Genomic DNA, 72,089 nt, shown 5'->3' on the forward strand with positions numbered 1-72,089 from the left:
GCAAAGTTTACGCATCGCTGGCCGTTATCATTCGATACGGCGTGCAGGCTGTTTCGCCTGATTACTGGTCTGTACACGGAACCACCAAACTACTCAAAATTGAGTTCTTTTGACGCAATCCCATAGTTCCGCCCAATAAGCCAAATTTTAGTAAATCGATTAAACTCACACTAGGTAAATTGCCTTTACCTCCAGCAAAAAAAATATACTTAAGAGTAGGTAAATTCAACCCAAGACCCCCCCCCCTCATTCAACCCAAATTTGAGTATACCTACATTTACTCAAAATTGGCATATTGGGCTCAAGGACCCCCATTGGGTAGACACATCTCTGTTTTTTTTTTGACAACATCGGTGGGGGAAAGAGGGAAAACAACCTAATTTTGGGTAACTAGTTTATTCGATATACTCAGCTTTGAGTAAAATCGACCCAAAAATTAGGTAATTTGATTTCTCCGTGTACATTTCCTCCCTTCCTACCTGCGCGTTCATGTCGCCGAAAACGATTTTCACGTCACGCGGCGAGCAACCATCGTATGTTTGCTCTAGCTGCGCGTAGAACGCTTCTTTCTCGTCATCAGGTCTCCCTTCGTGTGCGCAGTGGACGTTGACGATGATGTACTTGAAGAAACGGCCCTTAACTCTCAACATGCACATCCTTGCGTTGATCGGCTGCCACAGATCACACGTTGTCGCATCTTGCCGATCACTATAAATACGGTTCCCAGTTCATTGGTGGTGCCACAGCTTTTGTAGAAGGTAGCCGCTCGATGCCCGCTTTTCCACACTTTCTGTCCAGTCCAACAAAGTTCCTGCAACGCCACGATGTCGAAGTTGCGGGGATGTAGTTCGTCGTAGATTACAGCTGATTTAAAACGTCTTCTGATTAGGCCTATACGATCGACCAAGGATCCGCCTTAGTACCCAAACTTAAACCAAACAATTCAGAAAGAAAATTTCAATCAATAATGACATACCCTAATGTGTTCACCCATAGGGTATGCTCCATCACGAATTTCTCATCAGTTATCTCCGTGTCGACGTCTTCGTCCTAGTTGGTTCTCCCGTCTTCCTGCCACACTTCTTTCGATGTGGCATATGATGAGCAGTCACGAAAATACTATATTTATAGAGGGGGGTTTGGAAACGCGTGTCGCGTCATCCCGGAAAGGTAAGGCCGGAATAATCCCCCTTTTTGATCGTTTAGTTTGCGGAAGCTGCAGTTACTTATTCTTCCCCACTCGGAAGATGATGAATTATTATGCACATCATTCCGTATAGTCTTGAAGTGCGCCGGAAGCTGTGACGTCGCATGGTAGCGAGCTTACAGCCAGGCAGGATTCGTGCATAAATTGTACGGAATGAATTATTTAAATTAATTCGTTTCCGAGACACGGTGGGTGGTTGGACCTGCTCATACGAAATGGACCGTCAAAATGCGCGCTCTCGACACCAAACTGTCGACGTAATAACGCGTACCTTTAACAGAAAGAGTTGAAAAAAATGAGCAACATTGTTCCGGAACATCCAGTGGATTTCGCGCATTTACCTACCTCTTACTTCCCAGGAAAGCACAAACAACGATCAAGGAGGTCCTAATGGAGACTGGTATGGGGGAAAAGCAAAACACTGTTTGGACAAGATAAATTACCCGAACAGGATTTATAAATGGCTCCCAGGAGAAAGCATCGCACATCGCCCGCACGCCGCCCATCTTTAACCAGCATCCATTTCGTATGGAACACGGGGATGCTACGGTGATCTGGTTTTGTTGCCGCTTATCATGCGCAACCAGAGCACACTAATACCAACATTCACTCAATACAGCAGCGGGGGAAAATAAGGAAAAACGCACTTTGGCGAACAAAGTTTGCAAAAAGAGGTATTGTGTGATTTTTCACAAAGAATTATTACTTTCTGTAGGAACTTTACCTAAACATCGACACTCTCAAATTGAAAATTATCAAATAATGCAGCGTTTTCATGATCAACACTTTTATGAGATCTAATGTGATGTGAGCGTTTTGCACCGATATCCCTCGTAAAAAAGGTAAACATTTAAATTTCATGACTGTGTTGGTGAATATTTTGGCTGGAGCATAAATTTATGCTCCACGTAAGGAGGCACAATCCAACCTGTCAAACTCCATAGTGAAAAAATAGGATGCCGTCCCCTTGGTATGGAACGAAGATGGTTGCTGAAAAGAAGTTGAGCAATGATTTCGGAAACGAAGCGTTATTATTCACTGCTGCGAAAGATGATGGTGCATGTCGTTGCCGTCGTCACCAGACACGGCTTTGGAAGATAATGTGCCGAGGCAAAGTGGTGGTCGTTTGTTTCCACTTTCCTCCAGTTGGGCAAAATTTCAATGGAGCTCACCCACATCATTCGAAACTAAGTTTAGAACAACATTTTCACATTACATATTGACTACGACATACTCCTTGCGGCCCGTCGGCATACAGATACAGACTTGTTTGCCTTCTGGACATCACCGGAAAGCTGTTGGAACGGTTCCAAGTGTTAAACCTATGACCGGCCAGTAATAAGACCCATACCCGTATCCGTATTAATGCATGTTGCATCACTCCATTGCAAATTAAGATTTTGCTACAGTTTTCGTTTTGTTTTCTTGGAACCTTAGATTTCCGGGAATAGTCTCCGAGAGAATTCCAGATGGAGCCTGGAGGAATCCATGAAGAAACTTCTGGAATAATCCCTGCAAGAACTGCTGTTTGAAACCCTTAAGAAACTTCCGCTGGAATCACTTATATGTAGTTCAAGACTTTCTCTTAAAGATATCCATGAAAAACTTATGAAGAATTCCCGAAGAAATTCCTAGAGGATTCCCCAAGATAATTCCAGCAGGAATCCCCGGAGGAATTTCAGAAGGAATCCCCAATGGAATTTTAGGAGTTATCCCGGAAGGAGTTCCAGAAGGAATGCTCGTAGGAATTCCATGAGGGAGCCCTGAAAGATTTCCAAATGAAATTCCCGCAGAATTTGCACAAGGAAATCCCAAAAGAATTCCAACACGAGTTCCAAGCAAATTCCAGCAGTAATCCCCAAAGAAATCCCAACAGGAATTTCAGAAAGAATGCTCGAAAGTATTCCAGTGGGGATTTCAAAGTAGAAAGAATCTCTGGGAAAAAAATCAGGAGGAATCCTCCTTAAAGTCCAGGAGGAATCCCTGAAAAAAATCCAGGAGGAATCCACGAAGGAATTTTAGGAGGAATACTCGAAGAAAATTCAGGAGAAATCCCCGAAGGCTTTCCAGAAGGAATGCCAGAAAAAATCCCCGAACGAAGTCCAGGAGGTATACCTGACGGAATTTCAGAAGAAATCCCTGCAGGAATCCCAGGGGGAACCCCCGTAAGGAATTCCGGGAGGAATCTCCGAAGGAACTCCAAGCGGAATCCTCGAAGGGTTTTCAAGAGGAAACCCCGAAGGAAGCACAGGAGGAATCCCTGAAGAAATCCCCGAAAGAACTCTGTGAGGAATTCCCGCAGGAATTCCAAGAGAAAATTACGAAAGAATACCATCGCGTATCTCAAAGGAATTCAAGCAGTACACCAAAGAAATTTCAGCAAAAATCCATAAAATAATTTCAGTGGGAATCTTTGCATAAATTCCGGGGAAAAATCTAAGAGGGCCGAAGGAATTCCAGGAGAACTCAGGAAGGAGGAATCCCCGAATGAATTCTAGGAGAACTCACCGAAGGAATTCCAGAAGGAAACACCGAAGAAAATCTAGGAGGAATTCCATGAGGAATCTCCGGAGAAATTGGAAGGGAAAGCTCCAAAGGAATTTCAAGAGGAAACGCCGAAGAAATTACAGGAGGAATCTCAGAAACTCAGAAACAGGAGAAATCCCCGGAGGAATTCAAGAAGGAATCCCTGAAAAAAGTCCACGAGGAATTTTCGAAGGAACTCTAGGAGGAATTCTATGAGGAATCCCTGAAGAACTCTACAAGGAATCTCCAAAGGATTTCAAACCGAAATCCTCGATACTGGAATTCAAAGAAACAGTACTTAACACGATTTTCTTTTTACTTCCAACTTAATTCCAGGAGGAATCCTGAATGAATTTTAAGGGAAATTATCGAAATTATCCATGAGGAAATCCAGGAGGAATCTCCAAAAGAAAGGAGTTCTAAGAGGAATCATCAAAAAAATTCCAGGCGAAATCCACGTATCAAATGCAATCTCTGAAAGAATCTCTGGTGGAATCCATGAAGTAAGTCTAGGACTCGACGGAATTCTAGAAGAGTTCTCCAAAGGAGTTTCAGTAGGATTCCCTAAAGGAACTCTAGCAGAGACCTCCGAAGAAATTGGACGAGGAATCTCCGGAAGAATTTCAAGAAGGAAGTTTAAGTTGTATCTTTGAAGGAGAAGAAATTCCAGGAGTAATCCCCAAAGGAAGTCCAGGAGGAATCCACGATGGAATATCAGGAGGAATCCTTGAAAAAAAAATCAGGAGGAGCTCTTGAAGGTAGTCTAGGAGGAAACCCTGAAGGTAATCTAGGAATAATCCCCGTAGGAATTCCAAGAGGTATCCTCGAAATAATTCCAGGAGAAATTTCCGAATGATTTCTTTGAAGAATTTCAGGAGGAATGCTCGAAGGAAGTCCATGAGGAACCCCTGAAGGAAGTCCAAGAGCAATCACCGAAGAAATTACAGGAGAAATCGCTGCAGGAATGCCAGGGGGAATTCCCGAAAGAATTCCGGTAGCAATCTCCGAACGATTTCCCGGTGGAATTCTTGAAGGATTTTCAGCGGAATCTCCCGAGCAGTGTTGGTAAGAACTCAAATTCTCAAACCTCATGGTTGAGTTGTTTCACGCGCGATTCTTGACTCGCCAAACTCACCGCCGAAAAAATCATGCATGAGTTGACTCATGATTTCACTCATTGCTTCAGTTCTTGGTGTTCTTAATATTTACATCAAAGTTTTTACGATTGTATAATAGAACAAAAGCAAATCTAGCGTACAACAACATTGAATGCCGTTCAAAACGAATCGCGTGCGAGTTTGCTCTCGCAGGAGCGGTTTATGAGCGTGTTCTGAGTGTGAGTTTACCAACACTGCTCCCGAAGGAATCTTTCTGGGTAGAGGGATCCCTGCAGGATTTCCAGTAGGAATCCCCGAAAGATTGTCAGGAGGAGTCCCCAAAAGAATTCCTGGAGGAATTCCAGAAGGAAATGCTTGAGGAATTCTTGTAGAAACTCCATAAGAGATCCCACAATATTATCCTGGAGATATGCCTGATTATATTTCTAAGGAACTTTAACAACATTCCCTGAAAGAACTCCTGTAGGAAATCTCAAATTTTAGTCCTGGAGCATCCGTGAGTCCTCCTGGAAAAATCTCAGAAAGAATCCCAAGAGCGATACCTTGAAGAACTCATGGATGAATTGCTAAACGAACTTCTCGAGGAATCCCCTATGGATATCCTGAAGGATTCTTAAAAGGAACTTTTATACTAATTTTTGAATGGATTTTTGTAGGAATCCCTAAATAAACTTCTGGGGGAATCCTAGGATCCCCCTGTAAGATTCTCGGAAGAAACTCCTGGAGAGATTTCTGAACTTCTGAAGGAATCCCTGAAGAAATACAGGAGGAACCTCTGACGAAACATCTGCATGAGTCCCGGTAACTCCTAGAGGAATCTATGAAGGAACTCTTGGACTCATTTCTGTAAGAACTCCTGTACGAATTTCTAAAAGAACGTTATAAAATAGCTTTATTCGAATTTTGTCAAGACTAGAAAAGCCATTTCAAAGTTAAATTCTATCGCAGTCCAATCCAAAAACCGTTAACTGCTGCGAGAGAAAACTCAATCCAATCGACAACCATTGTTCGACAGAACAACACTGGACGAAAAATCGGCAATAATTGAGTCCCTGAGGAAGATACCAAATATAACCGAAACGTCAGACAAGATTAAATAGCTGTATTTGAATTTTGTCAAGACTGGAAAAGCCAAAGTCAAATGGAAAGAATCCCTGCAGGAACTCTTATACTAATTTCTAGAACCGTTTGTTAGAATTCCTGAAAGAACTTCTAACGGAACTCTTGATGGATCTCCAGGAGGCATCTATCCTGAAAGAATCTCTGAAGGGACTTCTGAATGAATACCCGAGCGAACTTTTGTTGAAATAGCTTAGAGAACCTCTGAAGGAATTCCTAATGAACTCCTGAAGGAACTCTTGAAGAGGTCACCGAAGGAACTTCTGGATCATTCCTTGTAAGAGCTACTTTACTGCATGAATCCTCGAAAATGCTCATGAATGGTGGAACTTCTGTAGGAATATCTGAAGGAACTCCTAGATAAATCCCTAAAGAACTCCTGAAAGAATTTCTGAAAATTTTGCATGAGGCCGAGAGGAACCCCTGAAGGAATTTCAGGAGGGATTGTTGAAAAAATTCCAGGAGGGATTTCCTGAAGGTACCCTTGATGGAACTCCTTGAGTGGTTTCTGAAGAACACAGAACGCCAGGAGGAACCCGTTGTTGGAATTCTAGAGGAATTCCTGAGAGATCTCCTAGAGGAATCTCTGAAGAATCTACTGGACTAATTCCTGAAGAAACTCCTGAATGAATTCCTGAAGGAATTTCAGGAAAAAAAACCCTGGAGAAACTCTCTGACAAATCTCTGAAGGACCTCCTATGGGAACCCCTAATGAATCTTCTGGATGAATCGCGGATGTATTTCTAGGAGGCATCCCTGAATTCTCCTGAAAAAATCTGAAGCTACTTCTGTCGAGATCTTCCTGAGAGATCTTCTGAAAAAAAAAAAATGCATGTTGAAATTCCTAGAGGCATCCCTGAACCTCTGAAGGAACTACTGGAGACATCTTTCCAAGAAGAATACCCGAAAGTTTTCCAGGGGGATTCTTCGTAGTTTTTCAAGTTTGAAACTCCAAAGGATTTTCAGGAGAAATTCCCGAAGAATTTTCAGGAGCAATACCCGAAAGAATTCCTGGAGCCCTGGAGGTGTTCCAGAAGGAATACCTGGACGATTCTCTGAAACAAATCCAAGTGGAATTATCTTAGGAACTCCAGGAGGAAATACTGGAGATATTCATGGTTACAGTCTTAAAGAAATTCTTAAAGGAACTCAAGGAAGGATCCTTGAGAGGACTCTTATATTAGTTCATGAAGAAGCTTATGGAGAAATCTCTGATGTTACTCCTAAAAGCATTCCCGAATCCAGGAAAAATCTCCGAAAGAATTCCAGAAGAGATCCTTGAAAGTACACCTAAAAGAACTTCTGGAGGAATCCCTGCTGAATCCCCTGGATGAATCTTGGAAGAAACTCCTGAACTAATCTCTGAACGAACTTCTGCAGGAGTTCCCGAAGAGACTTCTGGGGAAACCCTGACTTCTCCTGGATCCTCTGTGAGAATCTTTGAAGGAACTCCTGGACTGAAGGAAATTCAGCAGGACTTTCTAATGGATCATCTGGAGCCATCCCTGAATATTCCTGAAAGAAGCTCTGAAAGAACTTCTGGAGAAATACCTGAGGGTATCTATTGGATCTGAGGCGACCACCAACCGCTACCAACATATGGTCCATCTCATCGGTCACCGACGGCTGCCAAGGGATTGAGATTCCGTTGGTCTTGTACAATTTCCCTTCGTTCTTGTTGCGTGGCATAGTCGTTGGGGTACCATGGGCAGCCAATTTTTCCATTTCTTTTGGTTAAATAAATTAAATCACTAATAAGGAGGAGCAAAATTTGCGCAGTACCTCCATTATTCACTGTCAGAGGTGGCGATTCACCATTGTATCATCTCTCACTTTCTACCGTAACGACCAGCAGCAGATGCGACAAAAAGGCCAAGGACAAGGTCGAAAAGTTTTACCACACCTCGAACAGCAAGGAATGGTATACGGTGGAACACGGTAACACCATTCCACCGTCGTCGTAATGATTAAAGTTTGGCATTTACTTCTCGTTGGAGAATTTCCACCTGTCTGCTTTTTGGCGCTGTTTAGCAGCTTCGATGAAAAATGTCGAGATTAACTTGGCGCAGCGAACTTGACCGGATTTTTATCCGTGAAGCGTGAAAATGGGTAGCGAGTGAAAGTAAGTTAGTCAGTCTTTTACTTATACCGATAAATTAATAATTTTGAATAGGTTCTGTATCTGGATGGGGTTTCAGTTAGCCTAGTGGTTAAGGCTATGGATCGCCAATCCGGAGACGGCGGGTTCGATTCCCGTTCCGGTCGGGAAAATTTTCTCGATTCCCTGGGCATAGAGTATCATTGTACTTGCCTCACAATATACAAATTCATGCAATGGCAGGCAAAGAAAGCCCTTCAATTAATATCTGTGGAAGTGCTCAAAGAACACTAAGTTGAAGCGAGGCAGGCCAAGTCCCAGTGAGGACGTAGAGCCATAAAGAAGAAGAAGAAGGTTCTGTATCTCATTCTCATCTTTCATCAATTCAATCGAAATAAAACCTTAATTCAGGATACATAACAATCTCTCAAAGGGCTAAAAATTCGATGTCGAAGCAAGAACCTGCTGCTGACTAGTGCTCCTCTGGAGCTTCTTGAATCACTTCTGAGATACCCTAAAACCCTCTGAAACTGCTCTGAAGCCTCTGAGGTACCCTGTAACGTCTCTGGAAAACCTCTGAAAGCGTTTGAGGCTCTCCGAAACAACAACCCCCGAAAGTCCCTGAGATCTCCCTGAAACGCCATGAGGTTTTCTGAAACACCTATGAAAATCCCTTAAAACGTCCCTGGGGCAGCATAAGATCTCTTAATGCCCTCCGAAATGCCTCTGAGATCCTTTGAAGTCCCTTCATTCCCAGCGAAACGCCCCTTAAGGTCCCAGAAACGTCCCTGAATCTCACTGAATCACTTCTGGAGACCTTCTAAACGCACCCTGAGACCCTCTGGGACACGCCTTTGGAAACCCCTTATGACGACCCCCCTTCAGCCCTTTGAGACCCTTCAAACTGATAACCAACCTGGCCGTGTAAGTGGAATACCTGGAAGTAAAAGGACTGACTTAAAACACTATCATGGAATTCCGTTGAGTACTGCTGAATACCATGTGCTATAAAATATCTTTAGTACTATGGAGAATCGGGAACTTAAAAAAACAAAGAGGTTTCAGGGAGTTTCAGATGAGGTTTCAGATTGATTTTAGAGGAGCCTAATTTCAGAGGCATTTCAAAGGATTTAAAGGGCGCATCTGCAATCCCCCTGAGGGCACTCAAACGCCTCTAAAACCCTTCCAAAATCCTCTGAAACGTCTTTGAAACCTCCTCAAGCTCCTGGGGACCCCCAAATCCCTAAATGCCTGTGGAAAACCTCCTGAGGTCTCTGAAACTCCTGTGAAACCATATGAAACTCCTCGGAAACCTCTGAGATACTCTGAAACGCCTCTGGAAAACCTCTGAAACCGTTTGAGGCCCTCCGAAACAATACCCCATGATAGCTTCTGAGACTTCATGAAACGCCATGAGGTCTTCTAAAACACCTCTGAAAATCCATTAAAATGCTCCTGGGACTGCATGAGACCCCTTGATGCCCTCCGAAATGCCTCTGAAGTCTGTGGAAAATCCCAGAAACCTCCTGAGGTCTCTGAAACTCCTGTGGAACCCTATGAAACTCCTCGGTAACCTCTGAGACACTCGGAAACGCCTCTGGAAAACCTCTGAAACCGTTTGAGGCCCTCCGAAACAATACCCCATGATAGCTTCTGAGACTTCATGAAACGCCATGAGGTCTTCTAAAACACCTCTGAAAATCCATTAAAATGCTCCTGGGACTGCATGAGACTCCTTGATGCCGCCCTCCGAAATGCCTCTGAAGTCCCCAGCGTTACGTTCCTGGATCCCTCTGAATCGCTTCTGAGACCTCCTGAAACACCCTGAGACCCTGTGGAACCTCTGTAACAATCTATCTATCTATCTATCTATCTATCTATCTATCTATCTATCTATCTATCTATCTATCTATCTATCTATCTATCTATCATCTTTATTTTTTGAGAAACTTCTGGTACGTCTTGAATTTTTTTTTGAAATAGTCTGTAAATGATTTCTAGGCGTAATTTTTAATAAGGCGTAATTTTGATTTCTGAGGAATTTTTCTTGGACGAATCCCTGAAAGATTTCCGGAAGATTTTGGTAGGGCAATCACACCCAAAAAGTGGGAGTACATATACATAATGGGTACAACTATGTTGTACGAACAAAGCAACCATCAAGAGTGAGTCGAAAAGTGCAAATTCCGTGTAAGCAATTATCGAGAAGACAGTGTTACATTTGGATGAAAAGGTGAAAAGCTTACAGGATTCCCAGAATGTATCAAAATCACGTTCCAACGCTCGGATTTTCATTCATCAAAATCAGTTTAGGGATTCTCCACGAAAAACAGTCGGTACCAGGTGCTGGGTTGGGCTGCTTTGCGTGCGCTGTCAATCTTCATCGTAGATTCTAATAACCTAGTGGGTTGAGAGGGTGAAGGTAGAGTTGGGCGCCACGTTTGTAATGTGATAAATAGACTGACGCTGGATGCTGACAAACGATAGAATCTCGTCTGACACTCTCAGAAGTAATGCTGCGTTCGGTGATTGACGGCTGTCTGTCAGGGTTGTCGATGCGGTTGAATGGTGGATTGAATGCACAGTTCGATTAACAAGTTATGCCAAGTTTCGGCAATCTTTTCGAAGGAATATTTTTACAACTGCTTTGAAAAGTTGTAAACTTTGATTGAACACATTTTTGCTCCTCTGATTTCCTATACACTTTGAAGTGGTTATTCTCTGCGTAATCGCTATAAAAATTTTCAAAAGAAAGTTCTTCTGTGACTATGTATTTTTTTTAGAATCCCCAACGTGTTATTTTTGGCAACTCTGCCATACAGTGTTGCCAAACCTACATTTTGAAAATTTTCGAATGAACTTACCGGATTTTTTTCCCCAGAGAGACACCCCCAAATAGCTTTCTTTCACATATACAAATAACCCGCCACCACCGCCATCTTATCGTTTTTTTTTTACAATGACTGTATTTTGGTTTCACTACGGTTTTAGCTCATTGCTGTCAACGTTACAAATAATATCTTACAACAGATTTGCGCGCGTGTTTTTGTTGCGTATGTTTATGTGCAGCACCCCGTATCTTTGCTTTGGTTGGTTTCAGGAGAAGGGAAACAAATGCACCACCGGTTACCGTAAAACCTGATTCGTGTTTTCATCGATCTATAAAATAATATTCCTGAATGATTGATAGACTTATTTTGATTCTTGTTCCTCCTCCTATAAGACTTGCAAAGGGTGTTTTGCAATCGAGCTTTTGTTTCCCAGTGACGAGGTGACTGACTAATATCGTTTTATTTTTATTTTGATTTGGTTTTCGATTGCATTGCGGACCTTTCTCGCTAGAAACACACTTTGATATCCTCATATATATCACAAACATTGAAACTTAACAGTGTAGTTTTTTTTTAATTGGTTTTTTTTTTAGCGTTGGCATTTCCATTTGTTATTGTGACACATCGCTATCAGAGTAGAAGTAGTTGGTGCTGTAAATCTGATTTTTGATTCTTTGTTTTTATGTTTGTGGTGCAACAACAGTGATTTACAAACTAGTGGGTACAGATAGTTTTGTGACTCGAAAGGTTTACCGTACCGATTACCTAAAAAACGACAATCCGATCAACAGCGATTTGTGACAATTTACAGTTGGCCCTTTCCCAGTTGAAGCAGTTCCATTCGTTCAATCGCTCAGGAACCTGATTTTTATTTGCTTCTCAATAAATCTTTAGCAGTTTAGGTATTGAAAACACATATTAATGCAAATGTAGCGATTTCACGAATAAAACGTTTCACCGGAATAGTCTAGTTGTATTTACAGGTTTACATCTGGACTTATAACAAAGCATATACAAAATTAAGCTACTATTCATTCATGCGATAACTTGATCTACTTAACGTGTTTTTTTTAACGAAAACAACCTGTTTATAGCTGTCACATTCATTAGCCTGTGTGCTATAAAAAGTTTGATTTTTTACTGTGAGCTCTGTTTTTATGTTACCAGTGGAATTTAACAGGACAGCATCAAAACAAAAACAGGGCTCACATTTAAAGTTAACTAAACAAACGATTTATGGCAGCGCACACGGCCTTATTGTTTACATTTGGTGAAGGACAGTTGAGGTATACACCGAAAGAAAATATTGGCCTAAATTTTTGGTAATTTTGAATGCATTTAAAGATTTACGGCCGATATTTTCTTCAAGTGTCACTCATATTGCTGTTGCTAGCAAAGAATTGACCATAGACAAACAGATAATTTAGACAAGATTGGGATGTCAGAAAAAAAAACGGTTTCGAAAATATGCTGAATTTCCTCGACCAGCTGGTGTTTCCAGAAAATGTTTTGGAATTCCATGAGAAAGCTCAGAGAAATCTTTCAGATATTTGTCCAGGAGATTTGCTTAAAAATTATGATACGAAGAAGTCCAAAATTACTTCTAGTACATATATCTTTAGGAATCAGCTTAGAACTTCATTTAGAAATCTCTGGTTTTTTCTAAGAAAACCTGCGGGGACTCGTTCAGTATTTCCTCCACAAACTCCATCAGGATTTTCTCCAGGGAATCCTACAGAAATGGCTGCAAAATGGCAAGTCGACAAGAAGTATCCAATATAGCTGTGGTCCTCACAAGTTCCTACCTCATGCTTCCGCGGGTCAATCGATGAAAAAGCTATGAGTTGTGTACTTAGCTGGTAGTGCAGCCTGGGCACTATTGTCCTTCTGACTTCAGCAAGATTGAGGAGGTATGTCCCGAGCGTCTGTTCCCCAAGGAGGTGCGACTTAAACAGCGTATATACTGGCAGCCAGCGGCTGAATATGAGATGCTCCTCCACCGGAAGCTATACCTAAGGTGGCAGCCCCACCACGGTGGATAGAGGACCTTAGGCCAACAACCTACTGTTCTCGGAATCCTAAAATCGTTACAGAAACCGAAAATGAAAGATAGAGAGCTCTTTTAGAGATTTCTACAGATGTTTGCAGGGATTTTTCTATGAATTTCTTTAGAAAATTTCTTTGAAGACTTCATAGGAAAATTTAAAGGCATTCGTTTAGAAATTATTCCAAGGATTTCTCTAGGAATTTTTCTTGAAATTATTTTAGGATTTCGTCAAGAATCCACCGAGATTTCTTTTGAAATTTTCTCAGTGATTTTTTTTTACATTTACTCAGAATTTTTAATACATCAGAAATTACTTCAATGATTTTCCCAGGAATTTCTATATGGATTGCTGCAGCAATTCCTCGAAGGGTTTCACCTGACTTCCTCCATCTCCATGGATCTTTATAGGGCATCGTTGAGTTATTGCTTCCGATATTATTTCAGGGATTCTTAAATAATTTCTCTCAGCAATTATTCCAGGGATAGCTTCAAGTGCCTCCAGAGCTCCCCCAGGGATCTTCCAGGTGTTTTCCAGGAATTTCATTACGGACTACTCCAGGGATTTCTTCAGGAATCGTTACATGTATTCCGTTAGGAATTATTCAAGGGATTTCTTCGAGAATTTGTCAGGGAATTCCTTGAGGCATTCCTTCAAGAATTGCGTCAGGGATTCACCCAGAAACTCTCCCAGAGGTTATTCAGGAATTTCTCTAAAGATTTCGAGGGAGTGCTTCGAGAAATGCCATCAGGGTTTCCTTTCAAGTTCGCACTTGCCCCCGAAAAGAAAGAAAACGCTGCGCACGCTTGTGGTCACATAGCAAGAGATTACCTGCTTACTTTACGGAGCTGTCACCACCTCACATTCAACAGGAAGAGACGGAAGCAGCCCTTCGCAGTTGCGCATCATCGGAAAAAGCATAGGAGATCTTGTAGGGCCAAGCTGTCCCGAAACTGTTAAAGTTGGACTATGGAGAGTAGTGACAAAACCGTTCTACTCAACTTCCCTGCTTTGTTTTCAATGTTTTCTGTACGGTTATTCTCGAACAAAATGTCCGAACACCAAGCTGTGCCCCAGTTGTTCCAATGATCAAAAAGAACGGAGTTCATGCGAAGATCAACCATTCTACCGTAACTGCCAGTAAGCTCTATGGAGATTTTTCTGGAAGCTCGCCAGAGCTACTCCAGGAAATTCTCTGGAGCTTCTTCTGGATGTTCTCCAGAGCTTCTTCTGGAAGTTCTCCAGAGCTTCTTCTGGAAGTTCTCCAGAGCTTCTTCTGGAAGTTCTCCAGAGCTTCTTCTGGAAGTTCTCCAGAGCTTCTTCTAGAAGTTCTCCAGAGTTTCTTCTGGAAGTTCTCAAGAGCTTCTTCTGGACCCCCTCCAAAGCTTCTTCTGGATGCTCTCCAAAGCTTCTTCTGGAAATTCTTCAGAGCTTCTTGTGGATGCTCCCAGAGTTTCTTATGCAAACCCTCCAGAGCTTCTTCTGGCAGCCCTCCAGAGCTTCTTCTGGAAGCCCTCCAGAGATTTTTGTGGATGTCCTCCAGAGCTGCTTCTGGATGCTCTCCGGAGTTTCTTCTGGAAGTGCACTCCAGAGCTTCTTCTGCATACCCTCCAAAGCTTCTTCTGGATGCTCTCCAGAGCTTCTTCTGGAAGTTCTCCAGAGTTTCTTCTGGACGCCCACCAGAGCTCTGAAAGCCCTCCAGAGCAAAATTCTGGAAGCCCTTCAAACCTTCTTCTGGAAGCCCACCAGAGCTTCTTATGGAAGTTCTCCAAAGCTTCTTCTGGAAGCCCTCCAAATCTTCTTCTGGATGCCCTCCAGAGCTTCTTCTGGATGCTCTCCATAGCTTCTTTTGGCAGTCTTCCAGTGCTTCTTCTGGATGCTCTCCAAAGCATTATCTGGAAGCCCTCCAGAGCTTTTTCTGGAGGCCCTCCAGAGTTTCTTCAGGAAGCTGTCCAGAGCTTCTTCTGGAAGCCCTCCAGAGCTTTTTCTGGAAGCCCTCCAGAGCTTCTTCTGGATGCTCTCCAGAGCTTCTTCTGGATGCCCTCCAAAGCTTCTTCTAGATGCTTTTCAGAGCTTCTTCTGGAAATTCTCCAGAGTTTTTTTTTCTGGAAGCCCTCCAGAGCTTCTTCTGGAAGCCTTTCAGATCTTCTTCTGGAAGCCCTCTAGAGCTTCTTCTGAAAGCCCTCCAGAGCTTATTCTGGAAGCCCTCCAGAGCCTTTTCTGGATGTCCTACAGAGCTTCTTCCGGAGGCCCTCCAGAGTTTCTTCTGGAAGTTCTCCAGAGCATCTTCTGGAAGTTCTCCAGAGCTTATTCTGGAATTTCTCTGGAGCTTCTTTTGGAAGCCCTCCAGAGCTTTTTCTTGATACTCTCCAGAGCTTTTTCTGGATGCCCTCCAGAGTTTCTTGTGGAAGTTCTCCGGAGCTTCTTTTGGATAGCATCCAGAGCTTTTTCTGGAAGCCCTCCAAGGCTGCTTCTGGAAATTCTCCAGAGCTTCTTCTAGAAGTTCTCCAGAGCATCTTTGAGCTGGCCTCCAGAGCTTCTTCTGCATCCCCTCTAGGGCATCTTCTGGAAGCTCTCCAGAGCTTCTTTGGAAGTTCTCCAGAGCTTCTTCCGGAAGCCGTCCAGAGCTTCTTCTGAAAGCCCTCCAGAGCTTCTTCTGGAAGATCTCCAAAGCTTCTTCTGGATGCCCTCCAGAGCTGTTTCTGCAAGCCCTCCAGAGCTTTTTCTGGATGCTCGCCAGAGCTTCTTCTGGATGCCCTCCAGAGCTTCTTCTGGAAGCCCTCTAGAGCTTTTTCTGGAAGCTTTCCAGAGCTTCTTCTAGATGCAGTCCAGAGTCTTCTGGAGGTTCACCAAAGCTTCTTCTGGATGCCCTTCATAGTTTTTTTTCTGGCAGCCCTACAGAGCTTCTTCTGAATGCTCTCCGACGCATTTTCTGGAAGCTCTCCAAAGCTTTTTCTGGAAGCCCTCCAGAGCTTCTTCTGGATGCTCTCCAGAGCTTCTTCTGGATGTTCTCCTGAGTTTTTTTTCTTAAAGCCCTCCAGAGCTTCTTCTGGAAGCCCTTCAGAGCTTCTTCTGAAAACACTCCAGAGCTTCTACTGGATGCCCTCCAAAGCTTCTTCTGGAAGCCCTCCATACCTTCTTCTGCAAGCCCTCCTTAGTTTCCTCTGGCAGCCCTCTAAAGCTTTTTCTGGATGCTCTCCAGAGCTTCTTCTGAAAGCACTCCAGAGCTTTATCTGGAAGCCCTCCAGAGCTTCTTCTGGATGTTCTCCAGAGCTTCTTCTGAAAGCCCTTCAAAGCTTTTTCTGGATGCTCTCCAGAGCCTTTTCTGGAAGCCCTCTACAGCTTTTTCTGGAAGCTTTCTAGAGCTTCTTCTAGATGCTCTCCAGAGCTTCTTCTTCAAGCCCTTCATAGCTTCTTCTGGCAGCCCTCCAGAGCTTCTTCTAGATATCTAGATGCTCTTCGAAGCATTTCCTGGAAGCAATCCAGAGCTTTTTCTGGATGCCCTCCAGAGCTTCTTCTGAATGCCCTCCAGAGCTTTTTCTGGATGCCCTCCAGAGCTTCTTCGGGAAGTTCTCCAAACCATCTTCTGGATGCTCTTCAGTGCTTTTCTTGATGCTCTCCAGAGCTTCTTCTTGATGCTCTTCAGAGTTTCTCCGGCAAGTCCTATATAGCTTCTTCTGAAAGCCCTTCAGAGCATCTTCTGGAAGCCCTCCAGAGCTTTTTCTGGATGCTCTCCAGAGCTTCTTCTGCAAGCCCTCCATAGCTTCCTCTGGCAGCCCTCCAGAGCTTTTTCTGGACTCTCTCCAGAGCTACTTCTGGAAGCCCTTTAGAGCTTCTTCTGAAAACAATCCTGAGCTTCTTCTGGATGCCCTCCATAGCTTCTTCTGCAAGCCCTCCTTAGTTTCCTCTGGCAGTCCTCTACAGCTTTTTCTGGATGCTCTCCAGAGCTTTTTCTGGAAGCCTTATAGAGCTGCTTCTGAAAGCATTCAAGAGCTTTTTCTGGAAGCCCTCCAGAGCTTCTTCTGGAAACCCTCCATAGCTTTTTCTGGAAGCCCTCAAAAGCTTTTTCTGGATGCTCTTCAGAGCTTCTTCTGGATGCCGGGATCCGTGAAACCAAAGAGGAGCGCGTACTAAGGTTCTCCATCATCGAACTTCTGAATCGAACAGGAACAGCTGACTGCAACACTGCTATCACACCAGCGGACCCGATCCAGAAACTAACAAACAAAATGTGTCTAGAGCCAACAGACGAGCGGAAACAGGTGGAGAAGGTTCCCGTCCGGGAACTGGTCGCCGTTCTGCAATATTTGGCATTTATTTCCTGTAGTCTGGTGAATGAATTTCGTGGAATCGTCCCGAGCAGAACGGTTGCTTTCTCGACGACGTTAGCCGAGTATATGGCGGTCTCAAATTCCAGGCGGAATTCCTGGTCAAATTTCTGGAGAAGGAATTTCGTATTCTGAAAGAAATTCCCAGTTGAATTCTTGGATGACTTCTCAGTGGAAATGTTAGAGAAATTCCCAGTTGGGTTTATCGGAGAATTCCACTGGGATGTCCTCTAGGAATTCCACAGGGATTCACACTAGGAATTCCTATGAATTCCTGGAGGAAATCATAGTGGAGTTCTTGGAGGAATTCCTAGTGGAATTCCAAGTGGAACTCCTGGAGGAATTCCTTGAAAAATTTCTTGAGGAATACATAGTGCAATTCCTTGAGGAATTAATAGTGGAATTCCTTGAACAATTCCTGGTGGAATTCCTTGACCAATTCCTGGTGGAGATCCTCGAGGAATTCTTAGTGGAATTCATAGAGGATTTTCTAGAGGGATTTCTGGAGTAATTTCTAGTTTAATTCCTAGAGCAATCACAGAAGCAATTCCTAGTAGAATTCCTGGCGAAAATTCTAACGAGTGAAGTTTCATCAACATGCAAACAAGTTGATTTTCGTCAGACAGCACATCGAAGAATTGCATCGATCGGCTTAGATGCCAATCCACAACACACTCGCGTTTGTGCCCACTAACTGCAAGTGAGAGCGAATTGCTTTTATGGAGCCACTAACTACAATAGTGGGCACAAACGCGAGTGTGTTGTGGATTGGCATCTAATCCGATAGGGAGATGGGTTTGGGAAAAAGGAGTGTTCACGGTGTGGCTTCGGAGTCAGTTTGGCTTTCTATTCTGCAGAATCATTACCTGTTCTGTGGCTTAGTTGGTTAAAGCGCCGGTCTAGCGAATACGGAGTCGTGGGTTCGAATCCCACCAGAACGCAATTTTTTTTCCACAAATTTTATCTCTCAATTTGTCAATTAGCAACATGTCGTGCCATCTAATTAAAAGTTTTTTCAGTATAACCCGGGATTCCTACAAGAATTTCTCCTGAGATATAGGGGAAATTACCTATTCTCGGCCGTTTTGTTCTCTTCGTCTTTGGGGTTTTTTTGAAACCTATTGAACTCAGAGTTGGTCTCAAATCCTTCCCAACTAAGCTGAATTATATGGCCAAGTTTCAGGCAATTTGGCTGACAAAAACCCCTCATGACGAAGAGAACAAGCCTGCCGACAATACCCATTGTCACCCTATTCCGGAACAGGAACAAAATTTGTATATATTTATATGTATAAGATCATTGGTGGTACAACTTCATGACACATTAAAGATTTGGAGAAGCTCTCCACGGAATCAGCGTAATTAAACGCTGTGGAATTTAGGTTTGATTACCCCTTTTGACGCTAGGTGGTGCTGTAAGCTGTGCAAAATTCATGAAAATTTGAGTAAAGCGGTAGTGAATCATAGTGTTGTTATAACATGTTTGCCAATATTATGTTCGCTTTTGATCGTATCAGTTCTTCTTTTGCTTGATGTACCACTATTTCATTACTTAATCAACTGTTTGTCTGGTCAATTCTTCAATAGTGCGCGCATCACGAACGTCGAATGAGTTCTACGAACTACGTAGCCTGAAGCTTACATCTACTGCTATTTTATCTATCCGAAGCTAACATTACAAATAAAAAAAAATCGTCCTTGACGTCGGCCGCCCAACGGATACCGTCGATCGCGCCCCGACCGTTTACAAACTTGTACACATACATATCTAGAGTATATCGCTATCTCACAAACTAATACTCGGCTCATAGGAAGCTCTCCCGGGCACCGCCGCCATCGTTCGCCGCCATGACCAGCCGTTGCGAGCCCGGATCGCCGTACTGACTGTGGTAGAAGTCCTCGCGCATCATGTTGTTCAAGCTCGAGCACCGGAAGAACAGGATCTCCTGGAACGGTTTCCGGAAGTCCCGATTCAGGGTGGCGTAGATGATGGGATTCAGCAGCGAGTTGGCGTAGCCCAGCCACAGGAACAGCGACGACAGCAAATGGTGGTCTTCGCCCAGGAAGGGCCGTACCAGTGCGAGGATGAAGAACGGCAGCCAGCAGATGGTGAAGGCCGACATGATGATGCCGAGCGTGGTGGAAGCCTTGCGTTCCTTAGCTAGCTGGAAGCGTAGACGTTTGTGCTGTGGTGTCGCAACCAGAACGGTACCGCCGGCGGAGAGTTTCTTCTCCGGAGTGGTGGCGGAACCATTGATGGCCGTTTCCAGGTGTCTTTGGGCGCGTTTCTCTTCATTGACGATCCGCCGAGCGGCGCGGAATATCTGGAAGTACACGAAGAGCATCACCGCCAGCGGGATGTAGAACGCGCACAGGGTGGCGTAGATTTGGTAGAAGAAGTTCTGGCAAACCGAGCAGGACGGTTGGCCATTGGTCATGTGTTCGTTGCCTAAGATTAAGAGCGGTGGGAGCGAAATGCAGGCTGCCACGAGCCAGACTAGCACAATGCAGGCGATCATTCGCCGAGGCGTTCGCTTGACGCCGTACTCGAGCGGTTTGGTGATGGCCCAGTACCGGTCAACTGAGATGGCACAGAGGTTCAGGATCGATGCCGTGCAGGACAGGACATCGAACGACACCCAGATGTCGCAGAAGACGGTTCCGAACTTCCATTCTTCGAGCACCTCGTACAGTAGGGCCGGCGGCATCACCAGGACCGCTACGCAGAGATCGGATATGGCCAAGGAGACCAGCAGGTAGTTGCAAGGCCGCCGGAGTTTCCGTACCAGGCATACGGCTACGCAGACCAGCACATTGCCGACGATGGTCCCGATGATTACAGCTAGAAGAACTATGCTAATAACGATTGTCTGTAGCGTCAGCACATTGACGGGGTCCGCCGGAGAGGTCTCCGAGGTGCCACCGAGTTCGTCGAGTAGAGAGCTTGTTGACGACGTCGGAGCGAGACGATCGACAAGGGCAGGCAGTGACGTAGCGATGGCGGTGGCGGAAACGGAGGCGGAACTGCTGTTACCGGTTAGGAGGTACTCTAGGAAATTGATCGTTGCCGTAGCATTTAAGATGGCGACTCCGGCCACGCCGGATGCTACGGTCGAGGTTGGCCCGTCGCCGATGGGAAGCGTTTGCGCGGAAGATTGTTGCAATAAGGTCGACAGCAGTGGGAAAACCGTTGGATCCATACATAAAGAGGGTGGTGCTACCGGATTGGGGGCCCGGCTTCACGCCCCCATTCCTCGTCTGATGGAGAGGGGGCGATCGGGTCCTACTCAACACGATACAATCCAAGTTACGGTCTCCTGAAGTAAAATTCAATTTAGAGGAAAATGCAATAAATGTGCCTGTACCGAGTAACAGCTTCACTCGATTGTACTCAAGTACGCTTGATATTTATTCAATTTCTGGTTCAAGTAGTCTCCTGCTCAACTCGGAAAATCTTTTCCTGTTCCCTCGACATTACTCCCCTAGCGATGGGAGTGTCGTTTGGCAGAGCTACCCGATTGGATTATGGCATCGTTGTGTGCGCTCAGTTGACTTTTTCCACGTCGTGGCAGTCAAACATTGCCGGCTTCGTCGAGTCAGGTTATTTTTTTTCCTATGTTGTTCGATGATCCGATGAAAAACCGTTGTTGGGATGACGACCGACGATGACAATCGTTTGATGAAGATGACGTTGATGGTAGCAGGCTATGGTTTTTGTGTAATCGCCACTGCCGCCGTCGTAGCCGGCGTCATCGTAGTCTGTTCCTGGCCACTCAGCAGTTTAGATCGCAGTAGCCAGGTTATTTTTTTGTTTTGTTTCGCCGGTTCGGTTCGATGGCACTGAGTTTGCGATGCAGCAATAGTAGGCGATGATGACGGTAAATCGATTGATTTAGTGACGTGTGTACTCGTCGCACACTTTGCTCGGCAGAGGCAAATCGGCTTACTACGGTCTGAAATCGAATGAGAAAAAATAGAGGAAATAGGCATAAGCAAGTGAATGGATGGGGGGGGCGGTGTGGTCTCCTGGATGGAATGACTGTTTATTGATGCGATTTCCCAAGAATTCGTTATTGGATGCGGAGTTAGGGTGCCCAACGGAAGAAAAAGTGACGAAAAGTTAACTTGCTCACCCCTGGATTGATTATTAAAAAGTAAATAATTCTGTTTTTAAAACTTTTCCTTTATCTGAACCCTAGGAGGTAGCCTAAAACTAAAATAAACGAATCAAAATAGGTGTATTTGCAATCACATTTCGAAACATTTTTGAAAAAAAGAAAAAAAAAATTTTTTAAAATAATTTCTGTCTAATGTCCACTATATAAAATAAGGGGTTTTGTCCTACATTGGCTACAAACTTCAATTGTGGGTCCGCAGCTTGAATTAAGTGTTATTGTTGCGATTTATTTCGTTTATTCAACTCATATAAAAATTTTAGTGGTAGAACTACCCAAAATTGACACGAGAAACCTCTATTTGATTGAATTCATATGTATGGCACTATTAGTTCTGGGTCCTTACTCTATCATTCTAGTGGTGCACACTTCTCGATACTTTTTCTTATTTTGGGACACCCTATTTCAGAAGAGTGATGACTGACTTCGTTCATGGGACATGTGTTATGTTCCGCGCAATCGAAAGCTTACCTTTTTTGTGTTACGGGGCGACGTTGTTTTTGGTGTGGTCTGGTGGGATGTTGTGTAGGATATTCTATCCGGCTGGTTTCGGTTTCGGTGGTTTCTAATGAAAATGGGATTGGCGATCGATAAACGTTTTGTTCCGCTGAAACGTGGCTCAAATCGAACGGTTATGGTTTGACCTGCATAGGAGAGAAGAGAAATAGACGGCCTTGATTAATGCTTCATGAAAATATGATAGGTATAGAGCAATTTGATATGAAAACATAGAAAATTATGTAGGAATCTTTTCAGTTTATCAGTACAGGTCAGACTCGATTATCCGGAATCAGGTTCTGGCGCTTCATAAAATCATGCCCCGCAAACGGAATGCTATAAGAAACTAAAATTTTGACTGGTCACTAAACAAAGTCAAAATGTCAAAAATTCAGCTCCATAGAACATTCCATTCTCCATATATAAGTTTGAGAAGCATCAGAACCCGACTCCGGATAATCGAGTCCGACCTGTATTACATTTTGTTTCAAAACCGTGTATTTGAAAATTGAAGTCTGATCGTTGCAACCTGGAACAAAACTTTCTCGATCCATATTACTATCCAAAGTAACTGTGCAAAATTTGAGTTCGATTACAACGGGCAAAGTCATATACCGTAATCTGGGGGGAAGTTGATCACTTTTCCACTTTTCTTTTCAAAAAAATCAGGTACAATGCATGTTATTCTGAACACATATTTTAAAAACATGTACTGAGTGAACCTGTAGCAAGTTTCGTAAACGAAATTCTCACAAGAAACTGCTACATTTTGTAGAAAATGTTCAAATGGCCAAATTTGGAAAACTTTTAATCCGGGGTGAAACCGATGACATAACATTCTAAGATTGGAAAATTATTGAACAAACTATGTTTGATGATGCTGAATCTTAATGAGTTTTCAAAATTCTTACAAATACCGTCAAATGGGGTAACTTGCAACACTTTTCGACTTTGAAGCAATATCTTTGAAAATCTAAACATTTGAAACATCCTGTGAAGCATCGTGTACGCTAATTACCCCGAGTAGAATACTATGCAGCACTTGGTTTACCAAAATACGTTGCCACCTAATCAGGAGGTGCGAAATACATGCTTTTTGCAAGTTTCCCCATCAGTGGGGTAACTTGCAACATAGGACATGAAGCTAAGTTAGCTATTATTAAACAGCACTAACATTCTAGTATTTAGTCGTATTATAAATTTTTGATGTTATGCATGAAACATACCATGAAAAGATGTACACTAACCAATTGACATATATTTTTTCATGAAAGGATTGATAGTTATTGCAAGCGAGAGAATATCGTTTAGCAACAGGTCTTATGTCCCTCAAACACAAAATATATATGATTCTCATGACTTAGTACTCATAACAAAATGTCAACAATGATTATTGTCATTTCTTGAAAAGGTAGAGTGAGTCATCTTCAAGTAGCTTTCAGTTTGAAGTGGTGTTTGGCAATTTCAGCTAAATTAACATGATTGAAACACACCTATTCTACTTTGTAAATGTCAAACTCGCTATTTTGGGTATTAAACTGAAATAATTTACTCCATCTAGGTTCAGAATTGATGTTGGTGATTGATTTACAGCGTTCATAAACAAAAATTGAACTTCTAACATGATGAAACATGAATGAAACTTCAAAATGTGGTATTTCCTAACTATGTTTGAAGGTCTCGTGCAAAAAAATGTAAAAAATGAATTGTCATTTGAAAATGAATGCGTTACGTAATCAATAAATGATCCATTTCGGTTATTTCTGTCAAATATATTGTGAAATGAAGATAAATAATAGAAGGTTTCGTCAAATTCAACTGTTGCAAGTTACCCCATAGTGGTTGTCGAATATAATAATGATTTGTTGCATTACTTAGTCGATAAGTTTATCAAACTTTTATCGTTTAGCTAAGCTTACTATTAGGTACCCTAACTGCAAGCAAGGTCATCAGACTTATCGCACTTACCATAAGGGTGAGGTCAAGCACGATTTTCATACTTGTTTTTATGGTATAAAATGAGCAATCCGTTTTAACAGTGTAGCTAAACCATAAACATTTAAACAAAGCTAATTTTTATACTTAATCGATCTTTGATACACATAATCTCTATAACCGAAATAGTAGGGCATACTAGTTTTCATTAGGCCGGAACAAATCCCATTTTCTTCTTTTGTCACTTTGCTCAATGACTCGTCAAGGGGGGGGGATAATAAATAATAAATGCATTTGATGAATTATTACCCAAACAATTAGGCAAAATCGTAAAACTCATCGGATTTGTTAAGAAATTTTCTCGACAACTCTAATTTCAGTTCAAAATTTTTAAATTTATGAATAATTTATTTGTGTCCCCCCTCAAAATGTCGAATTCCGACCAAAATTTTCCGAGGGGGGGGGTGACATTAGAGAAAATCGAAATTTGTGTCAGCCTTATTATTAGAAAATGCTCCACATTTAGTGTATGTCATCGTGTTGCAAGTTACACCGCTGTTGCAAGTAACCCCGTTTGACGGTAGTGCATTTTATGTAATAAAAATAAAATAAAGTTAAGTAAGCTACAGAATTACCCACTTTAAACGCCTATAGGTAGGCAATTTCTTAATAAATCGCCCTTTTTTCGTAAAAATATGCCATGCGCAAATAAAAAGTATATGTTAACATCAATTTTAACTGAATGTTATGTACAATAAGCCTGCCATGAATGTATAAAAGTGTTTTGTGAGTCATCTGATATACAAGGTTTTGATGGGAGACGATTTTTTAAATAACACTCTTTTATCCGAGTTTTAATACAAAGTCGATATTTTAAAAATGTCAATTTCTCGATATTGCTTTGGCTAACCAAGCCATGTGGGAAATTACACTGTTGAAAATGCTTTGACATCCATGTGCACAACAGAACATGTGCTCGATGAACAAATTGAGATTTGAATTATGAAAAGAAATCCACGTACTCCGGTGAGACTCGCAGTCACGACTCCCAATTCGCTAGACGGGCGCTTCTATTCCTTCAAGCTACGGAGTCACTCGACCATCTCCATCGCCAGCAGGCCTAGAATGTACTACCCGCTTGGCGCACACCCATAGTTGATCAGCCGGAGTAAATCCATTTTAGTTTGTATGGTGAAAAGCATCTAAACTTGAATTACTTGAAATAGAAAGCTTTTACTGAAAAAAATATTTGGTAGACTTAATAATAGTCACCATTGTGCACAACCACTACCAAATATTTTTTCGAATAATGTATTCCACTTCGATAAATTTGCCTTTAGATGCTATTCGCCATACAATATTTTTGCGATTTACTTTTAGCGATTTTTCGCGCATAGAAGCTAGCGCCACATTGGTCGATGCGGAGAGTAGGAAAACAGCCGATGTAGTTAATTCATTAATGAATTAAATGCTTTGGTGGTTTTCCTACTCTCCGCATCGACCAATGTGGCGCTAGCTTCTATGCGCGAAAAATCGCTAGAGTAAATCGCAAAAATATTGTATGGCGAATAGCATCTAAAGGCATATTTCTCGAAGTGGAACACATTATTCAAAAAAATATGTGGTAGCGGTTGTGCACAATGATGACCGGTTTGGTGCCTACCAAATATTTTTTCGGTAATAGCTTTTCATTTAGAGAAATTCGAGTTTAGATGCTTTTCGCCATACAAAATAAACTTATTTTACTCCTGCTGTTCAACATTGAACGCACTCCCTGCGGGTAATCCATTAAATGCTTTTGCTGTTTTGCTACTCTCCGCATCGACCAGCAATGTGGCGCTAGCTTCTATGTGCGAAAAATCGCTAAAAGTAAATCACAAAAATTTTGTATGGCGAATAGCATCTAAAGGCGTTTTTCTCGAAGTGGAACACAATATTCGAAAAAATATTTGGTAGCGGTTGTGCACAATGATGACCGGTTTGGTGTCTACCAAATATTTTTTCGGTAAAAGCTTTTAATTTCGAGAAATTTGAGTTTAGATGCTCCATTGGGGAGAAATCTAAATTGTACATTGGATAGGGCGATTTCTGGCTTTCGGGATATAGTTAATAAAGAAATGGAAAATATGAAATGTTCATTTTCACAATTTAATTCGGTTAATGCTGCAATGAATGTAAGACAAGGTACATACTTCTAGCACGGCTTCGGAGCCGAACTCGAATCCCAGAGGTAAAAAGCGTAGAGTTCAGGATGACGGTACCGATACGTCAGATGATGTTTTCATTGAAAAAGTTAGTTTTGCGGATATTGTTAAGAACAACTCTGGGAATCAAACTAACCGCAAGAGTCCAGCCAGAGTAGCGATGATACTCGAAAATTTTTGTACACTAAACTGGATCCAAAAATACACAAGATCAGTAACTTTAGAAACGGGAAAGATGGCTCTAATATTGCTGAGTGTGAAACAGGATATAACGTAAATGTTGTTAAAGATGGCATTCAAAGTGAATGAATCAACAACATCGGCTGTTTTCCTACTCTCCGCATCGACCAATGTGGCGCTAGCTTCTATGCGCGAAAAATCGCTAAAAGTAAATCGAAAAAATATTGTATGGCGAATAGCATCTAAAGGCAAATTTATCGAAGTGGAATACATTATTCGAAAAAATATTTGGTAGTGGTTGTGCACAATTATTATTATTATTACATTTATTAACAAATAACTTAAGACAATGTCTTTTTTAATGTTACAAAACATATATTAAATAGTAGAACAAGTGGCCAGAAATTGAAGATGACATTTAATACAACTCTACTACACTTACTTATGTTTTTAAACTGTGTTGAAGTGTTCGATGCATATCCTTTTAAAAACTGCTACAGATCTTTCTACAGTTATAAAGTTTGGTAGAGAGTTCCAAATAGCAACACCTTTCACGAAAAACGAATTTCCATATTTAACTGTGCGATGCCTGGGAAGAAGAAACTTTCTTGACCGTGAACTTCTAAGTGGAATTAGTTTTCTATGTAAGTATAACGGCTTTTGGCATTCAAGAAGCTTGAAAATAGATAAACAGCATCTCAATTTAGCAAAATTTTCAAATCGACATCCGATCAGACGTGCCTGCAAATGTGAGACTGACGAAAAACGACTTAAATGGAAAACAAATCTTACGCAGGCGTTGAGAGCGACTCGCATTTTATTTAGAGATCGAGCAGATGCTTGGAGGAGCAGAAAATCGCATTCAATAAAATGAGGTAATACTAGACTTTTAAATAGTTTCAATTTAATATCAGTGCTAAGAAAATGAGCCCCAAGCTGAAGATTCCGCAGTTTAGCGTAGATTTTTCCACATTGTGCGGCAAAAAATCATCCCATTCAAAATTTGAAGTAATCTTGAAGCCTAAATTTTTTGCACCTTCTACAAACGTTATATCAGTATCGTTTAACTTCAGTTGTGGTTTGCTTAATTGCCGATTCTCATTTATCATTATAGCAAAAGTTTTTCTAACATTCAGTGATAAACCGTTACTTCTTGCCCATGACGATATTCTATCTAAGTCTTCATTGACTAAAGCAGCAATGGTTTCAGTTGAAAAATTTGAGCAGTCAAAAATCAATTAATTGTACATCATCAGCGTAGATATGAACTTTGCAATGTTTTAGTACGTTCGGCAGATCATTGATATACAATGTGAATAGTATAGGCCCAAGGATGGAACCCTGAGGTACACCAGACGGTACTGGAAGAAAGCTTGATAGACTATTATTACTGCAAACTGACTGATATCGTTCACTGAGATAGGACTTGATTAAATTTGCTGCATCACAAGAAAATCCAAAATTTCGAACTAGTTTTCTACATAGCATTCTATGGGAAACGGAGTCGAACGCTTTGGAAAAATCAAGCAAAATAAGAGCAACGGGCTTTCCAGAATCAATTAATATTCCGATATCGTCTAGTATTTTTAACATGGCTGTTTTCGTACTGTGTTTTGGTCGGTAACCAGACTGGAAAGGTGTAAGAAAATCGTTATTGTTGATATATTCCGAAATCTGGTTCTTAAGGACCCTTTCGAAAGCTTTAGAAATTGCACATAAAATACTAATCGGGCGTAGATTTTCCAAGTTATTACTAGCAGCATTTTTATGAATAGGCACAACCTTTGAATATTTCCATGCAGACGGATAACAACCTGTTGCTATTATTTTGTTGAAAAGAAAAGTAATCGGAGTAATAATCAATGGAAGAATTATTTTTATGAAGCGAAGTAGAATTTCATCCAAGCCTATTGCATTCGACTTTACCTCATGAATGGCATTAAATACAACAAGTTCATTTACTTCATAGAACCGAAAAGCGCCCCACTCAAATTGTCTTAAATTAGATGACTCATTGCTATCAGTTTCAACATAATTTTTCATGAATGCAGAATTGATTTCCTCCGAGCTGAAAATTATTGGATTTTTATCAGCTGTTTTCCCAACTCCAATACTTTTGAGTTCGTTCCATAGAGCTTTTGGAGGTAAATCAGTATTGACGCGCGATCTGTAAAAGTCTTGTTTTGCTTTTTGAATTTAGTTTGTTACCCTATTTCGTAAACGTTTATATTGAAGTTGTACGTCAGGATTTCTTGTTCGCTTCCATTGCTTGTAAGCTAAGTCTCTATCAACCATTGCCCTTCCAATTTCATCGTTGAACCACGGACTGTACTTGCTTTTTGGTCTAAAAGACTTCATTGGAACAAATTGGTCATGAAGACTTTTAATTTTAGCATTGAAAAGGTTGATTAGATAATCTGAACTATCAATCCTATAAAATGAATTCCAGTCAATTGCATTGGCGGCTTCATTTAAACCAGGAATGTCAATGCTGTTGTAATCACGATAGCTAATACGAGTGGGGGATTTACTTTTCGAGATATTTAGAGAAGCAAATACTACGTCATGATTAGAGAGGGTTGGAATTTCAACTTGGTTAAATCTAAGCACCTGCAATTCCTTGTTTGTAATTATCAAGTCTAGCTGAGACCCACCATTCTGATGAAAAAAGGTTGGCTCATTCCCATGGCTTACCATATTATGGCATGCAATAGAATCAAGGAACCTTTTTGTCCTTGTCGATTCATTATCTAACAGATTCGTATTGAAATCACCAGCAATGCATATATGAGTATAGTGAGTGCCAAACTGTGATAGTAAATTATCTAAGATGTCAGAACAGTCAACTCCAGGTGGATTGTAAAAAGCAGCAATCAAGATTTTTGTATTATCTACTTTTATCTCTATGAAAAGATATTCAGTTTGAGAACCATTGACATCACTCTCAGATTTGGTGATAACATGAAAAGGGATGTTTTTTTTTTTTAAAAAGACAGCCACTCCTCCGCCCAATCTACCCGTTCTATCATTTCGTACCAGATTATATCCAGCCACTCTCAAAACTGCGTCATTGATACTTTCTCGCATCCAGGTTTCACATATGCAGGCAACATCGACGTTTGAAATTGAAAATATTCTACGAAGTTCATCCATTTTGCTAAGCTTACGTGCACAGATGCTCTGGCTATTCATAGAGCATATCGAAAGCTTCTCAGGGCATAATGCAGCTTTCATTACAATTCCGGGTACACAGAAATTTGCCAGGCCCCTGACATGGCCTATATCAATGCATTGGAATCATGGTAGACAGGATGTCCTGGGCGCTAGTAAATAGCGCCCACTGTCAAATGCGAAAACATCAACAATTTTTTGTTAACCGTTAATTTTGGTTTGTTGATCAGTTTTTGGAATCATTTTTTCCACCTCTAATGATCACAAAGTACTTCAAACTCGCTTTAATATTAATGTCCGGTAAGAGGAGCATGCGATTAGTTGAATAAAGCAACCCAACAAGCACGCATTGTAAATGTGATTTTGTGTGTGGCTCACAACATCAAACAAAAGCTGCGTTTGTTGATTACACGCTCGTTTCAATTTGCACGAATATGAGTATAAGGCAGTTAGATGTTAGCTACGATAAATTTCATTGATGCCAGGAGCCTGAATTTTGCGGAGGTGTTACTATTTGATGTATGAGCCATAAAAGAAAGCAACAGCAAAGATTCTAAAAGAGAAAAACAAACGAACACTTCCTAAATCTAAAAATAAAGTGTTATGCTAAAAGTGACAAACTAAAATTAAACATAACGGCCACAAAAAGTAAAAGTCTTTTACAAAGCTTCACACATTTCAAATAATTGAGGCGATTGGCAACAGTCAACTATCAGATTTTTCAAAATACATATATTCTTGTGTGTCGAAAGTAAGTTCGAAGCTTTTTTTTTAAGAATTTCAATATAAACAAAAAACAGTAGCAATCATTAAACCAAAATATCACCAAAAAACGATCGCAAATATCACCAATTCAGCAGCATACAGCAAACAACAGCATTCAGCAAACAGCAGCACAGCACCAGCAACCGTGAACCCCAGCATACATCGATCGACGTTAGAAGCATGACTTTTAGGAGAGGCAACATGGGATACCATGGGATGGGTTTGGAAGGAAACGGAAGAGCATATTGAGGAAAGGGTTATCGAATTTTATAACAATCCATTGACTTTTAGGACGACTACATGGAAAAATCGTGGGATGGGGATACAACAAGGAGAAATAGAGTAACTAAAAAGGAAAGGTTGGTTTACGTTCAGTAATTATCCAGTTCAGAAGCAGATCCGACAGCCATATCACGTTCATCGTCCAACCGCTTGATGTAAACAGCTCCGTTCCTGGTGTACACTCCTCGTAGCTTCCCCTCTTTCTTTAGTTTCAATGCTTTTGCTCGGATAGCTCTGGCCGTTGCACCCAAGTTCTCATTAACGTAGATGCGCTTGTTAACATTAAAGCCAATTTGCTGAGTAGAGAGAGTCCGGTTTCGCAAATACGCAGAGAAAAAATCGTTTCGATGCACGGTGATGGCGAATTGGATTAGTATTATCGGTGCGGATCCGTTGCTGATGTTATTGGCCAAACGACGAATATCAACAAGAGGATAACTATTCTCCGAGTAACCTAGAGAGCGACACCATTCGTGGAAGTAGGCAGTCAGATTCTCTCCACGAACGAAAGGAATTCCACTCACGATCAGATCGTTTTGTCTTCTTCCAGTATCGAGTGCTTGAGTGGTGTCGGACTTGATTTCGTCTATGGTCGATGCGAACTCCTTCAAAGCTTTTTTGTTTTCGTCTCTCAGACTCTCGATGTCTGCTGCTAGATCAGCTTTCATACTATCCATTCGCTGGGACAGTGTATCACCTAGTCTTTGAATTTGCGACTTCATGACATCAGCCAACTCGGCTACACTCATCTCTTTGATCGACGAATTCGGTTTGGAGTTACTACGAAGCATTTTCGTAGCTTGGTCTTTGTCAGCCATCTCAACCTCTTGAAGACTATCAAAAACTGGACAAAAACTCGACAACCTGAGGTGATTCCTGGTAAACTTCACTCTCCCGATGGTACAAAATGCTGATTCCGACAACTGGTATGTTGATAGTTATTTTTCAAGCAGAAAATTGGTGACTTTTACTAGTTGTGGCGTATCACGAAAAATTATTCCCACTTCATTCTACCAGTCACTCACTGTCACTCACACAATGGTGACTACTATAAAGCCTACCATATATTCTTTCAGTAAAAGCTTTCTATTTCAAGTAATTCAAGTTTAGATGCTTTTCACCATACAAAACAAAATGGATTTACTCCTGCTGATCAACTGTGGCTGCGCGCAAAGCGGGTAGTCCATTGGGTGAAAACTACAAAGCTGTTGTTCCCTCATCGGTGCCAAGACTTAAAGTGATGGGCATGTGCGATCAGTTTTCTTCCGATGAATTCATTCAAATCCTAAAGGACCAGAATGAAGACATCGCTATCAATGAAGTGAAGGTCATCCGTATGTATGAAAATCCATGTTTCAAGTACAACAAGTACAACACGGTGATTGAAGTTGATAAAAATACGTACAGTTGCATGTTGACCGCTAGGAAGGTAAATATAAGGTTTGATCGGTGCCTTGTTGTTCCAGACAATAGTATTGTACGATGTTTCGAGTGTGGAGAATTTGGGCACGTGAGCACTAATGAATTAACTACATCGGCTGTTTTCCTACTCTCCGCATCGACCATTGTGGCGCTAGCTTCTATGCGCGAAAAATCGCTAAAAGTAAATCGCAAAAATATTGTATGGCGAATAGCATCTAAAGGCAAATTTTTCGAAGTGGAATACATTATTCGAAAAAATATTTGGTAGTGGTTGTGCACACTGGTGACTACTATTAAGCCTACCAAATATTTTTTCAGTAAAAGCTTTCTATTTCAAGGAATTCAAGTTTAGATGCATTTCGTCATACAAAATTAAATTGATTTACTCCTGCTGATCAACTGTGGCTGCGCGCAAAGCTGGTAGTCCATTGCAAGAACGGCACTAAGTGCTCTAAGTGCAGTGAAAGTCACAAGACATCTGAATGCACGTCAACTGTATTGAAATGTGTTAATGGACTACCCGCTTGGCGCACACCCACAGTTGATCAGCAGGAGTAAATCCATTTTATTTTGTATGGTGAAAAGCACCTAAACTTGAATTACTTGAAATAGAAAGCTTTTACTGGAAAAATATTTGGTAGGCTTAATAGTAGTCACCATTGTGCACAACCACTACCAAATATTTTTTCGAATAATGTATTCCACTTCGATAAATTTGCCTTTAGATGCTGTTCGTCATACAATATTTTTGCGATTTACTTTTAGCGATTTTTCGCGCATAGAAGCTAGCGCCACATTGGTCGATGCGGAGAGTAGGAAAACAGCCGATGTAGTTAATTCATTATGGTTGTTTATATCATTCTTCCAGTTCAAGTGATCACCATTTTATTGCTATTCAAGTAAACTGGCTTGAGAGTTTCGTAGATCCTAGTAAATTAAACACGTACTTGCTGGTGATTTTAATATTAATTAATTGCCTGCATCGGCTGTTTTCCTACTCTCCGCATCGACCAATGTGGCGCTAGCTTCTATGCGCGAAAAACCGCAAAAAGTAAATCGCAAAAATATTGTATGGCGAATAGCATCTAAAGACACATTTTTCGAAGGGGAATAGATTATTCGAAAAAATATTTGGTAGTGGTTGTGCACAATGGCAACCACTATTATGCCTACCAAATATTTTTGTAAGAAGAGCTTTCTATTTCAAGTAATTCCAGTTTAGATGCTTTTCGCCATACAAAATAAAATTGATTTACTCCTGCTGATCAACTGTGGCTGCGCGTCAAGCGGGCAGTCCATTGATTGGTGTGACATTCATAATTCGAATCAGTTGAAACGATTATCGGAATTTTTTAATTTAAAACAAAAAGTAAATGAGTATACGCGTATTTCCAGCCATAGTAAAACTTTGATTGATCATGTTTATTCTAATTTTGACTCTGTTAGTACAGTTACGTGTTGAGATTTAAAAATAACCGATCATGAAACATTAGTTATTAACGTTGAGGATACTCGATAATGCGGTGAAATTGAGGTGCTGGAAAAAAATACTCAAAGCAAGCAGTTTCAAGGCTTGTCGAGAGAAACATGGATTTTCAAACAACGGATTCCCTGGATAGGAAATCAGCTGTTCTTACCGACGTTTTGAAAACCTGTACCAATGAATTAGTTGAACAGAAGATTGTTTATTTGAAAAATTCTAACAGCTGGTACAATTTAGATCTACTGCGTCTTAAACGCACAAGAGAAAATTGTACAAAAAGTTACGTAGAAATAATAATAATTATAATTGGAAGAGGTACTATGTTGCGCGTAATAAATATTCTCCAATCGTTAAAACAAACGCGTTGCGAATATATACAGAGGAAAATTGATCAGCATCAAAACACCAGCAAAGAGTTATGGAAAATTTTAAAATCTTTGCTTAAACCTAGTAATTGTAAACAGCGGTCTATAACTTTTAACGGCACATTAGAAGATAATGAACAAATAATAGCATGTAAATTTTATGAGTATTTCATCAATAGTGTTTCAGCAATTAACCGATCCATTGAGTTAGTTGATGAACCTGATGAAATAAAACAGCCGATAAACAATAATTGTAGATTTGAATGTTTTCACCCAATAACGATTGAAGAACTTAGGAATACTTGCTTTTCTATGGGAAAAACGGCTGGCGTAGGTAATGTAAATGCAAAGGTAATACAAGATTGCTTTGATGTCATCGGCCACAACCTTCTGGGCCTGATAAATGAATCACTGCAAATTGGGCACGTGCCACAGGTTTGGAAGGATTCTTTAGTGATTTCTATTCAAAAAGTTGCTGGGACGATTAAATCCGAAGAGTTTCGTCCTATCAATATGTTTCACACATTAGATAAAATTTTAGAACTTGTAGTTAAAGGCCAGCTATTAACGTATTTAAATAATAATAACTTGCTTATATCAGAGCAATCGGGATATCGGGAAGGTCATTCCTGTGAAACCGCATTGAATTTGGTATTACTTTACTAAGAAAGAAAGCATAGAGCGAAAATATACGATTGTTGCTGTATTTTTGGATCTGAAACGCGCCTTTGAAACAATTTCTCGGCCCTTATTGTTACTAAAAATCAGGCGTTTTGGAATTTCGGGTTCTGCATATGAATGGTTTGAAAGCTATCTGTGTGACAGAACCCAAAGGACTGCATTCAACGATTCTGTTTCGAGTCCCGTGAACAATAATCTTGGTGATCCACAGGGAAGTTTTATTTTTTGTTTTTATTTTTGTGTATTTTAACTTATGCTAATTCTACACTCACCACAGGGAAGTGTATTAGGGCCCATTTTATTTATTATGTACATTAATGACATGAAACGAGTCTTGCGATATTGTGATATAAGCCTTTTTGCAGATGATACCGTGCTATTCATTGCAGCTAAAAGTTTAGGCGAAGCCATATCCCATCTGAATGATGATTTGCGTTCTCTGAGTAGATGGTTAAAATACAAACAGTTGAAGTTGAACATAGATAAAACTAAATTCGTGGTAATTTCGCGTAGCCGAGTAAATGAGAACGTCTCAGTTAAAATTGATGATGAGACACTTGAACGCGTTCGGAAGATTAAATATCTTGGCGTGATTATTGATGATAGATTAAAATTTGACTCTCATATTGACAATGTCATCAAGAAAATAGCCAAGAAGTATGGAATTCTTTGCCGACTCAAAAACGATTTAACTATAGCTAGTAAGATACATTTGTATAAATCAATCATCTCTCCCCACATAGACTTCTGCTCTTCCATTTTTAGCCAATGGAACACAAATATCGAGATTGCAGCGATTGCAAAATAAAATAATGCGTTTGATTTTGAGATGCAACAGATTCACATCCTCCTCTTTCTAATTGGATGCCCTACAGTGGCTATCAGTGAAGCAAAGAATTGTGTTTTTAACTTTGGTGTTCATTTTCAAGATAGTTAATGGTTTGCTGCCTCGATATTTGTGTGATCGAATTGATAGAGGAAGTGACATTCATAGGTATAATACTAGAAACGCGGATGATGTAAGAACACCACATTTTTTAAAACGGTGCTTCACAAAATTCCCTATTTTATAAAGGTATTAATGTTTTCAATTCGATGCCCACACACATAAAACTAGCACCAACATTATCACGGTTCAAGAGACTATGTATTTCACACGTCAAAGCCGCCTTTTGAACAGCTACCCTGTCAAATTTTAAATACTTGACTAAATTTGTATCTTGACGAAGTTCCTGCAAACAGATATTTTTGTGTGAACAATTTTGTATAACCTATTAATATTTATTGAGGCACCAATAAACTATAATGTTCGCCTCGCTGATGATGATGGAATTTTATTGTATTGACGTAATTTATTCTATTTTTTGTGTAGTCTACAAAAGTTTGAGTCTCGCGCGCGGTGACAGGTACACGCAGAAAAATGAGGCTTGTTCAAAACAATAAAACGCATGGTTGATTTTCAAACTGAGCATTTACTTATTTCAAAGTTATACTTCTTTGTTCTTACTTGGAATTTATCGATCAAAACAACCAATTCCCATCATTCCATATAACTTTGAAAACTTCATTTGTTTCTACAAAATGAGGACCACAAACATGGCCCGGAAGCACTCACACAATGAATTAACTACATCGGCTGTTTTCCTACTCTCCGCATCGACCAATGTGGCACTAGCTTCTATGCGCGAAAAATCGCTAAAAGTAAATCGCAAAAATATTGTATGGCGAATAGCATCTAAACGCAAATTTATCGAAGCGGAATACATTATTCGAAAAAATATTTGGTAGTGGTTTTGCAGAATGGTGACTACTATTAAGCCTACCAAATATTTTTTCAGTAAAAGCTTTCTATTTCAAGTAATTCAAGTTTAGATGCTTTTCACCATACAAAATAAAATTGATATACTTCTGCTGATCAACTGTGGGTGTGCGCCAAGCGGGTAGTCCATTCACACATCTTCAAAGCTCTTACCCCAACATCGCCAGAACGAGGAAAGAGTAGCCAATCCATCGCCGCAACTTCCAAGTGCAGTTTTGGCCGTGATGGATAACACGCAGCTACTCAAGACAGCTTCCACAAAAAGTTGAACGGTTTCGCCTTTTTGTTTTTTTTAACCGTTCTCCTTTCCACCCACTTTCCGAGTGTCTAAAAATATATTTCCGAGCTGCCGCAGGAGCTGCCGTCACCAACACAATCACAATCCGGCTTTGTTAGACACAAAAGTGCAGTCGTTTAAAACAATCTGTTATTTTATGTTAAAACTACCAAATCTCTGTTTGTTCTAACAAACTGTCAAACATTTCGTCAAATGGAAACATTAGTATTATCAAACAATGCAACAGTTCAGTTTAAACTAGAAATCAGTTTGTCGCTATAGTAAACTGAAAAATCGGTTGATTTGAACTAGAATTTAATTGTGTTTGCAATTTATTTCTTTGCGTGTATAAATTACTTTTTTGTATTTATTTATCATATGGAATATTTGTACTGTTGAAGGATTCTGTAGAGTAGTAGTGAGTTGTCTAGTTGAATGTCGGGAATTTTTTGAGAATGAAAATATTGCCGACTGTTTTGACATCGCGCGAACGTTATCAATCCTCGCAATATTTTTGATTTTCTGATTTTTCATGATCACTAGTAATGCTTGCAAACATCTGTAGTTGAGAGCATCAGTATTGTAAAATTTATGTTTTTGCTGTATAGTATGACAAATTATAAAGTTGTTTATATTTGTGAAAATAATCAGACCGTTTTAAGTTTGCAAATCTGATTACATTCATAATCTTAACAAACTTATTTTTTCAGCTCATTCGATCCTTCAGATGGCAAAGCTTGTCATACCATAACAACTAATGCAGTAAGCAGTAATTAAGACATTCGTTTGCTTAACGTTTGTTGCTACTGGTGTTGTTGAAAAATTTGAAACAAAAAAAATTGTATTGAGAAGGCCCGTAATGGTGGTTCTTGATCAAATATTCCAGTAAAAATAACTCTTACCAATCGAGAAATATCTTTTATTATCGATACAGAAATTTTTATTGTGTTTGGAAATTAAATATTTCATTTGTGAGATTTTTTCTTTTTTACTATGCTACATTTTTTGACCACTTTGTGCAACTTCAAATTTTAATCATCTAGTTTACAGAGCCCTATTTTTTAACTTTTACCAGAAACATCCAAAGGGTGAAAGTCTTCGTTGGTAAAGTTCTTCGTTTGACCTTGCCACGCATCCGGCAGCAGGAGTAGCTAAAACGAAACGGAAGCGTAAGCCACCTAGTCCTTCCCTGTCGGTTAAGGGAAGCAACAATTACAATAAAAAGAGCGGAAAATGGAGTAAAATTATAACTGGCATGTGCGGTTTATCCGTGCTGATTCAAGGGTGCTTGGTGCCATTCCGTTACACTTCATACCGTTGGCAGTGCGGTATCCCATAGATAATACAGGGGAATGCTGTGCAAAAAGCTACTTATAGTGTTTAATACGATGGTTATACACTCCCGATCAAAAGTTTGGGGCCACCCCCTCAAAAACATGTCATTTTTTTAGGCCCATATCTCCGCCAATTTGCGTCCGATTTCAAAACCCTAGGTTTCATTCAAAAGATAATAAGTCAAAGAAACTTTGAACCTGATTTAAAAGTAACCTTTTCAACAAATTTTGTATGTAAACTTAACCCAAAGTTGCCAAATTTTCTAAAAAAATGAATATAAAGTTACGGCAGTGTCGCTGGAAATTGGGTCGACCAAATTTGAAGATGAGAGCGGTAATATGACCCATTTTCTATTAGCTTTCAACTACTTTTTACAGAACTTAGCTAAAAAATCTAGAAAAAAAGTTATTAAGTAAATTAACTCTTCATGTCGTCGACCAAAAGTTTGGGGTCACCCCTCAATATGATGTATCAGCCAAAAGTTTGGGGTCACTATCGTAAAACATGGAAAAGTAATTTGGTGATATCTTTGTCATCTTTCATTCAATTTTTTAATTCTTTTTTTGGCTCATTTCAAAGATAATTAACTAAATTTACGTTTGATGTCTTTAACTTCACGTATTTAACGATTTTTGTATATAAAAATGTTATGTAAAGTTAACACATTTCACCACACTTCAAAAAATGAGCCAAATTTACGTTAAGTTTTAGTATGTAAATTTCAACAAATATGTGTAGTTCAATGTCTATGCAGTAAGTATCATTCATTTTGTTTCAAATATGCCAAGAATTAAAATTGAATGAAAGATGACAAAGATATCAACAAATCACTTTCCATGTTTTACGATAGTGACCCCAAACTTTTGGCCGATACATCATTTTGAGGGGTGACCTCAAACTTTTGGTCGATGACATCAAGGATTAATTTACTTAATAACTTTTTTTCTAGGGGTCTCCAGTTAGCCTAGTGGTTAAGGCTATGGATCGCCAATCCGGAGACGGCGGGTTCGATTCCCGTTCCGGTCGGGAAAATTTTCTCGACTCCCTGGGCATAGTGTATCATTGTACTTGCCTCAAATATACAAATTCATGCAATGGCAGGCAAAGAAAGCCCTTCAATTAATAACTGTGGAAGTGCTCAAAGAACACTAAGTTGTAGCGAGGCAGGCCAAGTCCCAGTGGGGACGTCGAGCCATAAAGAAGAAGAAGAAGAACTTTTTTTTTCTAGATTCTTTAGCTAAGTTCTGTAAAAAGCAGTTGAAAGCTAATAGAAAATCGGTTATATTACCGCTCTCATCTTAAAATTTGGTCGACCCAATTTCCAGCGACACTGCACAAGTTTATATTCATTTTTTAGAAAATTTGGTAACTTTGGGTTAAGTTTACATACAAAATTATTTGAAAAAGTTTCTTTTAAATCATGTTCAAAGTTTGTTTGGGCGCCGCAGCTGCCTCAAGCGGGTAGCGTTGGACTCCTTCGGTATTCCGGGCGGGAAAATGTCTCGCAAGACCTCGGGATGCCACGGAACACAGGGATCCTCCGTTGATCCGGTTCGAAGGACCAAATGTTTGGGGCTCCGCAGTGCCTCAAACGGAGAATTTCTTTCTCGCAAGAAAGAACACACGGGTTTTCACTTAAAACACTTTACTTTATTGCACTAAACTTGGCGTTGTCCAAGCCACTCCAACGCTTGTAAATACACTTCACCTTTTACTTACACTACTTGACCGTTAGCCGGGTCAGAATAAACTGTTTCCTCGTCGTACGTTGGTCCGGGTCTGCTTTTATAGCTCCCAAAAATGTTGCGCGACATAAATTGGAACAATCCAGAATCATCCAGAAATCTGGCGGCACTGGAACCCACGTGGTGAGCTCTCTCCGCTCGCGATGACAGCGATGATGATGATGACGCAGAGTTCCCGACGCTGGCGGTGTCGGCGGCGCGCGCGGTCACTCACGAGTGCGTGTTTACATCGATGAGTGATGATGATGGTGGTGCTGCTGATGGCGCTCCCGCGTTTGACGTTTTCCGTCTTCATTCGCGTAGGGGAAAGTGGGGCACTTTTTCCACCAGAGCGCCCGATGGGCGCGAACAAAGTTTCTTTGACTTATTATCTTTTGAATGAGACCTAGGGTTTTGAAATCGGACGCAAATTGGCGAAGATATGGGCAAAAAAAATGACATGTTTTTGAGGGGGCGACCCCAAACTTTTGATCGGGAGTGTAAGTATGATAAGATGAGTACATTTAAAGAGATACCTACGTTAACAAATTTATTTACGTTGGGAACAGCTCGCTGACTTAGTTCACGGTTTGGGTCAAAAATGACCCTAATGCACAAGGAGGGTTAAAAATATACTTGTACAATCAAACATTTACATAATCCTGGATAACTACACACACCGTAGTTGCTAATCCGTGAATGATCTCGCGTATCGATTCTCTTCTCTTCTCTTCTCTTTTCATCTCTTCTATTCTCTTCTCTTTTTTTCTTCTCTTGACTTCTCTTCTATTCTATTATTTTTTCTTCTCATTCTAACAGTTGAAGTTCATTCAGGATTACACGAGTACCTACGAAAACGGTCACATCTCCCTCATTTACAGTTTCACCCCACATTCCCCCAGACCTACAGGGTAGAGCAATTGCCAAGTGCCATCCACATGCATTCCGCTCCGAGAGGAAACCACCCACGGCTTTATGCACCGCTTGGCTGGCGTCGGTAAAGGGACAAATAGGTTGACTTGTAACGTTTCTCCGCTGGTCTTTGGTTACGCAAAGCCGAGTCACCCAGCAGCAGGCCAACCAGACCGTGTCGACAAGAATGTGTTCCATTGTAGAGGGTGCACGAAAGAGTGGAAACGATGATGATGACGGGGCGCAAAGAGCAATCGCTCTCCAGTTACAGTAGATTAATCTAAACACCCGCAGGACGTCTTGGAGCTTTTCATGTGTAACCCGATTGTCACCGGCAGAAATTGTGTGGAAGGATGGTGGTGATGCAGTCGGATGAGGGCGACTCTGAATCCTTGCCAACGTTACTACAGCTAGATGAATGGAGGGTGGCTGTAACAGGACTGGAGCTGCAACAAGTTGCAACGTTTGATTGAAAATAGGCCTCGAGGGTCGACATGTGGAGAAGGAAGTATCTCGGTTGAAGCGGTCCACATGAATTCATGGGCGTCGCTATTTGAAAACTGAGTTTCAAATTTTGGCATTGCGAATTTATTAAAACCACTTTCCACTTGCGAAATCTAGAATCACCAAATTACTCGTATACTATCATTAGCAAAATTAATTCAGTATCCAATTTTCATCTATTCTTTTCTCTTCCTTACTCTTCTCTTCTCCTTTCTTGTCTACCTTTCTCTGCTTTTCTAATTTCTTCTATTATATTTATTTGTAACTTCTCTTCTGTTTTCTTCTCTAGTCATCTTTTCTTTTCGCTTCTCTTCTCATCCGCATTCCTCAATTTCATTTCAACTTTTTTGTTTTTACGATTCAAATTCTCCTTGTTACTCCCTACACGACTTTGCACGTACGCCTCTGATCCTGTTGCCTCCTCGAAGATAATTCTCGCAAGACCCACAATAATATCCATTAGAATAGTTTACTGCTTGTCATCGAGAGATGAGAGTGCTAATCGTGCTAATTTATTCTTGGTCCACATAAAGTCTCTACACAATGTCACCAGGCGACGGCGGCGGCGGCGGCGGCAAATGCCCTGATCCTTGTGCGTTCTGGGGCGGAAAACCTACAACACTCCGATGTTTAAAGACACACAAATGCTCTTACCCAGTGCGACAACAAACGGCAGAGCATCTTCCGTGTCATCAAGTGGTCGGAATAACATTTCTCTCATAGGATTCTTCCTGGGCGAACGGCCCCGGCGATGTTCTACTTGTCGTTGTCAGCAAATAGCGAAGCTACAAGGACCAAAATCCACACAACACAGCAGCGAAATGCCATGTTTGGGAAGCCTGAGGCGATGAAGCAACACGTGAACGACCTTTGCACCGCTTTAATCGTCCCGGAATCGGTTTCGTTTAATATTTGCTCTACCATGCTACAGCGCCGGGACGGGATCATAAAGGAGATGGTTGCTGAATTTCGATTTACTTTCGTCACGTTGGTACGTTTCGGATTCGATTGTTTCCTTTTGTAGGGATAGTTTGACTTAGTTTGTTGTCCCTCGGGGCAGGGATACCATGTAAATTTGAACGGGAAAAGTCTGCAAACATCTGAATAAATGTCATACATCTAGAACGCGTGACTTTTTCTTGTTCTTGGTGTAAACTGAGACAAATGTACAAACAAGCGAATGAAATGGGGCAGACTACAGTGGTCTGATTATGTAGTGTGATTACCTTAAAAAAAGATAAACGTGAAAACGCTATTCAGCAGATACCCAGGCAGGTAACCGTAGTTCAGCTTACAACAAAACTAGACAATTTCCCAGCACAATCAATAATGTTGTTCAAACATTTTCACACCACGTTTCCTACACCAATCCGACCTATAATTTCATCGTGGGCATGTCGGTGCTGCCCCAAAACGAAGCCCTTTTATTTACCAACCAAACAACCGGGTTAATGGATAAATTAATAAAATTGTTTTCACTCGATGTGGTGGTGCCCTTTGAACGCCGAGCGGAACCCATAGAATATGGCAATGCGCAAGGACAATTAAATCAACAATGTACTGTGTGCGCCACCGGCAAACCCTTTTCTCGATCCATGTTCTGCACCCGCGAATGCCCATAGCTTTTACTGGAAACCTACATGGTGCACAATAACTGGTATGGATACACCTGCCCTGCACTGCCTGCAAAGTCGGTGGGAAATAAATGATGGAATACAGATGGGAAAATAAATTAGATGTAGGTAGGCCGGTGTAATTCCGAGAAACGACCAAAACCATGTCAATTGAGTGCTGGTCACACCGAGGGAAAAGGTCTTGGATAGAAGGTCGACTTTTGCACTAAATGTTTCGCATTTAAAAATTATTATTTTCATAATAGCCGGGGGCCGTGGCGTAGATGATCACACGTTCGCTTCATAAGCGGATGGTCATGGGTCTGATTCCCAGCCCCGGCACAATTTCTCGTCAGTTGTTCTAGTCGCAAGAGATGGTATTTTGAATCGCAATAGTGCACACCGTAAATCGCAGAAGATAACGATTAGTGTCATAACGTTATTGTTATTGTTCCGACAATATCCGTACATCACCTTCACTTTGGTACGCATGAGGCACATTTGCAGCATCTTATGCGATGTAATCTGTGTTTTATGGCCACCGTCTTCAGTTGATTCGACCATTCGTCAATCGACCTAAAGTTTGACCCCCGTACATTTCATGGTACAACAGTCGGGTCAGCATAAAATTGAAACATCGAATGAACAAAAAAAAAACAACCTGAAGCCGTAGGAGGAAGTGATGTAACATGATTATACTTTTGTTGTTCGCGGTCATAGTCATCGCGAGTCCATAGTTGAGAGAATGGTCGGAGAAGGATGGATGTGGATGTGGACGAATGAGGAGCAATAAACGAGCTTATTGTAAGTGGGTTATTATATGGCTCCCCATCCGGGCCGGATTGATGTTGATGCTCTTTCGGGGTTTGCATTGTAAATTAACCTATTGTTTCGAAATACTGTGTGCTTAAGGTAATGAAAAGTTATGAGTTTTCATTGACCGGGTTTCAGGGATTCAAGTGATTCATTTAGAAATTATTCAAAGAATTCCTATTCAAGAGTTTCTGCTGACATTCTTTCAGGAATTCCTTCTAATATCATCTGGAAGTTCTCCAGAAGCAAATTTTCAAAAAAACTTTTCCAAGGATTTCTTTGTAAATTTCTCCTCCCTCTCTTCGTTATCTCTTAAGATATTTTCTTAGGAATCCTCTTCGGAGATTCCGTCACAAAACCCTACGAAGATTCCGTGAGGAGATTCCTTCAGTAATCATTTCGGAAATTCCGTCAGAAAACCCTACGAAGATTCCGCCAGGAGATTCCTTCAGGAATCCCTCCGGAGATTCCCCCAGGAATCCCTCCGGAGATTCCGTCAGGAATCCCTCCGGAGATTCCGTCAGGAATCCCTCCGGAGATTCCGTCAGGAATCTCTCCGGAGATTCCGTCAGGAATCCCTCCGGAGATTCCGTCAGGAATCCCTCCGGAGATTCCGTCAGAAATCCCTCCGGAGATTCCGTCAGGAATCCCTCCGGAGATTCCGTCAGGAATCCCTCTGGAGATTCCGTCAGGAATCCCTCCGGAGATTCCGTCAGGAATCCCTCCGGAGATTCCGTCAGGAATCCCTCCGGAGATTCCGTCAGGAATCCCTCCGGAGATTCCGTCAGGAATCCCTCCGGAGATTCCGTCAGGAATCCCTCCGGAGATTCCGTCAGGAATCCCTCCGGAGATTCCGCCAGGAATCCCTCCGGAGATTCCGCCAGGAATCCCTCCGGAGATTCCGCCAGGAATCCCTCCGGAGATTCCTCCAGGAATCCCTCCGGAGATTCCTCCAGGAATCCCTCCGGAGATTCCTCCAGGAATCCCTCCGGAGATTCCTCCAGGAATCCCTCCGGAGATTCCTCCAGGAATCCCTCCGGAGATTCCTCCAGGAATCCCTCCGGAGATTCCACCAGGAATCCCTCCGGAGATTCCTCCAGGAATCCCTCCGGAGATTCCTCCAGGAATCCCTCCGGAGATTCCTCCAGGAATCCCTCCGGAGATTCCTCCAGGAATCCCTCCGGAGATTCCTCCAGGAATCCCTCCGGAGATTCCTCCAGGAATCCCTCCGGAGATTCCTCCAGGAATCCCTCCGGAGATTCCTCCAGGAATCCCTCCGGAGATTCCTCCAGGAATCCCTCCGGAGATTCCTCCAGGAATCCCTCCGGAGATTCCTCCAGGAATCCCTCCGGAGATTCCTCCAGGAATCCCTCCGGAGATTCCTCCAGGAATCCCTCCGGAGATTCCTCCAGGAATCCCTCCGGAGATTCCTCCAGGAATCCCTCCGGAGATTCCTCCAGGAATCCCTCCGGAGATTCCTCCAGGAATCCCTCCGGAGATTCCTCCAGGAATCCCTCCGGAGATTCCTTCAGGAATCCCTCCGGAGATTCCTCCAGGAATCCCTCCGGAGATTCCTCCAGGAATCCCTCCGGAGATTCCTCCAGGAATCCCTCCGGAGATTCCTCCAGGAATCCCTCCGGAGATTCCTCCAGGAATCCCTCCGGAGATTCCTCCAGGAATCCCTCCGGAGATTCCTCCAGGAATCCCTCCGGAGATTCCTCCAGGAATCCCTCCGGAGATTCCTCCAGGAATCCCTCCGGAGATTCCTCCAGGAATCCCTCCGGAGATTCCTCCAGGAATCCCTCCGGAGATTCCTCCAGGAATCCCTCCGGAGATTCCTCCAGGAATCCCTCCGGAGATTCCTCCAGGAATCCCTCCGGAGATTCCTCCAGGAATCCCTCCGGAGATTCCTCCAGGAATCCCTCCGGAGATTCCTCCAGGAATCCCTCCGGAGATTCCTCCAGGAATCCCTCCGGAGATTCCTCCAGGAATCCCTCCGGAGATTCCTCCAGGAATCCCTCCGGAGATTCCTCCAGGAATCCCTCCGGAGATTCCTCCAGGAATCCCTCCGGAGATTCCTCCAGGAATCCCTCCGGAGATTCCTCCAGGAATCCCTCCGGAGATTCCTCCAGGAATCCCTCCGGAGATTCCTCCAGGAATCCCTCCGGAGATTCCCCCAGGAATCCCTCCGGAGATTCCCCCAGGAATCCCTCCGGAGATTCCCCCAGGAATCCCTCCGGAGATTCCCCCAGGAATCCCTCCGGAGATTCCCCCAGGAATCCCTCCGGAGATTCCTCCAGGAATCCCTCCGGAGATTCCTCCAGGAATCCCTCCGGAGATTCCTCCAGGAATCCCTCCGGAGATTCCTCCAGGAATCCCTCCGGAGATTCCTCCAGGAATCCCTCCGGAGATTCCTCCAGGAATCCCTCCGGAGATTCCTCCAGGAATCCCTCCGGAGATTCCTCCAGGAATCCCTCCGGAGATTCCTCCAGGAATCCCTCCGGAGATTCACCCAGGAATCCCTCCGGAGATTCCCCCAGGAATCCCTCCGGAGATTCCCCCAGGAATCCCTCCGGAGATTCCCCCAGGAATCCCTCCGGAGATTCCCCCAGGAATCCCTCCGGAGATTCCCCCAGGAATCCCTCCGGAGATTCCCCCAGGAATCCCTCCGGAGATTCCCCCAGGAATCCCTCCGGAGATTCCCCCAGGAATCCCTCCGGAGATTCCCCCAGGAATCCCTCCGGAGATTCCCCCAGGAATCCCTCCGGAGATTCCCCCAGGAATCCCTCCGGAGATTCCCCCAGGAATCCCTCCGGAGATTCCCCCAGGAATCCCTCCGGAGATTCCCCCAGGAATCCCTCCGGAGATTCCCCCAGGAATCCCTCCGGAGATTCCCCCAGGAATCCCTCCGGAGATTCCCCCAGGAATCCCTCCGGAGATTCCCCCAGGAATCCCTCCGGAGATTCCCCCAGGAATCCCTCCGGAGATTCCCCCAGGAATCCCTCCGGAGATTCCCCCAGGAATCCCTCCGGAGATTCCTCCAGGAATCCCTCCGGAGATTCCTCCAGGAATCCCTCCGGAGATTCCTCCAGGAATCCCTCCGGAGATTCCTCCAGGAATCCCTCCGGAGATTCCCCCAGGAATCCCTCCGGAGATTCCGTCAGGAATCCCTCCGGAGATTCCGTCAGGAATCCCTCCGGAGATTCCGTCAGGAATCCCTCCGGAGATTCCTTCAGGAATCCCTCCGGAGATTGCTCCAGGAATCCCTCCGGAGATTGCTCCAGGAATTCTTATTACTTTTAGGAAATTAAATTGTAAGTTGTTTCAGGAAGAACTTCGAAATTTCCTATTTCATTTGGACATTCTTTTACAAATTCTTTTAGGAATTCCTCCATATTGCTTTCAAAATGCATTCAGAGATTCCTCTGAAAATCCATCCAGATCTGGAATTTCTCAGGACGTTTCTTCAGTATTCCGCCCACAAAATTCTCTAGGAAGCCTTACGAGGCTTGTTAGAAACTAAATAGCATTTGTTTTGTTGTTTTTTGTTGAAACTCCCTCGAGAAATTTCCGAATACTTTTTTGCAGATTTTTGCATGATTTCCTCCAGGATCCTATAGGGATTTTTTCGAGAACTTCTCCGGACTTCCTTCTGAAATTTCCGGGGATTCCTCCAGGTATTTTTTTACAGATATTCCTTGATATAGTATTTTTGGATCACCTTCAGTAATTACTCCCGAGGTTCCTCCGAATATTCCGTCGAGAATTTCTACAAAGCTTCCTTTGGAATTTACTCCGGTTTTTTTTTCGCGATTTCCTCCGGAATAACTACCGATAAAAGCAACCAAATTTCAACTTGGGTAATAGTGCTTTAAAAAATTGGTAGTAATACTTTCAAGAAATTTGATTGAAGGGGCTCATAAGTTTTTAATTATCTACAAAAAAAAAACGGAAACAAAATTTGTCGGTTCTTCAACATGAATGATCATCTGGAATCTAAGTAAGTCTCTACTCTGCTTTGCTCCAATTAGAAACAAATAATCTCAAACCTAAGTATGACTGGCGGAAGGAGACCAGCATCATCTTTTATGGTGCACATATGTCTCTACCATCCACAGTGTACTGGAACTCCTGTGCCTGAGAGGAGTCTATTCTATTTATAAGGGGTCGCACGGTGGCCTACTTTCCTAATCAAGTTAGTTTGTTCATTCATCCTCCTTCACACAACGGCTGGCTGTGCGTACACTGCCGGAGGTCTACAGCAATAGGCTCAGGGAAAGGTGGCTCTTTCCAGGAATGTCCGTAGAAAATCATATCAAAGTTGTATCCCTTCATGTGCCAACACGAGCGGACGCTTCTTATAAATTAATTAAATCGGGCGATGAGGGAAATTTGTTGCGTAGGTAACAAATCCGGACTTATCTCGGAATCATATTGTGTGGTTCGTGTATGAATAAAAAGGGATCAAACCCCAAAGGATACCCTGTTTCGGCTCCCGAAAGTGAGGAGCCGTCCCTAACGAGTTCATCGGACAAAAAGTCGTTTTAGACAAATCAATGGAAATAAATGACCCAAATCAATTTGGAAACCGACTGTATGAATTTTATTCGTGCCATGAAAGTGGTCTGTGGGGGTCAGGAGATTCGGATACCGAGCCACATGCTAGAATCTTTGATCTGATTCGAGGTAACTGGGAATGGACTAGCTGGGATCAACGATATCAAACAGCAGCAATATACAGGAGATAGACAAAACAATCGGGATAAGCAAAATTTTCTTAAAAAATATTCAACTAGCTGCTACTTTTTGTAAAATCTACCAAAAATTCACCTTTTATTTTTTACAGTTAGTTAATAAACTAGTTATCTATAATTGGACAAATTTGTAAATCGATTGCGTTTATTGACAATTTTTAAATTTGATTTTTTTGCCTTTCTCGTACACTAAGTGTACTGGAAAGACTATATGTGCACTCCAAAAACGACTTTTTGATAGAAAGCTCGGAGGGTCGAATCACATATACCAATCAACTCAGTTCGACAAATTGAGCAAATGTCTGTATGTGTGTATGTATGTGTATGTGTGTATGTGTGTGTGTATGTGTGTATGTATGTCTGTGTACAAAAAAGGTCACATCACTTTTTTGAACTAAACCTCAACCAATTTTAATGACCGATGGTTCATTCGACGCGGAATGTGGTCCCATTGTTTCCTATTGAAAATGGTTCGGATCGGTCCAGCCGTTCCGGAGTTATGGCCATTTAGGTGTTCCGGACCGGTACCCCAGGAAGGGGCCAGATATGAAAACGCTACAAACCCATCCATGCGACACATCAAACAACGGCATTTTCGATAACTTGATGAACGGTAAGCAGAAAAATGGTCTCAGACCATATCTGAACCGGTAGTGTCCCGGAGCCGGTTCCGGGTGTCCCACCGGAAGTGGCCAAACATAAAAGTGCACTAAACCCATGCATGCGGCATATCAAACCTCAGCTTTTTCGATACCCTGATGAACAGTAAGAAGGAATACATTCTCAGACCATATCGGCACTGGTAGTATTCCGGAACCGGTTCCAGATGTCCCGCTGGAGGTGGCCAAGTATAAAAGTTAACCAAACCCATGCATGCGACATATCAAATAGTGGCTTTTTTGACATCCTGATGAAAGGTAAGCAGGAAAATATTCTCAGACCATATTTGAACCGGTTGTGTTCCGGAACCGGTTCCGGGGGTCCCGCCGGAAGTGGCCGAATATAAAATTGAACTAAAACCATGCATGTGACATATCAAACCGCGGCTTTTTCGATAACCTGATGAACAGTATGCAGGAAAGCATTCTCAGAACATATCGGAACCAGTAGTGTTCCGAAACCGGTTCCAGATGTCCCGCCAGAGGTGGCCAAGTTTCAAAGTTAACCAAACCCATACATGCGACATATCAAATAGTGGCTTTTTTGATATCCTGATGAACAGTCAGCAGGAAAATATTCTCAGACCATATGTATCTGAACCGGTAGTGATCCGGAACCGGTTCCGGGTGTCCCGCCGGAAATGGCCAAACAAAAAAGTGAACCAAACCCATGCGACAAATCAAATCGCGGATTTTTAGGTATCTTGATTTGGCAAAAAAAAAAGTTTCCGGCCATATTTGGAACAACCGGTAGTATTCCTCACCGATTAAGGGTGCCCCATCGGAAGTGGTCAAATGTAAAGGAGAACCAACCCCATAAATAGCTGTTTTGGTAACCTGATGAACGGTTAACAAGAGAAACAATCATAGACCACACATTGGAAAACCAATACTGTGCCGAAACCGGTTCCAGGTGCTCCGCTGGAAGTGGTCAAATATAGAACGGAACCAAACGCAGGCACACCGCGCATTAAATATCGGCTTTTTAGATGACGCGCAGAACGGTCAGCAAGAAAAGTCTCAGGCCACTTTAAGACTACCGGTAGTGTACCGGAACCACTTTCGAGTGTCTCGCCGGAACTGGCGAAATGCACAAATAAGTGTTTGACAGTACATCAAATAGCAGCTTTTTTGAATACACGATGATCGATTCGTAAGAACATAGCCTCAGACCATATTTTAGAACACCGGTAGTGTCCCGAAACCAGTTCTGGGTGTCCCACTGGAAGTGGTCAAATGTAAAAGTGATCTTTACCCTCCCATGCATGAGATAAATCAAATCGTGTTTTTTTGGGTAACCTAATGAACGTTAGCAATGAAATAATCTCAGACTATATTTGGGAGATCCGGTGTGCTCCGGAACCTGTTTCGGTACCGCATCGAAAGTAACCAAATGTACCATGCAACATATTACATCACGGCTTTTTGAATAACCCGAGGAGCGGTCAACTAGAAAATAGGCTCACACCACATTACAGACTACCGTTAGGGTTGCACAACCAGCGTTTGGTGCTTCGCCGGAACTACGAAAGTAAATAAAACCAATGCAAGCGATAAATATGTGTAAGAGAACAAAATCTTACAAATTAAACCCACATACAAACAGACGTCGCACTATACTCACTACCTATCGCTCTTGTTTTCAACGGTCAATAAGATACAGCCCAAATGTTCAGAAAAAAAAAATGTGATCTGTGATTATGTAAAGAGTTATAGCTTAGCTTGTTAGTATCGTCTTGATATTGATCAGCCTCCAGTGTTAGTGAAGGTGCTCAACAAAGTGCTCAAGCAGTCAACTGAGAAATCTGATATTTTTCAGCCCTGCTTATACGTTGAACATAATGTCGGACTACGTGCAATCAATAAGTTTTAAGTCAATTCAAAGATGTCTGATAAAATGCTTGCTTTTCTATAAAAATATTCGGATTCAGAAACACTTTGACTTACGTTGCCGGAAAGATTGTGAGAACATGTTCGACGAGAAAGGCACTATCACCACTAGGTGGATTAATTTGGGTTTTTTATTTTTGTATTTGTTTCATTTTTATTTTTTTTTGCCTTTCTCGTACACTAAGTGTACTGGAAAGGCTATATGTTCACTCCAAAAATGACTTTTTGATAGAAGCCCCGGAGGGTCAAGTTATATATACCATTCAACTCAGCTCGACGAATTGAGGTGATGTCTGTGTGTGTGTATGTGTGTGTGTGTGTATGTGTGTGTGTGCGTGTGTGCGTGTATGTGTGAGTGTTTACAATAAAACTCACATCACTTTTTGGCAGTAAACCTCAACTGATTTCAATGACCGACGGTTCATTCGACGCGGAATCTGGTCCCATTGTTTCCTATTGAAAATGGTTCGGATCGGTCCAGCCGTTCCGGAGATATGGCCATTTAGGTGTTCCGGAACGGTACCCCAGGAAGGGACCAGATATGAAAATGCATCAAACCTATGCATGCGACACATCAAACCATGGCATTTTCGATAACCTGATGAGCGGTAAGCAGAAAAATAGTCTTAGACCATATCTGAACCGGTAGTGTTCCGGAACCGGTTCCGGGTGTCCCGCTGGAAGTGGCCAAATATTCAATTGAACCAAACCCATGCATGCGGCACGTCAAACCACGGCATTTTCGATGACCTGATGGACAATGAGCAGGAAAACCATCTCAGACCATATCTGAACCGGTAGTGTTCCGGAACCGGTTCTAGGGGTCCCGCTGGAAGTGGCCAAGTATACAAGTGAACCAAACCCATGCATGCGACACATCAAACCACGGCATTTTCAATAACCTGATGAGCGGTAAGCAGGGAAATAGTCTCAGATCATATCTGAACCGGTAGTGTTCCGGAACCGGTTCTAGGCGTTCCGCTGGAAGTGGCCAATTAAACAATTGAACCAAACCCATACATGCGACACATCAAACCACGACATTTTCGATGACCCGATGGACAATGAGCAGGAAAATCATCTCAGACCATATCTGAACCGGTAGTGCTCCGGAACCGGTTCTAGGCGTCCCGCTGGAAGTGGCAAAACACACAATTGAACCAAACCCATGCATGCGACACATCAAACCACGGTTTTTTCGATAACCTGATGAGCGGTAAGCAGGAAAATAGTCTCTGACCATATCTGAACCGGTAGTGTTCCGGAACCGGTTCTAGGCGTCCTAGAAGTGGCCAAATATACAATTGAACCAAACCCATACATGCGACACATCAAACCACGGCATTTTCGATGATCAGATGGATAATGATCAGGAAAATCATCTCAGACCATATTTAAATCGATATTGTTCCGGAACCAGTAGTGTTCCGCCGAAGTGGTCAAATCTGAAAGAGAAACAAACCCGTGCATGCGTCACATCAAATAGCGGCTTTTTAGATTACCTAATGAACGGCCAACAAGTGTTTCGGAATCGGTTTTGAGTGGCCGGAAGAGGCCAAATGTAAAAGTAAACCAAATCCAGACATGTGACACATCTAATCGTGGCTTTTGCGATATCCTGATGAACAGTTAGCAAGAAAATAGCCTTAGATCACACTAGAGACAACTGGTAGTGTTCCGGAATTGGTTCCGAGAATCCCCTCGAAATTGTCAAACCCTGCATGTGACACCTTCAATTTGCAGCGTTTTTGTTTAACCGATGAACAATTAACAAGACAATAGTGTCAGACCATATTTGGTTCGGCCGGTAGTTACCCGGAATCAGATCCGGGTAGTAAAATGTAAAATTTAACCAAACCCATGGATGCGGTACATCAAATCACGGCCAGTCTTGTAAACATTCGACACTGTTCGCTACATACACTCAGGCAAATAAACCTAAGATTATCATAAGGTCTAACTTATGAAATGGCTTTAAACAATTCATAACGGCTAGCACGATTTTCATAAGGACGGTTTATGACGCAGAATCGACTCACAGTTTGGCTTTTATACACATTTAGCAACACGACATTCTCAAGCGTCGATAGCCGCGTGGGTTAGGCCAAGCTCAGTGATCTCGACGTTCATGGATCGATTCCAGTCTGCATCATTTTGTGATTTTTCTGCTCTTTTCATAAGTTTATCTTATGTAATTAGGTCATAATAAGCATGTTCAATTTTCATAAGGTATTCTTATGGCATCCATACTTTACAGTTATGGCTAAATTTCATAAGGTATTTGGATGAATTTCGGAAGTTTACTTCGCTGAGTGTACCTTCACTTCGGTGTCGCAGTCGGGTGTCCGCTTGCTTTGTAACATTCCTGCGCTACCGTTACCTCTTACACACAACACGAGCAGTAGAACGAAGATCAATAAACATAAGAAAGGGTCAAATTAATGTCATCTGCCGAACCGTCTCCCGAAGCCGCTATCGTCGTGAAGTGCATTCGTTTGACATTTTTGTTTCGGACAGTAGTTTGATTGCTTGTGTTGCGAATGTCGGAGACAAAGGAAGCCGAATATCGACGAAAAGGTTCAAATGACTGTGATCTCTAACAAGACTGATCACGACTTATCGACAACCTGATGGACAGACCACATTAGATTCCCGGTAGTGTTGCGGGTTCAGCTGTGGCTTCGAAAGTAGTTAAAAGTAAAAGTGAATCAACCCATACATGCGATATATCAAATCGCGGTGATTAGGTAAAGATCAAGAATTAGCAATAAAATAATCTCAGACCATAATTGGGACAACCGGTAGTGTCATGGAATCAGATCCGGGTATCCCACCGGAAATTATCAAATATAAAAATGAACCAAACCCATACACATCACATCAAAGAGAGATCGCACATTTTTTGACACATCAGAACGCAGATTTTTTGATAATCTAATGAACGGTTAGCAAGAAAATAGCCTTATATGTGTAGCAGAACCAACGTTCATGTGAAAAATTAAATCGTGGCTTTATTTAATGGCCTGATAAACGTTAGGTATGAACAACAGTGACGAATAGATCTAAGTTCTCATATATGAAAGAGAACAAAATAAAGACAAAACTAAAGCGATCTCATCAAATCGTACCATTCCAGATTCCTAAGGTGTAAATTTATAGCAGGATGGGTCAACGTTGAATGGTCAAATAAGAATTTGATCACGTCAACAGAAGATGGCGGCTGTTTTAAGGAACTTTGAGCTCTAAAACTACACTGTGGTGCATAATTGATCGGACAAACGCCGATTTTCATACAAAATGGCCAAGTTTGAGATGTTGTAACTATGGTTTGCTTTGATGAATTGAGCTCAATTTTTGACACGGAACTACAAATATGCTGAATTTTGTGTATACAAAGTATAAAATGTTTTCGTTCACAGGTCTGGGCGTGGCAAGGCGTTGAAAAAATTGCAAAAGTGATCGGACAGCGGCACGCGTGTAAATCAAAGGGGTACCGCTGTCCGATCACTTTTGCAATATTTTCAACGCCTTGCCACGCCCAGACCTGTGAACGAAAACATTTTATACTTTGTATACACAAAATTCAGCATATTTGTAGTTCCGTGTCAAAAATTGAGCTCAATCCAACGAAGCAAACCATAGTTACAGCATCTTAAACTTGGCCATTTTGTATGAAAATCGGCGTTTGTCCGATCAATTATGCACCACAGTGTATGTAAAATAAGTGTATTTGGTATGGGAAATATGTTCGGAGTCCACCAGAGTATCCAAGATAGCGGTCCAAAATCCAAGATAATGGCCCAGTATTCAAGTTAGCGCCTATTTTATAGGACTATTAATTCTTGCATTATTGGCATATTTTGTATGGAAATATGTCTAGAATTCAAAATTTGTAATCAGAAAACCCAAGCTGTGCGCTGTTTCACAAGGTCTGCAATCTGGACGCAGTGATCTTCACCCAACAAACGAGAGAAGATCTGCAATATGACTATAGTTTGAATGGGAAAGAATGCCGGAAAGAATGCCGGTCTTCGTCTGGTAACCAGAAAATCATAAACGACATGCCAAAATTCAATACGATGACTATTTTATGTAATTTTAGGTGCAGAGTCCAAAAATGAATACCAAAACATCCAAGATGGTGTCTCAATGTTCAAGATGGCGCTTAGTTTAGTTGGGGTAGATATCCGGAGTCAAAAAATGATGATCGGAAAAGCTAAAATGACGTTTCGAAATTTTGCGGCTTCATAACACTTGTTTGGTTTGAATTTTGGATCGTTGTCTTATATTTTCTGAATATTGGATGTTATGCTAATATAAAATGTATCCATATTGAGTAGATTTAGCAAGCAGTTTTCATTTTGTATTTATGTCAATGTCATCAACACGTCGCTTGAGTTCTGTTGAAAGGATATTTTAAAGCACGAGAAAGGCACCATCACCGCTAGGTGGATTATTTAGGGTTTTTATTTGCAGAATAACTCAATCCCGCCTTAATTTGCACCATCTATTGACAAATGGTTGGTCAACTAACAGTCGAACTGCGAGAGCTGTTGGTGCACTTTTTAAAAACTTACTCCAAGTTGAGAAGTATGTGGAGTGGATCTGGTATGATGGTTAAAGTGCATGCCTTTACGCCGAGAACCTGGAACCGAATCACATTCACACAACACGTCAGTACTTCCTTCAAAAGGCTTCGAAAGGGAAGTTGAAGTATGGGTCCTTAGATGAACTATACTAAGGGTGTGCAGATAAAAAATATCAAATTTTATAAAAATAAAAAAAAATGAAATAAAAAATAAAAAAATATAACCAAATTAAATTTTGCGTGTCTTAATCCTGCTTTGTATACTGTTTAGATATGTGAAGCCCAATCTCTTAAATATGCGGAAAATTCTCGTGAACAGAAATAAAAAGATAGAAAAAAATAAGAAATAGAAAAAATACAAAAAAAATTAAGTTGAGCATTTTTTGTAAAATTTTGCCTATCCCAATCATTTTGTCTATCCCCTGTAGATATGCGAAGTCCGATAGATTTATTTCGTTCATCAGTTGGACAGTTATGGGATCCTAGCCGTGGGGAATATTTTAAGATCCAAAAGGACGACCGCATCCGCCTCCGGTTCAACGCCCAAACGCCGGAACATCAAATTCAATCTAACCAGCTCGGTTATCGCTATCGCTGCCAATAGAAATAATCCTCCGGCACAAAAGTCGGCATTGACTCCTTGCTATCGGTCCTCTGTCGTCGAGAAACCCAGTGCCAGTGGATGGAAAATATTTTCTTTCGATTATGATACGCAGGATTTCCGAAGGACTCAGTCCCCTAAGCCTGGTGGTCCAAGCGAGCACCCGCCATAAGGTGTGGGTGTGTTGACCGAGTGCTCGGTGGAAGCAACAGGGCAAACATAAAATCCAAGAATAGAAACGCCCCACTCCACCGTCGAATAGTTGTTACGAAGACCTACGCCGAAGAAGCCTGAGCGTTGAGCCTGTAATGGCTACTGCTGTAAGATGGGGAAAATATTTACTACGGCTAGTCGTCTTCGATAACAAGGCGAGTATATCGTGGTGAGGATGGTGTTGAATGGAGAAACAAAGAAGCTGAATATAATAAGTTTTTCCTGTTGCGTCCTTTTATCGGTCAGACACGCAGCCGAGTGTCGGGAAAAACAAGATTTGTCTCGTTATGTTTCTTTTCATTTGCTAGGGCAGTTAAGCCGGAAGATTTGGCGCAGACTATGCCAAGTGTATATGGAATAGTGATGAACTGATAATTTTTAAGGTCAGAAGATTAACGCATGGAACAGTGAGACCCTGTAGGAAAAGCTCTAATTTTATCCGTTCAAGATAATAAGAAGCGTTATGGGAATCTCCGGTGGAATTCATAAAACTATTCTTGAAAGTAATAATTCATAAATTCCTGGAGAAATTCCTGGAGCAATTCCGGAGGCAACTTCCAGAGGAATATCTTAGGGGATGATCGGAGGAATTCTTGGAGAATCTCCGGAAGATTTGCTGAGGGAAGATCATATTCTCAAAATTCCCCACGGATCTTCGGAGGGAATTCCTAAAAGCATCTCTGGATGAACTCCGATGGAAATCTCCAGAGGAGCTCCTGAAGAAATTCCCACAGGATGGGTTTCCTCAGAAAGGATTTCTGAGAGAACCTCCGAAGAAATACACGGAGGAACTGCTGAGAGAAGTTCCTAAAGAATTTTCGGAAAAACTTTCGAAATAATTACTGAAATAATTCCCATAAAAAAAAGTCCTCAGAGTTGTCTAAGAAGTTTTCAAAGCAATCACAGCAGAAACTCCCACAGGAATTGCCGCATCGAAAACCAAAGAAAATGCCGAAGGAATTCTCAGAGAAATTGCTTGAACTATTTTAAAACTAAATTCTTGAGAAATCCCGAAAAACAAATTGCCAAATGAACTATTAAACGATTTATCAGAGGAATAACTGAGGGAGTTGTCGAGGGAATTAAAAAAAAAAAAAAACAATCCTAAAAAATTTCTAAGGAAACTGCTGTAGGAAGTTGGTAGAGAAGTTTCCAAAGGAATTACCGAAAGACTTTCCAAAGGAATTGACGTAAGAATATCCAAAGAAATTTCGTATATCCAGTGACCAAAGCAAATCCGAAATTTCGTAAAGTGTTTTCAAAGAACTTCTAGAAGAAACCTCTTAAACGAAAGATATAAATAAAAATTTTCAAATTAAATGGGTTACCGAAAGAATTTCTATGGAAATCTCCTACAAAATTACCAAAAAAAAAAAAATTACATGGGATTTCCAAGAAATTGAAACTCTGGCAGAAATTGTTAACCCATTCGACAAAGAAGTTTAAAAATTGCCAAATGAATCTTCGGAACTATTTCCGAAAGAATTTCCAAAAACCAATCTCAAAGGAAATACCAAAGAGCTTTCTGAAGGAATTTCTTATTAAATTGCCAAAATTCCCAAAACAAAAATGCCAAAGAACGAACAATCAAAGGAATGAAAATAAAATACCAAAAAAACTACCGCAAGTTTTTCCTCAGAAATTAACGAAGGAATATCAAAAGAAATGCCTTATTGTTTCCCCGGAAGCATTTTTGTAGGATTGTTTTTTCACAAGTACTTCCGGAAGTGTTTCTCTGAAAGTCCTGCGGAATTCCTCGAGGACTGTTTTTTCAGGAGTTTCTCAGTCAGAGCCAAGAGTTCTCCACGGGTTCGTCCTGAAGTGTTTCTGTTGAAGTGTTGCTGTAAGATTAATTCCAAGTGTTTTCTTCTACAATTTTCTCGGGAAGTGTTACCCTGTTCTGGTACTCTAGAAGCACTTACGGGGCGCTTTTCTAGAAGTACTCCCGGTGGCGTTTCTTCGAAAGTGCTATCCAGAGGCTTCTTTTGAAGCATTTCTTCAGAAGTACTTCAGGGAATTATGCACTACAAATATCCCTTCGACAGTTCCTTCGGAAGTGTTTCGTCAGGTGTTGCTCCAGGACTATTCATGCATAAGTATTTTTGGGGGAGTTCCTCTAGATTCTAATATCGCCTATTTAATATCGCTGTTTCTAAAAGTAAATTCTTGGCGAATCTTAAAAAGGAATAGAAAAGAAATCCTCAAAAATTTACAAAGACAGTGCCAAAGGAAGTTGGCAGAAACATTTTCGAATGAATTGCCGAAATAAACTGAAAAAGAATTGCATAGGGAATTATCAAAGCATATCCCAAAGATGTTGTCTAAGATATCTTTCCTTTTATTATAAAATGAATTTTCTGAAGGGATTACCGAAAGAATTAATGAAATAGTTACCGGAAAAAATTCCAAAGGAAATTGCCAAAAGATTCACCTATGGAAAAGCTGAAATAATTTCTAAAGAAATAAGTATAAGAATACCGAAGGAATTATCAGAAAAAAAATATGCTGAAAAAAATAAGTCAAGAACTTTCCTAAAGGAATTGATGGAGGAATCTTCTGAAAATTTGTATCCAAAGAACTTCTTGTTGAAAACTCAAAACGAATTGCCGTAGATATTCTCATAGCAGTACCGAAAGAATTAATGGGAGAATTTCCGAGGGAATTTCCAAAGAAATTACCTAAAAAATTACCAAAAGAATTCCTAAAGGAATCGCCGACAAAATCACAAAAAAAACAATCATGCCATTTCAAAGGAAATATCCAAAAGATCTCTGAAAAAAAAACAACTGGACAGTTGATTCAACAACGGTATTTCCAAAGAAATTGTATATAATATTTTAAAAGAACTTCTTGTAGAAAACAAAAATCACGAATGGCTGTAGCAATTTCCAAAACAATGCCACAGATTGTCGAGAGAATTCCCAAAGGAAACGCCAACTATTTTTTTTAAATATATCCCCATGAAATCGCCAAAAGAAGCTGACGAAGAAATTATCAACAAATTGACTAATGCATTTTCTAAAAAAAGAATATCCATGCACCAATATCAAAGCAATTATAGAAGTAGTTTCCAAAGGGGTTGTCAAAGAATCTAAAAATAAATTGCATGAAAAGTTCAGAGAATAGTTAAAAAAGTACTACCGAAGGAAATAACAAAAATTAAAACAAAGGAATTAACTAAAGCATATCCAAAGGTTTTGACAATGGAATTTCCAAAGGAATTTTTTAAAAGTATTTTGCAAAAAAAATTGTAACCATAGAAAAAAATTCCGGACGAACTCTAAAAAAATTCCGGTGGAACTTCTGCAGATATTCTCGGACGAAATCGTGGAATAAACCTCGGAGGAATCCCTCGAAACAATGAAAACGAGAACTTCCGGAGGAATTTCCAAAGGAACCCGTGGTATAATTGCCAAAGAAACTAATGGTACGTTTCTATACAAATAATTTGGAGAATTTCTAGTTGAATTCTCATTATCACGCTAGAAGAAATGTCTGAAAAAAACCCTAGTTTCTTGGCAATGTCTGAAGATACATTTTTAAACAATAATCTGTGTTTGAATTTCTTGAGGATCTTTGAGGAATGCTAAAAAAATACTTCGGTACTCTATAAACTTCATTTTCAGATAGTGTACGCTAAAATGGAACAAAATCCACATTTTAATAGTTTTTGTTGGTATGGAATCAATATTAAAATAAGTTTGAAATTCATATGGAAGCGATTGATTGTACCACGCCTGTGTCAATTTTGTACTAGTAGCAGCAGAGTAGCTGTCAAATCTCCGAAATTGATTTTAGATATAGAAAAATGAAAATTTAGAAAAATTAACAGCGACTCAAAAAAGGTACTGTTACGGAAAAACACAAAAATATTTTTTTTTTTCAAAAAAAAAAAAAACAAAACGTACTAGCTCTGTAAGGCACAACTGAAAAGTTGATCTTGAATCATACCTTTTAAAATGAAAACCAAAAATACAATGGAATAAAAGATAAAATAAATAAATAAATGAGGCGTAATAAAATTGAGTAAAATAAAAAAAATGAACACAACATTACATAAAATAATTAGAATAAAAATAAATAAATAAAATGAAATGAAAAGAAAAGAATGGAAATGGAACGAAATGAAAGGGAATGAAAGAGAATAAAAAGAAATGAAAGGACATGAAAAGAAAATGAAAGGATATGAAATGAAATGTAAGGAAATAGAAAGAAATAAAAGGAAATGGTGTGAAAAATTTGCATAAGTCAAAGTTTATGAAGTCAAAAACAAAAAGAAATAAAAAAAAAATTAAAGGAAATGATGAGAAACGAAATGAAAAGAAGTTAATGGAAGTGAAATGAAATGAAGGGAAATTAAAGGAAATTAAGGGGTTATATATGTTGAGGTCGAGCATAAAATCGATTTTTTTAATTCTTTTATCTTAAAGTATAGGTTCTTCCATAGGTTCCAAGCAGTACAAACAAAGATATAGCGTTTTGCGCCTCGCTGCCTTACGGGCGCGTAGTGCAAATTTGAAACTTTAAACGCGATTATCTCGGAATTATGTTATTCCAAAAACGTCGATGCGGTGACTACGATTGCGGAAACAGTTCTCAACCGATTTCAACAATTTTTTTAAGTGTTTGCTATTCATGTGTCGTGTTCTTGAACGATCAACATTAAAAAAAAAAAAAAATCATATCAGTGTTCTGATTTTTTCATACATTTTTTGCATGAAAAAAGGGATCTTTTTTAGAAAAAATCGTCCCCGTTTGAAACTAAAAACATTTTATAATATTCTGACCGTTCGAGAACACCACAAGGTCCTCTAGTAACGGTTTTCTTTTGGGTTTGTGCTTTCAGTTGAACCGTTAGACTGTAATCATAGTCTCGGCAAACCTCTTTGAAGAAAACACGTTTGACATAAATTGTTATAACTGGTAATTAGTACTATTTTTTCATGTTCTCAAGCTGATTTTACACATTAAATATTGTACTATGTTTGACCTAAAATGAGAATTTGAAAAAAAATATGGTTACATACTTTTACAAAAGTTCAAACTTTTCCTTATATTCCCGCAGCTCAACATATATAACCCCTTAAAGTAAATGAAAGGAAATGAAAAGAAATGAAATGAAATAAAATGGAAGGAAATGAAAGAAAATGAAAGAGAATGAGAGGTAATTAAAGAAAATGAAAAAAACCGAGAGGAAATGAAAGGAAATGAAAAAAATGAAAAAATAAAAAATAAATGAAATTAAATGGAAATGAAAGGAAAAAAAGGAAATGAAAGGAAATGAAAGGAAATTAGTGGAAATGAAAGGAAAGGAAAGGAAATGAAAGGAAATGAAGGGGATGAAAGGAAATGAAAGGAAATTAAAGGAAATAAAAAAAAAATGAAAGAAAACTAATGGAAATGAAATGAAAGGAAATTGTGTGAAGAATTTATATAAGTTAAAATTCAACATACAAGACACAGAAATAAAAAAAAATAAAGGAAATGATAGAAAATGAAAGGAAATAATAGAAAATGAAAGGAAATGCAAAGAACAGAAAGAAAATGAAGGGAAATGGAAGAAAATAGTTGGACATGAAAAGAAATAAAAGGAAATTAAAGGAAATGGAGGAAAATTAAAGGAAATGAAAGGGAAGGAAATGAAACGAAAGGAAATGAAGGAAAATGATAGGAAATGAAAGGAAATGATGGGAAAAGAAAGGAAATGAGAGGAAATGAATGGAAATGAAATAAAAAAACTAAATTTAACAAAATGGAATAAAATAAAAAACGATTTTAAGAAATGAATCTAAATCAAATGAAGCAAAATGAAACGAAACTTAAATATAAAAGAAAACATTATAACATTAAACTACTAAATTAAACATACTAAGGAATATTTAGAAGGAAACATGAATTTGCTGGGTGACCACAATATGACTTCCTGGTTGTTCTTGCTAAAAAGTTATGGAAGCCTATTAATGTAGCAAAATGTTCTGGTCCCTGAACACTTCTAAATCGGAAAACATTCGCATGGTTATGAACATCCGATAATCCCGAACCCGTTTCCACCAAATCATATTTCCTGTTAGTCCTCGCCACGGTGGCATGTTCCATAATGAATTGCTAATACTAATACGCTTCCTAAATTGCTGTTTCTCGCTACAACATCACAAACAGCCAGCCACTAGCATATTCCGATGTGGGCTTATCCTACCGTCTTATCTCTGCTGTCTGGGTAGGGTATTTAGTGTGTGTGCCATCATGCCAGCACCTAATTTGCCATTCCGCTTATATAATTATGAAATTAGAACCATGTGGCACATCTCAACTTACCACAGCGCACCGTAAGCGCCGAAAAGCAACAAGCATCTACCAGAAATAGAGATTTCTCGCTGTGAAAAGGTACTTGATTTACGATGATTGAAGAAATTTCTGAAAAAGTGATGATATTGTCCACTTTCTCTTGTCATTTCTCGATAATAACATAATTGGATCATTTTTTATTTAAAATCGGTATAATTTCATGTAAAATATTCCAATCTTGTCCAAGTTGGACCATTCACAAACAACTGGTTGATCAAGTAATAATAAAAAATTGAGAATTTTTTGAAAGATTTGACGAAAAATTATAGCTTATTTAACATTTTTTTGAAAAGTGTAAATTTGGCACGAGTCAGTAAAACAAAAATCCCGAATAGGTCTATTCTTATGAGTTTCCGAACCAACCCAATAATAGTCCATCTTGTAACATGAGGAGCGTCCTCCAATATACTCACGTAGTCGTTGCCGCGCGCCGCAAGCAAAGAGCAAAAAGGATATAAAATCACAACATCAGTCAGCTTCTCCTACTCCTGCTTCTCCATCCCCACACAGAGAAAGCACCAAATGATCTGATTTGTCGCTGCCTCGAGGGAAAAGAGCCACCACTGCCACAATCCACGTCGTCGCTGGCTGAGAGTTTATAGGACCCAGCGCAAGTGCGAAAGTGCTCTTAAGTGCCATCCATCGTTGGGTCGTTGAGATAACTTTTGCCCAACTCTTTAGGAGAAATAACGGATTATGAACTTCACCGAGCCATTAGCGGCAATGCGGTATCAAATATCGATCGGCTTTTGGAGTTTGGAATGGTTAGAATCGTTTGAGGAACTAATTCTTATGGATATTATTGCAAAAATTATTCCAAATTCCAATTAAAGCCGAATATCAGGTGAAATGTATTTTCCCCTAGTCCTAATTGAGGATTCGTTATAAGTTCACTGCTGTTCGCCAATATGCATTTATCCGGAATCGTTGAGATCATGGTGGCTCCAAAGAGGATAGCTGGTGATGGTCCATCGATCCTTTTATAAGTGGAACCACTACTAAGTTATGCACAGTGAGAACACTTATTACTGCTCCCAATTATCCTTTCTTCCAATTAATTCTCTGTGTATTTTCGTTGTTCAGCTAGGTTTAATCTAAGTCGAGTCCAAAGCAACAACTACTGACACTTTAATGGGTCTGCCGCACTTCTCCTCGTCCTTTTTGTACAACACTCATTAAGGTGACCACTTTGTGTTCACGATCCGAAGAAAGCAATTACCCACTCGAGATAGCGGACGACGACACGACGTCTCGTAAAAGGTGGTGGTTCATCATGGAAAAGGAAAGGACACATGCTCCAGTGAAACTAATCTTTCCTTTTTGATTCTCGGAATACACCTCTAGCAGAAAAGCAAGCTCCGCAAGGTGACATGGCAAGGCGACAATTATTATTCGCGTGGGTTTAATTCCGTGAATATTATCTCTCATTTTGTGGGCTCGTTTTAGTGGTCGCACTGCGTACCTTACTGGTGATGATAATGCCGACAGCGAAAACAAGCACGTCTGCCGAAAATGATGTGGTTGTGCGGAAATGCTTCGTTGACAAATGGTAGATGTGGGGGTTGTTGAATTTATAGGAAAATTATATGTTGAAGTAATTTAAGAAATCTATGATCATGCTTAAATTCAAAATTAGGAATAAAAAAATGAGTTTTCTTGAATTTTCTTAAAATTTATCTATATTTTTAAGATTCCTCTAGAGGCTAGTTCCTCTCGAGACCCACGCTTTACTTCCCTTCCAAAGGAAGATCTAACATTTTTTTCAGAATCTTTTCAGGATTTTCCACGGAAAACTAATTGGCAATGTCTTCGGCATTTTTTAGAGGAATTTCTGGAAAATTTTCCATTATTTCTCATAACAAATGGTTCAGAAATGCCGAAGATAATTTCTTAGTAGTTCTTAGTAGTTAGTAGATCTAGCAAATTCTTTAGGAATTCCTTCGACAATATCTTCTGGGTTTTCTCCGGAAATTTATCTTAAAATTGTTCTAACTGTTTCCTTAGAAATTAATCCGTTGCTTCCTTTGCCGAATTTTTCAGGCAATTAATTTAGAGATTTCCATGATTTTTTAAAGGAATTCCTCCGACAATTTTCCTTGCAATTAGATTAGATTTTTTCCGATTTTTTTTAAGGAAATTCCTCTGGCAATTATTTAAGGAATTCCCACGATTATTACTGCAGAAATTCCTCGGTAATATTATTAAAAATTTGCCTTGCAGTTTTTTGAGGAACTCTCTTGCATTTTTCATATTTCAGATTTTTTTCTGGCAACTTCTCATGGAATTCTTCTCATGTTTTTTTTTCAGGAACTCGTTGAATACTTTTTCTTTGATTTCCCCAAGAAGCTACTGAGGTATTTCTCTAGCAGTTTTCTCATAAATTCCTCTGATATTTAATTTTAGAATTTCCACAGAAATTTCCTTAGGAATGCCTCTACATTTCTGCGGGAAATTTATTATGGAATCCCTCATACTTCATACACTGCCAATGATTTCCCACCAGAATATCTTCAGGCATTAGTTTACAAATTCTTTTGATTTAGCAATTTCTCTTGCATTGCAGGTTGTACTGCCTCCGGACATTTTTTTAGAAGCTCCTGCCCGAAACTCTGGGCAATGCCGAGTAACTTGTTTTGTTAAAATTCATTTAGAAACGTATCGGAAATACAGGAAATCGAGCAGATCTGTTCGATTTTTCTCTGGTATCAGACAGCATTTTGAGGAAGCTAGATTAATCTAGAGGAATGATAAACAACACTCTGAAAATTGATTTACTCTTGTTATAGCCGTCCTGACTTTAACGATTCTTTAAAAATTTCATTAAAAATATCATCCACGATGTTCCAGAAGTAGCTTTGGAAGCACTTCTATTTATTCGTTTAGAAATCTCTGAAATATTTCTAATGGGATTTATGCTGAAATTCCTCAAGGAATTATCAATTTATTTTTTCCGGGAACTTCTATAGGATTTTTCCAGGTAACTATTTCAGGAGATTTTTCTATTTTTTCTCAGCCAACTATTTCTAGGAATTCCTGTTGAAATGTCTTCAGAAGTTCTTCCTGAAATTCCTTGAATGTCCCTCGTAATTTCGTCAAGAGTTTCTTACGGAGTTTGTTAAGAAATTCTCCCGGAAATGCTTCAGGCAATTCCTTCCCAAGGTACACAACTTTTTTTTAGGAATTAAGGATTCTGACAATATATTTTATGTTTATTTAATTGATCCAGCAATAAAAAAAGCATAAGCATAGCATCGTTAGCTCTTTTATGGAAATCCGCATAATATAGCCGGAGAAGTCCCGGGATGGAATTCTGGACTACTGAAGAAAAATTTAGAACAATTGTCGAACTAATTTTCAGAGAGATTACCAAAAGAAGTTTGAAAGAAGTCGGTACGGTAAATTCCGGAGGAGTTTCTAAAGCAACTGCCAAATAAATTTCGAAGAAGTTATTTCAAAAGATTTTGTCTGAGGAATTTCTGAGTGCCGGTAAAAAAAAAACCTAAAAGAAGTGCCAGGGAAATATCCGAAGAATTTGCCGGAAAAAAAATGCTCCGAGAATGCTTTAAGAGGAAGTTCGAGATTTCTTCGGGAGTTCCCGCAGTGATGCCTTCTATAATTTTAAAGTTTTGAAAGATTTCAGCAAAACAACCCAAATCACCAGGGTGCTGAGCGCATTTTGGCCATATTCTCCTCAAGCATCCGACACTGATCCTCTTCTTAGCAACCCATTGCCCCCATTTTTTGCGAATATGTAATGAGAGGAATTCTGTATGGGGTCGCTAGGCTCATGCACATTAGTGCGCTAGTAATTCATTGAAGAAAAAATAAGTATAACGAATTACTATGGAATTTCAAAATATTGGTAACAATTATCTCTAAAAATTCAACCTCAATATTATCGAAAATTTTAAAAACAAATTTCTTGTTATGAAGACGATTTTTAAAGTTTCCCTAGTTTTAGAATGTTGCCTTTCACACGAATTGTGCATTCCACAAATAATATTAGTTTATTGAAGAACTAGCAGACCCAACGTGGCTAGCCACGTTCCTAAAATAAGTAGTTTTTTTTTATACAATCAAGAAAATCCTAGAATCTCCTAGATGGAATTTTTTAGAAGCTTTCTTGTGCATAGGGAATCGCGTCACTTGGCGGTGGCTTCTATTTTCGTCTGTTTTTTTGCTATAACTCAGTCAAATGTGAACCAATTGACACAATTTTTGGAATGCGGTGAGATAGGTATAGTATCTACCCGTGTACAACATTTCAAGTCAATTGGTTCAAAATCGACTGAGTTATAGTGGAAAACAGACGAATATATAAGCCACCGCCCAAGTGGCGCTATACCCTATATGAAATATTTCACTCAGCATGGTGCACCTCTTTGGAAAGCGTCATAAGGTATACTTTTACATATCCAACATTGGCTTGTATATTACTGTTGTAGGGTTCTTATTCATAGAATGAAAGAAACTTCTAGTTCTTTCTACAGGATTGGTGCAGCAATGCAAAGATGCACCAATGCAAAAATGCAGCGATGCATCAAGAAAAGATGAAACAATGTAGCGATACATGTGAAACAGTTCAACGAATCATTTCAAACGTGACGGAAGAACGGACAACTCTGGGATTTCCTATCTATGATTTTTATTCACAGAATCTTCTAGAAGAAAACTTTTTAAAAGATTCCACGAAAGATATTACATCAATGCATATGTGAAAAAATTCACAGCATTGGGCATCTCATCGGGAAGCGCCAGAAGGTATACTTCCAAGCATCCACCTTTTGACTGTAAATGACTGTTGTAGGGTTCTGATCCATAGAATGGAAAGAAAATTCTAGAAACTGCTGAATTGATTTAACAAAACAATGCTTTCAAAATCCTACGATGCATTGATGTACGACAAATGCAGCGATGCACCAATGCAACGATGTACTAATTCAAATATGCACTATTGCAACGATGCACGAATACAGTGATGCACCAATGCAATGCAATGATGCATCAATGCAATGTTGCACCAATCCAACGATGTACGTATGCAACGATGCACCAATGCAATGAGGCACCAATGCAGGGATGCACCAAGTCAACATAGGTACAATGCTACAGTGTAATGATTATTGTAGCTTTCATTCTTTGAAATATTTCAATGAAACATTTCAAAGCGTGACGGAAGGACAGACAACTCTGGAGTTTTATATATATATATGGCTAGCTGACCCGACGTGGCTAGCCACATTAGCTAGAAACAGATTGTTTTTAAAATTCCAGTTATGTACACTTCTTCAATGAAACTGTTTTCGAGAACATTCCAGAATCTCTCTCCAGAATGCTTCTCTCTTGAACGTTTAGTAATCTCCAGAAAGTTCTCAAAATTTAATGAATTCTGATTTTCCAGAACTTTTCAGAAGGTTCTTTCGACATTTTTTTTTTTCTTGAACGTTGACATACTCCCAGAACATAATCGGCATTAAAAAAAATTATTCCAGAAAATTCCAGAAGGTTAGTTTTCTTATTCTTTCTGAAACATTCAGTAACTTCTAGAAAGTACCAGGGATGTTTAATGTTCCAGAATATTCTAGAGATTTTTTTTTCTGTTTTCATTTGGAATGTTCAGTAGCTTCCAGAAATTTCTCAAACATTTTATGAATTTGGTTGTTCCAGAACCTTCTTAAAGGATATTTTTCTTTCTTTCTGGAACGTTCACAAACTCTCAGACACTTTTCGTAAATTTAAAAAAGTTTGCAGAAGGTCTTTGTCTTGTTTTTGTCCAGCAACTTCTCGAAAGTTCTAAGAATTTTGATTATCTAGAACATTTTCGTATATTATTATTCTTCTTTCTGAAACATTCAGTAATCTCTAGAAAATTCTCGAAATTTTATGAATTTTGGTGTTCCAAAACATTTTAGAAGGCCCTTCACTTCTTTCTTGGACTTTCATTAACTTCCAGAAAGTTCTTGAAATTAAGAATGAAAAGTGTACAGAACATTCCAGAAGGTTCTTCTCATTTCTCTGTTTGAAACGTTTAGTAACGCACAGAAAGTTTTCGATATTTGAGGAAGTGTGTTTTCCAGAATATCTCAGATGATTGTTTTACTTTTGTAACGTTCAGTATCTTCCAGGAGGTTTCTGGAAATTTTATGAATTTTTATGTTCCAGAACATTCTAGAAGGTTCTTTTTTGCTTCCTTGCTCGTTCCCTAACGCCCATAACCTTTTCCCAATATAATAAAGTTTCATGCTCAAAAACATTCTAGAAGGTTCTTTTCTAAAACGTTTAACAACTTAGAAGTGGTTATTAGAAGACGAAGCATTCCAGAATGTTATTTATTTTCTAGAACTTTCAGAAAGTTCTTAGAATTTTTAGAATATTGATGTTCCAGAACATTCCAGAAGGTTCTTCTTATTATTTCTGGAAAGTCAAAAAACATCCAGAATGTTCTCGTACCTTTTAGAAATTTGATACAACTATGGTGAAACATTTCAACGAAACATTTCAAAGCGTTACGGACAGACAGACAGACAACGCTGGGATTTTATATATATGATGGAATATGCGCTAGCTCGAATTTTTGTTAATAATCTGAAATAGTTTTTGGAACAATGGAAAAATCTTCAAGTTATTGCTTAAATCCTGGAATTCATTTGAAAAATGGAAGAAAACAAGATTTTAAATGTGGAATTTACTAAAGTTTGAATATCTTGCGTCTCAAACTTTTTGCATTCTGGCGAAACTGGAAGTATTTCCTCATATTTAGATTTTATATTTTTTTTTTATTAAACTACGATTCTGATTTTTTCCCCAGGGGAAATGTTTTTCAGTTTTGCTCAAAATTTTATTAAAACATGGTTTTTGCAATACTCGCTTTATCTTTTTTATTTCAATTTTCACATCAAAGTCGTCAAAGAACCACTTTTAGAGCTTCTTAAAGCGCACATTTTCGTGCGCTGAGAATGTTGCTACGTCATTCCGTTCAAAAGATATTGATGATTTTCTAGAAAAAATAGGCACTTTTCAAGTATTTTTTACTTGAGTTACAAAAATAACACCTCTCTAATTTTTTGATATGTTTTATAACAATATTTCTTCTCTTGAATGCTGGAAAAATATATTTTTTATCTTTGCCCCAACCCGTAATATCGCTTTTTGAATAAACTATGATTTTTAAAGAAAAACACTCATAACTTTTAAACCAAAAGAGATAACGATCGTTTCAGCGCACGAAACGACGCGTTTTCAAATGCTCTACAAGTGTTTCTTGGGCGACTTTGATGAGAAATTTATAATGAAAAAGTTAAAGCCAGAAACCCTGTTTTTCTTGAATCACCCTAAGCTAATTCGGAAATATATCTCTAGATCGGTCAATTTTGAAGCTACAAAAAACTGTCTTAAGCAAACTTGCTCAAAATTGATAGATCTACAACTTTTCCAAATAATGTATATAGTTATTCTTGCAAATAAAAGAGTTTGGTTTCTAATTTCTTAGAAAATATGGACCACCCTAATTTTCATGTACCTTTGTAGAAGACCATATTTATCAAAAAAAATCATTTTACCGCACTGCATGCATCTTTCCTCGTAAATCTGGTTCGTGGACCACTGTGCAGTGTCAGTTTCAAGAGCAGAAAAGATTGAAAGTTGTATATACCAGGGCTGGGAATCAAACACATAACTCTTTGCTTATGAAGAGGGGAAATAACGAACTATCTCATGGTCTCTGGTATTTAGGGTTATTGCTTTGCTAAAAGTAGATGAAACCATTCAAAACTTCTACCAACATTCTAAATTTTCATTTCCGCAAAAGAAGCAATATTTAAAAAACAATCTCCTATAATGAAGACAATTCAGGTAGCCCGGTTGTTTGCCACCTCCGCCGTTTACCAATATTTATTGACCAGGCTTTGTTTGGGATGCTGGTGTGCCAAGTTTACGTCCAAGTTCTATTGACACATTCCACGCGTTACGTTTTGCGCGAGAATCAAAATTTGTTATGTTGTTAAATACATGCTAACCAGAGTATCAAACGATCAGATTTGAATAGAAGATTCATAAATCTGCATAAATCTAATTGGGAATTGAACCTTTGTATTTTGAAAGAAATCGAGAAATATAGCTAACGGGACACCATCGCAAAAATTGACGAATTTTGTCCGAACGACAAGAAATTTGCTACTTTCTAGAAGCTGTTTTCAAAGTTTCAGGTACAATTCGAAGTATATAAGTAATTATCTTCATTTTGGTGCAAAAAGAATCAAAATCGACAGCATGACCCCGGAAATATCGTTCAATGAAGTTCAAAAACCGCGGTGTAGAAGTGCGTGGAATGTGTCTATTGTATTTTATACTGATGGGTCCAAGATGGGAGAAAATACTGGAGCTGGTGTTTTTGGCCCTGGTATCAGTAAGGCTATACCAATGGGATGCAGTCCCACTGTATTTCAAGCGGAAGTTCAAGCCATTCTAGTGTGTGCCAACATTTGTCTGAAAAGAGATTATAGGTTTGGCAAGATCTGTATTTTTTCGGACAGTCAGGCGGCTCTAAAGGCGCCAAGAGCTTTCACTAGTCAATAAAAGCTAGTGTGGGAATGCATTATTTCTCTGAAGCAATTGGCCAGTAGGAACGAGGTAACTTTATATTGTGTGTCCGGTCATTGGGGAATTCTGGGGAATGAAAATGCTGACATTCTCGCTAGACAGGGTGCGGCATCAAGCTGAACCTTTCTGTGGAGTTCCTGAGTGTGCTCTTCGGATGAAGCTAAAAACTTGGGCAATGTCCACGGTAGAATCTAATTGGAATGCCACGGATACATCCAAGCAAGCAAACAGGTTCATAAAACCCAGTGCAGAAAAAGCCAGGTCCGTATTGAATCTAAACAAAAGAGATCTCAGGGTAATTACTGGTCTGATGACTGGCCACTGCCCGAGTAAATAACATCTAAGTAAGAATGAAAAAATCCAATCCTCCGAGTGTCAATTCCGTCAAACGTAAACCGAAACTGCCGAGCATTTACTCTGCCACTGCGGAATCCTGTCCCGTCACAGATTGGCGATATTTGGTTTCTAGAGCCCTTGGAAATTTGGAGAAGTAATCCCAACAGGGTAATAAACTTTATAAAACGAGTTGTGCCTAGTTGGGATCAGGTGTGACATCAACCATTGTCCATCACCGCTCAATTGTGACAGGATATTTGACTAGCACCAAATTAAATATGGGTCATACCTCAATATTCCTAAATAATGGACGCAGTGGTAAAAAGGCTCTACAGATGAGGAAAAATTGACCAGGTTTAGGTAAAGCCATGATCGCTCCAAATGGTTCTGCTATGAAGAGTAGGTGAAAATATTCAAAACTTTTGCAGATATTCTAAAGTTTTATTTAGCAATATAAAGAATTTTTAAATATTCTTAAATAATCACTCATCATGGAGAAGATTTAGAAAACCCAGTAATACTACACCCTCCCCATCATCATCAATTTCTGTTTTTAAGGTGTCGTTAAAGCGTTGGTGGCTCCAAAGAGGATCAGTTTCTTAGTCGCTTTAGCAAGAAAGAACTGATGTTGTATGTACCAGTAGCTTACACATGACTTTTTGCTGATCAAGGAAG

General features: G+C 40.3%; 1 protein-coding gene across 1 annotated transcript; it reads right to left on the minus strand.

Moving 5' to 3' along the window:
- Positions 1–18,529: 18,529 nt before the first annotated feature.
- LOC109423591 (5-hydroxytryptamine receptor 1) lies at positions 18,530–22,087 on the minus strand. The gene is made up of 2 exons (XM_062847166.1): positions 21,919–22,087; positions 18,530–21,225 (listed from the first exon to the last, which is right to left on the minus strand). The coding sequence occupies exon 2, from the start codon at positions 20,470–20,472 to the stop codon at positions 19,078–19,080; it is 1,395 nt and encodes a 464-aa protein (XP_062703150.1). The 5' UTR covers positions 20,473–21,225; positions 21,919–22,087; the 3' UTR covers positions 18,530–19,077.
- Positions 22,088–72,089: the final 50,002 nt, after the last annotated feature.

Source organism: Aedes albopictus, chromosome 1, assembly GCF_035046485.1.
Source record: "Aedes albopictus strain Foshan chromosome 1, AalbF5, whole genome shotgun sequence".
NCBI lineage: Eukaryota > Metazoa > Arthropoda > Insecta > Diptera > Culicidae > Aedes > Aedes albopictus.

Excerpts from the sequence above, each read along its gene's own strand:
- LOC109423591 (XM_062847166.1), bottom strand. The coding sequence starts at position 20,472 with ATGGATCCAACGGTTTTCCCACTGCTGTCGACCTTATTGCAACAATCT.